Source organism: Lynx canadensis, chromosome D4 (assembly GCF_007474595.2).
Source record: "Lynx canadensis isolate LIC74 chromosome D4, mLynCan4.pri.v2, whole genome shotgun sequence".
Lineage (NCBI taxonomy): Eukaryota > Metazoa > Chordata > Mammalia > Carnivora > Felidae > Lynx > Lynx canadensis.
This window is the reverse complement of record NC_044315.2, coordinates 86,602,930-86,672,938: the sequence shown is the minus strand read 5'-3', so window position 1 is coordinate 86,672,938 and position 70,009 is coordinate 86,602,930. Positions and strand designations below refer to the sequence as shown.

At 46.7% G+C, this 70,009-nt stretch overlaps 4 protein-coding genes across 4 annotated transcripts; all 4 read right to left on the bottom strand.

The window, feature by feature from the left end:
• Positions 1-3,374: 3,374 nt before the first annotated feature.
• On the bottom strand, positions 3,375-6,945 carry LOC115499998 (neutrophil gelatinase-associated lipocalin-like). Its single transcript, XM_030294289.1, has 6 exons — positions 6,808-6,945; positions 6,156-6,292; positions 4,673-4,752; positions 4,410-4,529; positions 4,088-4,189; positions 3,375-3,394 (listed from the first exon to the last, which is right to left on the bottom strand). The coding sequence occupies exons 1-6, from the start codon at positions 6,943-6,945 to the stop codon at positions 3,375-3,377; spliced, it is 597 nt and encodes a 198-aa protein (XP_030150149.1).
• An 11,338-nt stretch (positions 6,946-18,283) lies between these two features.
• Positions 18,284-21,854, bottom strand: LOC115500123 (neutrophil gelatinase-associated lipocalin-like). The gene is made up of 6 exons (XM_030294464.1): positions 21,717-21,854; positions 21,061-21,197; positions 19,585-19,664; positions 19,320-19,439; positions 18,998-19,099; positions 18,284-18,303 (listed from the first exon to the last, which is right to left on the bottom strand). Exons 1-6 carry the CDS (start codon positions 21,852-21,854, stop codon positions 18,284-18,286), a joined length of 597 nt encoding a protein of 198 aa, XP_030150324.1.
• A 19,244-nt stretch (positions 21,855-41,098) lies between these two features.
• Positions 41,099-44,675, bottom strand: LOC115499865 (neutrophil gelatinase-associated lipocalin-like). The gene is made up of 6 exons (XM_030294073.1): positions 44,538-44,675; positions 43,881-44,017; positions 42,395-42,474; positions 42,132-42,251; positions 41,813-41,911; positions 41,099-41,118 (listed from the first exon to the last, which is right to left on the bottom strand). The coding sequence occupies exons 1-6, from the start codon at positions 44,673-44,675 to the stop codon at positions 41,099-41,101; spliced, it is 594 nt and encodes a 197-aa protein (XP_030149933.1).
• An 8,926-nt stretch (positions 44,676-53,601) lies between these two features.
• On the bottom strand, positions 53,602-57,142 carry LOC115499863 (neutrophil gelatinase-associated lipocalin-like). The gene is made up of 6 exons (XM_030294070.1): positions 57,005-57,142; positions 56,344-56,480; positions 54,895-54,974; positions 54,632-54,751; positions 54,316-54,417; positions 53,602-53,621 (listed from the first exon to the last, which is right to left on the bottom strand). The coding sequence occupies exons 1-6, from the start codon at positions 57,140-57,142 to the stop codon at positions 53,602-53,604; spliced, it is 597 nt and encodes a 198-aa protein (XP_030149930.1).
• Positions 57,143-70,009: the final 12,867 nt, after the last annotated feature.

The window sequence follows — 70,009 nt, the reverse complement described above, 5'->3', positions numbered from 1 at the left end:
AGGATGTTTCAAGCCTAATACCTGAAAAATCTCACTGGCAGTACTGAGAGACACTGGATTTATAATCTGCTCTAACCATTAACCAGTATTTTTCTTGTTTTTATAAAAGTGCTGTTTTTAATTACTGCCTGGCTTACTAAAAAAAACAGAGTCGAGATGATGGCCATACACCATGTGTTACACAGGTAAGGCTTTAAATGACTCTCAAAATACCATTATATTACTTAGTACTAAAATAACTCAAATTCATAAAACGCTTCTACAAAACAGAATGGCTTTAGACGTTTTAAGTGCTGCACAAGGTGGAACTTATACTCTTATAAGAACAAAATGCTGTGTATACATTCCACACTACAACAAAAATATTTATGGATTTCTTACTAACATGAATACTCAACTTGGCACATTAAACAATCCCTCTCTTTCCTTAGTTATGGGTTAAAGTCTTGGACTGGAGAATTTTTGTTAGCTTTGTTAGGACTTTTAATGAGAGCTAATCTTTCTAGTTATTCTACTTAGGTTTTGCTGTTTTCTCCCAAGTCTCTCTGCTTGGTACCAAGACTCCATTACTACAATAACTTCAAGCCAACACATGATCCTTTCTACTCAAGGTGGTTCATACACGTTGTCTACCTTGGATTCAGCTGGCTCACCTTAACTGCCATGTATGTTCCCTAAGGGACCAATATTGGCCCATAGGTAGGGACAACTCTATGCCCCTACTCAGCAGAAAGAAGCTATAGAAGATGAGACCTTCTTCCTTCAACAGCCTTAAGATATAAATTGTTCAGGGGGGGATATGATGAGGGAGCGTGGAGCAATCTGAGGGCAAAACAGGCTGGCATACCCCCTTCCCCCAGGTGGAATATGTGTGGTATTCCTCAAACACTCCCGGCTACCCAAGTACAAAGGAAAGGTGTTTAAGTGCTTGCCATGGCGATGTAGGAAACTAAGACAAATGAAAAATTAATCCTCTTTCTGCCTACAGCCTATAGGCAAGTCCTTGAAAACAACAGAGTGACCTAACTCTAGGAGCTCAGCTGCCTCCTTAATGACCCATTGCTAGGGGCAAAGAGAACCTTAGGTTACCATTTTCCCAGCTTCCAGGACCTGTAAGTCTATTTCCTTGATCTAAACTGCCATGAGTTATATGCTGGCAATCATATTCCAAGTTTATGACCCTGATATGCTGAAGGGTCTCATGACTGAGGTTTTATTCAATGGTAATAAGTGGTGTTTCCCTAGCAACAGGGAGCCCCTCAAGGTCCTGGAAATCTTGCTTCCAAAATACCTTAGAGACTTAATCTATCCCTGATGGGTAGGGATATATACTATATAATCAGTTACCCATCACAACCCCAGTGCAGCTCTTCCTGCCCCTGGGTCCTGTCCCTGTGCTTTAATAAAATCACCTTTTTGCACCTTTTTGCAACTTTGGTGCACCTTTTGCACCAAAGACATCTTCAGGAATTCTTTCTTAGCTGTTGGCTCTGGACCACCCTACCAATACCCCAAAGCTTCAATACACATTATAGATTATCACACACATATTTCTGGATTTATAACTGACCTGAATACTCAAATTGGTGCTTTAAGCAATCCCCCTCTTTCCTTTAATGATTGGCGAAACTCCTGGACTTGAGAATTTTCATCAATTACACAGGACTTTTTTTGGACAATTCTTTTTTCTATTCTAATTATGTTTTGCTGTTTCTCCCATGTCTTTGTCTGGTGACAAGACTCCATCACTACAATAACTTCAAGTCAACAGATGATCCTTTCTACTCAAGGAGGTTCATACTCATTGTCCACCTTGGATGCGGCTGCCTCTGCCTTCTGTAACTCTTCTATATATTCCCCAACTGATCAATATTGACTCATAGTTAGGGACATTTCTACACCTCTACTGAATAAGAAGTTACAGAAGATGAAACTTTCCATCTTCAACAACCTTAAAGATGTAAAGGTCAAAATGGTTTAGGGGTGTTATGTTGAGGGAGCAAAAGTCAAGCTGAAGGCCAAGTACAAGCTAGTATTACCCTCCCCCACCCCAGGTGAGATGTGTGTGACATGCCTCAGGCACTCCTGGCTGCCCAAGAACAAAGGAAAGGAAAGAAAACAAATGGTTAACTGATAGAGATCCCAGTCATGCAGGACATGAGTCTCCATCAGTTTACAAGTATCTTAGTGAATTAGAAGAAAAAGGCAATCTTATCAATAGCCTAATCTCTAGAAACCTATAGATTCAGTTTCCTGGAGCCCCCACATCACCCCTCATAGTAATATGGGGAAGAAAGGCAAGAAGGAAATAGCAGGTAACATTAAATTTCCAGATACCTTGCAGCCCATTGACAAATAATTGAGGCTGGCAGAGAAGACTATTTCACGGGGAAATCCCTACTGTCTTAATGTTAATGTTTTACTAGAGGGAAAAATATCTTAGCTTGACAATATCTAGGCCTCCAGTATTCTCTAAATCTTCTTTAGCATATTAACATCTCTTAGAAAACTTCCCTTGACTTTACCTCTTCCATGGCCATGGTGTATAACCAGTCACTCCTCACAGTCCCAATATAGCTCTTTCTGCCCATGGATCCCGTCCCTGTGCTTTAATAAAATCACATTTTTGCACCAAAGATGTCTTCAAGAATTCCTTCTTGGCCCTTGGCTCCAGAAACCCCCCATCACCCCAGCACTTCATCACTGGTGAAGTGGGGGTGCCAGCAACTCAGCCCCCCAACCCTCTCCAGCTGCCTGGCTCTGGCTGGGCCTCTGCCATTGGACCATTCAGCTGGTGGCTGAATATGGGTGTGAGATGTGAGATGAGGCCCCTCAGTGTATTAGGAGGCAGGGGCAAGTGAGGGCTGCTGCTGGTGTGGGGTTGGGCCTGGAGTTGGGAGCTAGAAGCGTTCAGTCAGACTGGACTCTGCTTCTATGGCCTTCATCCCTTTCTAGGGATCACAGTTTCTGGGAGTGATGCTAATAGCCTGCCTTTTGCTCTTTTCCCTCTCAGATGGCCCAGAGGTCAAGGAACACAGAAAGGGGACCGGGGGACATATGTTTATTTAGCAACCAAGGAGGGGTTCTGTCAGCTGGGCAGCTGGGGAGCAGCTGGTGGGCTGTGCAGTGAGAAGGGTCCCCTGGTTCTCTCAGTGGTTTCCAGGCTGGTGGGAACAGCTGGGCGGTACCCTGGGCAGACAGCAGTGGGAGGGGATGGGGTGGAGAGAAAGCCAAAGGGCACCTGAGAGGGAGTCAGGGGAATAGAGAGGGCAGCAGTGCTGGGCAGGTGGGACAAAGGCAGACCTGGGACCCCCCTCCAGCTGCACCATGGCTCCCATCAGCCCCCTCTGCAGCCATACTTACCGCACACTTGCTCATTTATCCACGCAGTCATCTGTGGGGGACAGAGTGGTCAGCATGGGCAGAGATGTGTTTGTGGTATCCCTGACCTCTAGGGCCCCTGCACTGCCTCTGGGCTGCCTTGGCCCTAGGTTGGCCCAGCTACAGAAGCTCTGGGGATCCCCTCACGGATGGTATAGCAGAATGATGGATGATGGTACAGGGGACTGAGGGAGAGGCTTGAGGACAAGAAGACCTGGGTGACACCCATTCTCCAAAGGAGGCAGGTGTGGCCCAGCCACAGTTCTGATTGGGCACCAAGCCTTCTGCCTGTTTGCCTGCTGAGTCCTGACAGACCCTCAGCCTTGGGGAGGCAATTGCGCAGGCCAGGCTGCCTGAAGACAAGGGCGCCTCCCAAGTCAGTAGTGAGCCAGCCCCAGGGCAAAAGGGAGGTGGCCCAGGAGAAACGAGCCTGGGCAAAGGGAGAGGTGACCAGGCAAGGAGACTGAGGAAACTTGGCCCCAGATGTGTAATTCTCATGTGGGCAGGCCTGAGCTATTGTGAAGGAGGAATATTTGGGAACCAGAACCCTGGATGTGGCAGGGTCTTCCTGAACCTGAAGTGGCTCCTGGGGCTCCAGTAACTGTAGCAGGGACCTGGGTCCCTCCTCTACCCCCTTCCCTAGTGAGGCAACATCAGACCTGGCTAGTCCCCAAGTGCCCTTCCTCTCTTCCCAACTGGTGACTACCGATGGGGATAGGGAAGATGATGTGGTCTTCGGTGAGTCCCAGGGATTTGGCAAAACTGATGAAGATTTCCTTCAGCACAGAAGGCAGGTCCTTGTTCCTCCCTGTGGCCAAGATGGCTGGTTAGTGGCTGGCAAAAGTTCCATAAATATTGTTGAACATGTGAATGAAACCTCAGACCCCTTTCTCATGAGAGGTTCTGTGGAAAGACCCCTGTCCCACCACCCAGGGACTCAGAGTAAAGGGGATGTGAGGGCTGGATGTGATGGGCCTCTTTTCCCCCAGCATGAACAAGAGCCAGGTCTCAGAGGGGGTAAGACGCACCATAGAGTGTAACCTTGATGTACTCCTGGTTGTTGAAAACTTTCTTGAAGTACAGTATGGCAAACTGGTTGTAGTTTGTGGTCACCACTCGGGTAGTGTAGTTCTGCGTTCCAGTATAACCTGCATGGTAGATGGTGAGGGATCAGCATGCCCTGGCCAGGCAGAGGGAGCTATTGCTTCCTCCCTGGCCTCCACAGTTTGGTGTCTGCATGGAGGGGCAGGGAGGTCTGGGGCCCTGGAGATGCACCCCACTCAGGACTCACGCTCAATATTGCTCAGGTTGAATTGGCCTAGATGCAAATTTGGGATGAAAATTTTGGTCCAGTGGTCACAGCTCTGGTCCCTGTGCAAAAAAGAGATGGGTGGGTAAGAAGGTGACAGCCCACCATGCCACAGCAGGAGACCCGCACCCCACCCCTGGTATGGGCCTGGCTCTTTCCCACTGAGCCTATCCCTGCCTGTCCCTGCCAACTCTTCCCTGAGTCACCTGACCTGCTCAGACTCTCCCTCCAGCACCTGTTGTCCTACCTTCTTCTGGGCTGTTTCCCCTTGGTCGTCTTCCCTCTATACTGTCTTCCCCCACATGTGGCATTTGTCCCTTATTCTTTTTTTTTTTTAAACTTTTTTCTCGATGTTCATTTTTGAGAAAGAGAGAGACAGAGCAAGAGTGGAGGAGGGGCAGAAAGAGAGGGAGACACAGAATCCAAAGCAGGCTCCAGGCTCTGAGCTGTCAGCACAGAACCCTATGCGGGGCTCAAACCGACAAACCGTGAGATCATGACCAGAGACAAAGTTGGACACTTAACCAACTGAACCACCCAGGTGCACCTGTCCCCTATTCTAATCTTGTAGGCTCCTGCTGTAACCTCTCCTGGGGGAATTACCACTGAGGCTCTAATCTGCTGGACACCAAAGACTCCCTTAGTTGTTGGGCCAACCCTGACCTCTCACCTGTGTCCCATCTGGTCCCATAGCACCCGAGGCCTGATCTCCCCACACCTGTGTTTCTTTCTTCTGCTCTTTCCATGACAGATGCAAGAGCCCCACCCAAGTAGAGGGCCAGAAAGTGAGAGGAGCTGGATAATCCTTGGCTCCTTTCTCTAGGTCCTAATCTGCCCCCACTCTGGTACTCTGGTCATCTCCCACCTATGACTTGATCAGCCTCCTGGGCTGCACATCATCATTCCTCTTCCTGCTGCAGCCACACCCACTCCTCACCAGTACCTGAGGCCCCCCGACACTGTGGTCACCGCCCCTCTCCAGACCAGTCATCAGCTCCTGCTCAGGGCAGCCATGAGATGTCTTGCTGTTTCTTGAAGAAGTGGCTCTCTCTGACTCAGTCCACCAGCCCTGTCATGAAGGTCCCAAACCTCCTTCTGATGCAGGTTGTTTTCTCAAGGCCTGATCCACAGATCACCTCCCTGGAAGCCCTTGACAAAGCCCTAGATAGGATCTCAGGCTGGATCCAGCAACCCTCCCCCCATTCTAGGATACCCCGAGTTCTCTTTGTCTTGTCACTGATGACCACCTTTGTCCATCCCCATTACTGTTCTGTGTCTGTGCTGAAGTGACCAAGAAATGTTGATCTAGTGAATGAAAGAAGAAATAAATACAGGGATCCAGCATAGGATGAATGATCATCTTTCAGCTTTGGTCACCCCTTGGCTATGTCTTCAGTATGCCTCTTGGACTCCCAGGGCAGCCCTCTAGGCCCCACATGTTCCCCTAGTAGGTGGTAGCTCTCACCAGACCACGGTAGAGGTGACATTGTAGCTGTTGTCTTCGTTCAGCACGTAGGTGGCAGTATACATCTTCAACTGGCTGTGTTTTTCTTTATTAAATCCGTTCCCTGCCAATCCTAAGACGTACCATTTCCCCTGGAACTACAATGGGAACTGATGATAGAGCAAGAAGAAGCCCCAAGGGGGCCTCCTGCTCCATCCCTGCAGGCACCTCTAGGCAGCCTACCATGAACAAGATGTCCCTCACCTGGGCTGGAGGAACCCAGACTGGCCACACAGGCTGCTCTGATAAAGCCAGGAGAAGCTAGAGCCCATCAGGACAGGCTGGAGCCCTGAGTGTGTCAGGGACAGGGTGACACTTGGCAAGTGGCCAGTTGGCGACCATGAGTCTCAGTTTTCTCATCATGTAGAAGGCCTGAAAATGTTCCCACCTTGAGTGGACTGCAGGGATTATGGAAGAGAGTGTGACCCAGTGTAGTTCGGTTCAGCTGACCCTCTTGTCAGCAAGGTTGCATACAGATGGGGGCATGAAGTGTTCCTACCATGAGGGAACCCAAGGGCAGACTGAGCTAAAGCCTGAGCCCATACTGCCTTTCCTCTCCTCTATTGACACTCTTTCCAGGGCCTGCCTGCAGCTGCCCCTCCAGGTCACTTACCTTCTCATTCTGGAAGTCAGATTGCAGAGGGACCCTGAGTAGAGGTGGGGCTGGGATAGGGTTTGGGGTGGAGTCCTGAGCTTGGGTCTGCAGGGCCCCCAGCAGGGCAAGGCCCAGCCACAAGAGACCTAGGGCCATGACTTCAAGGCCAAAGAAGCAGGCAACATTCCAGATGTTACCTGAAAAGGGATGAGTGAGGAGCCTTCTGGAGGCATGCTATTTATGGTCTCTGTGTCCAATGGCTCACCCCAGGGTGGAGCGACTTATCCTTTGCCAAATCCTGGAAAAGTGAGGCAATTGCCAGCAACTCGTGCTGAGGATCATGGCAAGCTCTCTGCCCTTCCCCTCAGGTCAGGATTATGCAAGATGAGGGGCAGAAAGATCCAGGAGGTTGGAGGATGCATTCCCCATATCTCCACATCTCTGGCAAGGACACTGACTCCCTCCACACTCTCTTCTCCCTGGTTAGCACTGTGTGAGGACAAGGGTCTCTGACCTGGACCAGCTGTCATCTCTGACCTCCAGGAGCCTCTCTCTGGGGCCCAAGTGCAGGGTGGGGTAAGTGTGGTGGGACCCCCATCCTGCACCTGATGAAAGCAGAGAATGCCTCAAACCAACAGAGCCCAAGCTGCTTTGTGCTTCTCCAAAGGGACAGGGAAAGGGAGGCAACCCAAAGGGACATTCCTGGTAGGGAAGGACAGAGTGTACCCTGTGCTGCTCATGGAGCCCAGATCCTGGCCCTCCCAGGGACCCACCCTAGGCCATGGCACAGGGTGAAAAACCCTTCCCCTCCCCCTACCACCGAAGGCCTACTGGGGAATGTTCCTGATGAGGGAACATAAGGCAAGCTGAGGGGAAAACACATGCTAGCATGCTCCCCTCCCCCCAGGTGGGATCTCTGTGACATTCCTCAGGCACTCCTGGACACCCAAGACCAAAGGAAAGGAAAGAAATCAAATGGTTACGTGATAGAGAACACAGTCCTCCATCAGTTTACCTATGTCCTAGTAAATTAGGAGAAAGGGGGAATCTTACCAAGAGCCTAATCTCCAGAAAACTACACTCCATTTCCTGGAGTCCAAATATCGCCCTCCCTCCATAGTCATATGGGGAGCAATGGCAAGAAGAAAATGGGAGATGGAATTAAATTTCATTATGACCTGCAGCCCATTTTGACAAACACTTGAGGCACACACAGAGTATAACATTTCTCCAGGAATTCCTTACTGTCTGAATGTTAATGCTTTGCTAGAAAGCAAAACAACCTTAGCTTGACAACATCCAGGCCTCCAGTAATGTGGGAGTCTACTTGAGCATATGAAAATCCCTTTAGAAACTTCCTCTTGACTTTATGTCCCCCAACCCCATGGTATATAACCAGTCACTCTTCACAACCCCAGTGTAGCTCTTTCTGCCCAAGAGTCCTGTATCCGTGCTTTAATAAAATCACCTTTTCTGAACCAAAGATTCCTCAAGAATTCTTTCATGGCTGTGAGCTTTGAATCCCCACCATTCCAGAGCCCCATCATTCCCACCATGAATCAGCCCCTTCCCTCCTCCACGTCCCATTGGCAGGGTGAACCCAGACCTCAGCTGGCCCTAAGGGACTTGGCCTCTCTTGTGGGCCCAATGAACTGAAACCCCAAGCTAGGCATGCAGCCACAAATTGGACAGCTTGCCATAGCAGAGCTCTGAGGCTAGAGTCTCTGTTCCTTCCTGGTGGGGGGACAATGGGAACATGCATCTGCACGGTGTGAAATGGGGTGGGGGGCTCAGGAACCAAGGAGGGCTCTCTACCCTGCTGCTCTGGACACTGGGGACTTTGGGTCACAGTGAGTGCAAGGACTCAGCCTCATCCTTGAGAGATCACTGATACCTTCTGCCATCTCTGGCCATAGTCTTGACTGTGGAGCCCAGAGCTAGGACTGGACCCCTAGAAGTAAGCTCCTGTCATGGCTGATCCTAGCACTGTCCTGGAGGGGGAGGGGCAGTTTCCTCATGGGGGCTTGGTTGTCCATGGGAGGCAGTGAAGGGACCCAGCCCCCAGGGCAGTATCTCCTAGATGTCACCTCGAGGGCCAGAGGTGATGGAATGCCTGACGTGATGCTGACCATAGGGCTGACAGGCTTCAAATGACACTCCCAGAAACCTCATTGGCTCTGTCACCTGCTGGAGGGGAACCAGCTCCCCTCACATGGGTTTTGTGCATGGACCTGGAGATAAGTTGACTCTGGGTGAATAGGGAGCATTATGTACAAGCTAGAACCCCCCAGCCCCCACTCTCAGGTGGGATATGTGTGACATTCCTCTGGCTGCCCAAGAACAAAGGAAAGGAAAGAAAACACATGGTTAACTGATAGAGATCCCAGTCATGCAGGACATGAGTCTCCATCAGTTTACAAACATCTTAGTAAGTTAGAAGCAAAAGACAATCTTAGCAATAGTCTAGTCTGGAGAAGCCTATAGACTCAGGTTCCTGGAGCCCCTATTAACACCCTCCCCACCATGGAGTTGCAGGAAAAAAGCAAGAAAGAAATGGCAGGTAAGATTAAATTTCCTGATACCCTGCAGCCCAGTGACAAATAATTGAGGCACATACAGGGTACAACATTTCCCCAGGACCCCCTACCATTCCTAATATAAATGCCTTACTAGAGGTAAAACAACCTAAGCTTGACAATAGCAAGTCCTAGGGTAGATTAAGAGTCCTCTTTAGCACGTCAGACTCCTTCTGGAGGCCTTCTTCCTTTTTGACTTTACTTCCCTCAACTTCCTAGTATATAACCAGTCACTCTTCCCAACTTCAATGCAGCTTTTTTCTGCCCATGGGTCCTGTCCCCATGTTTTAATAAAATCTTTTTTCATTTTTCACCAAGACATCTTCAAGAATTCTTTCTTGGCTGTCAGCTCTGGAACCCTCCCCACCCCACTCAATAACCTCACCATTTGGCCTCCAATGTGGGGTGTGGGTCTTTTCATCTGGACTCAGAGCTTCAGTGCAAACTTGGTGAGCATTTTCTCTTTGCTTCCTTTACTCTTATTTCAGGGGCTTCTCAAGGAGTCTGGTCTTATTAGAACACTTTCCTGTCTCCATTGCTCAGGCTGTACTCCTGTAGCCCGTGGCTACTCTATGGGGAGGTGAGAGCCTGTCTTTTGGCTGCAAGTGAATCCCCAGGCCAGAATGGTAAAAAGGCCAAGAAACTTGTGCCCTCTCTTTATTCCTGTCCTTATACATGGTCATCTGTGTTGGGCATGGGACAGCCACCTAAGTGACTAGCACAGATGCAAATCTTAAGACCCCTGTGTGAGGTGTCCTCCTCATTGGTCTAAAGTATCCCATCCACATCCCTGGCCTAGCTGCTTCTGGCTGTGGGCCCTCCTCTGCAAGCCCGCAAAACCAGTACCTGATTGAATATAAACTCAACTGGGAACCATTTCCTAGGACATTGGCTGTAAAGACCATTTCCTAGGATGTTGGCTGTAAAGTGTTGGAATGTCACTGAGATCATGATGGGTTTCTGTCTTCACTGTTTTCAATGTCCTCTACTAACTACTAATAAAGTAACAAAATTGGGCAATTCCCCCTTGTAAAACCTTTCCAGTTATTTCCATGGATTAAAAATGGTGGTTTCTTCAGCCTTCTCAGCAAAGCAAATTAGGTCCTTCTGCTGGCACCTATTTGTAGACTAGGATACAATGGGAAAGTGGGGGGGACACCACCATCCCTCCTACAGAAGCCCTTAATGGTTGGTGATCATAGCAATTTGGTTCAAGGTATGCCTCAGCTCAGTTTGACACCTCAGGAACCTCTGATATATCCTGCATGGGTGATGCCACCTGGGAGTGGAGATGGGGGGGGGGGTTGGATTTTCGTGGTAATGGACCTTCTCTACTTTTCTGTCTCTAGGAGTAGGACAGGAGCTTCTCCTCAGTACCCAAGGACTCTCCCTTGGGATGACTTTTTAACCCACTGGAAACAAATTGGATTGCAAAATTTAGGAAAGGGCTGATGTCATGTAACTGTGTATGGCCTTAGTATGATCTAGAAGTTAGAGGTCTTCTACAGGAAACAGAATCAATGCACAGAGGTACCCTAGGTCCAGGCCTTCACAGATCTAAGTCAGGACCTGGACCAAAAGGCCTCTTGCAGAATGCACTTGCCCAAATGTGTTTGGCTAGTAAACTCCCTCCGGGCATAGTGGATGTCCTAACAGGTCTCCTCCTGATGGAACTCAGGTGCTAGTGGAAGCAAAGGCCCTCCCTGACAAAGGGAATGCTGACTCTTTCTCTCTGTTCCTCTTCCTAATAGATGTGGGAGTCTCTCCCTCATTCATTTCCTGAGTTATCAGCTATAATTGGAGCCAACTGTGGGTAGTCTACCTTGAGACGTGGACTTTAAAGACTATTCCCAAGCAGCTGCCCAAACTCCCTTTGTTTCAGGGAAATCCCTTGTCTTCTCTAGCCTGACATAGACTCCCTATTTCCACTTTGATGGAAAACAAACAAACAAACAAACAAACATGGCATCTCCTCTTTCCCAGCTGACAAAGTTTAGAACCAGAAATCCTCTCTCTCTGCCTCTGGCATTTCGCCTCTTCTGCCTTCCCTTCTCCCTCCTCCTGTTTCTGCATCACCCTCTGTGTGACCTACATAACTGGCTTCTATACCATCCTCCCACCTGCGATGTCAAGGAGCGATGAGCACCCCTTTGGATCACCCACTTCAGATTCCCCCACTGCTGTCCCAGGTAAAATGTGACAATGGGGAACAAATTGATGGTCTTTTAAGTGAACCCAGGTGGAACGTATTCGACGTTTAAGCTTATTTAAGTTTGTTGGTTTAACTAAGATAGATATGTATTTAGAGTTATCAGCATCAAATATAAAACTTTATTCTACCAAGGTTTCCTAAAGATCAAATAAGCTCATGTCTCTGTTGCAATTTGTTAGCAACAAGATGACTTAAAATAATGGTTAATTTTGCATATCTCAAAGTTTTCATGGATAATTGTTAAGAGAGCTTGCAAAGTCTTTGGTAATCTGACACTTGAGTAAATGGGATTGAATTCATTGGATATCTAGGTCTTTTCCAAATAGAATGGAGTGCTAAAGCATTGATTACTGAACATAGATTTGTGCTTTTGACTTCTTAATGCAGAGAAAGTAGTAATATTTGGGTCTTGGAAAACGTGCTTTGTGCTTAATTGATTCATGAATTTGCCATCTAAAGGATTCTGGTGTAACAGTTTAGAATTGGGTCCTACTTAGTCTCAGCTGGAGAGTAAGGTTTCTAAGAGTCAAAATTCTGCTAAACATAATTAAGACTGATAGAAATAAGGAAAGTCACTCTATATGTAAAAAAGTAGGAATGTGTTAAAAAGATAGAAGGGGGGCGCCTGGGTGGCGCAGTCGGTTAAGCGTCCGACTTCAGCCAGGTCACGATCTCGCGGTCCGTGAGTTCGAGCCCAGCGTCGGGCTCTGGGCTGATGGCTCAGAGCCTGGAGCCTGTTTCCGATTCTGTGTCTCCCTCTCTCTCTGCCCCTCCCCCGTTCATGCTCTGTCTCTCTCTGTCCCAAAAAAAAAAAAAAAAAAAAAGATAGAAGGAATGGAAATGTATTTTTTGTTTTAGTAAGAGAAAGTAATTCTGTCCTAAATGAGACTGGTTTGGAGAAAAAGGGCTTGGGAGAAAATTTGCATGCAAAGGAAAGTTGTAGAAGGTTCGTGAAGGAAATCTTTGGAAAGGAATTTTACGTGTAGTTAAGACAGACTAAGTTGCAATGAGTGGATTTTTAAAAGTACACTGGTATAAGGTTGAAATTCTGCATTTCTCTCTGTTCAAAAGACAAAGTTTTTTGATGGTTCGGATCTTGATAAATAATAATAATAATAATAATAATATACAAAGATTGTTTTCTGTTTTGTCTGCCGGGAAACCACAGCTTTAGGTTTCGTCTTTATCAGGTCATTGATCGCTTAGTTAAAACTTCTGTTAAAGGAGCTAAGTTTTTCTAACATCTGTATAACCCTACATATTTGCCTTTGGAATCTCTTATTGCCATCTTTGTTAAATAAATATTTTAAAGCGTTAAGATTTGTAATGATCTGAATCCCATTTCAGATGTGCTCTATAACTTTCTAAGGTTTAACAAAGTTCCCAGGAATTAAATTGTAAAGAAAGTCTTTGTGACCAACGAGGGCTTTTTATTAGGTATGTTAAGTGGAAACCCTGTTAAAGAATGGTAAACCTTACTTTATATTGCTTGGGTAAATGTTGTAACTGTTCAAAGATATGTGCAATCCCTAAAGTTTAATATGTTTTTGTAATAAAGTTGTCACTTCACATTCTGATTATCAAAGTGTTGTGTATCACAGAAATAACTGAATTTCCCTATCAATTGTATCATAACGAACTCTCATCAGATTGTTAACCATGTCCATTTGTGAGTTTTGTCACTTATAATTATTGCATTTATTCTCTTTCAAAACGTGTTTCCTCTTCAAGAGGATTTATAAAAAGGGCATTTAGGACAAATTCAGGCATTTGACAGCTTTAAAATCCTAAAACTAAAACAGGTAAGAATTTCCAGAACTAAAAAGCTGCATTTGAACTGAACAACAGTTAGTAACATGGGACTAAATGAACTGAGAAAGGTTATAGTTTTGGTGACTCTTGTGGGAAACATTGCTGGCTCTCTAATGTTTGCTCTTCCATATTAAGGAAACTTTCTCTTAAGATATTTATAGTGTACAGAAATGTGATAAAATATCCCTCTGTAAATAAATTGAAACATCTAACTTTTCTCTCTACCTGAATGAACCCTCTGAAATTCAAAAAGTCTCAGTGAGTATACTTCCACAGTCATCATACTTACCTGTGTAAGTTCAGTGAGAATCTATTCTCCTTGTAAAATTGAAAATACTATTTATTTTACTACGGCTTTGACTGGAATGTCCTATTTGAGAGAAATGCATAGACCCCAATATGACCATATGGCTTTAGGGAACTAAGGTTGACTTTATGAAACATGGAGCCAATAAAGCCCCTTGGAAATGTTGACCTGATGCCTTGCTTACAGTGTTCCCAGCAGCCTTACCAGGTGAGTAAAGAATGTCACTTCTGGGCAGGTGCAGGGACCTCAGGATATCTTGGGGACTTTGTCGAGGGGAATTCGCCCAAATCTGCAGGTATTGCAGGCATGTTTGATGCCAAGTATTTGGCTTGGCTTCTGGCCTGGAGGGGCTACTGAAAATTCAATGTAGATTCTTTATAAAAAGTTACAGGAAAGCAAATTAAAGAAGATCTATATGATCAATCACTATTTTAGCTGAGCTTATGTAAACAATTAGGGCAAGTTTATGAAAACTGGACTTGTTTTACAAGCAAATTAGTCTTGATCTGGCTATCTCTGGAAATGAGGGTGTTTAGAGAGAAAGAAACTGTTTCAGTAACTCATTGTTACAAATGTTAAATTCTGATTGTCTTTAAATGTTGTTTGCCTAACTGGACAATGTGAGGTAAACTTCAGAAAAATTATCATAATAGCACAGGTATGGACAACTTTTTGCTTCTTATTCTGTGGGAATAGTAACAGGACCCATTGGGCATACAAGCATTTGAGCAACTGGAAAGTGGGGTGGACTCCCCCAATTGTATATGAAAAGTCTTTTCTCACTGTAGACCTATCAACAGATAAAATATATTGCTTTATTCAATCATTCATTTGAGGCTCAGTTAATTCATGAATTTCTAAGTAAATATGCAAAATATATCCTTCCTACACCTGATCTGACAGTTACTAGAAACCCACCCCATATAAACCCAAAACACCTGGTTTATTAAAGGGTTGAAAGTCTAATACAGCAGGGAATTTAACTACAAAATGGAAGGGCTCCTACTGGGTCATATTATGTACTCACACTGCAATAAAGTTAGAGGGGAACACTTCATGAGCTCCTGTATCTAAAATAAAACCTGTACCCCCTTCCCAGGAATTCAATGAGCAAACTAATGTGCCTTCTTATTCCTGTGAACTTGTGGAAGACCCCCAACTTCTCTTAGGATGGTTGTACCTTTTTTTTTTTTTCATCTTCTTTTCCCAATTTCTACTAACAGTTCCTTATAACAATGAGCCATTCAAAATGATCACACAGACATTTGAGTTACAAACCAGAAAGACCAGTTTGATTCCTGCTCCCTGTTCTCACCAGCCTAACGTCTAAAAAAATCTCATGGCAGTACTAGGAGACACTGGGTTTGTTATCTGCTCTCACCATTAACCTGTATTTTTCTTTTTTCTATGAAAGTACCTCTTTTTAATTACCTGCTGGCTTACTAAACAAAACTAATACACCACCTGTTACACAGTTAAGGCCTTAAATGACTCTCAAAGTAACATTATATTTCTAAATACCAAAATAACCCAAATGCATAAAACACTTATACAAAACAGAATGGCCTCAGATGTTTTAAGTGCTGCACAAGGGGAACTTAAACTCTCATAAGAATGAAATGGTATATATACATTCCAGACTATAACAAAAAATTTTCAGGATTTTAACTGACATGAATACTCAAATTGACACATGAAACAATTCCTCTCTTTCCTTTAGTGATGGGCTAAACTCTTGGACTGGAGGATTTTTGTTAGCTACCAAAGGACTTTTCATTTGAGCTAATCTTTCTTGTTATTCTACTTATGTTTTGTTATTTTTCCCCAAGTCTCTCTGCCTGGTGCCAAGACTCTATCACTGCAATTACTTCAAGTCAACACATGATCCTTTCTACTCAAGGTGGTTCATACACATTGTCCATCTTGGATTCAGCTGCCTCACCTTACTGCCCTGTATGTTCCCTAAGGGACCAATATTGACCCATAGGTAGGGACTACTCTATGCCTCTACTCAGCAGGAAGAAACTAAGGAAGATGAGACCTTCTTCCTTCAACAACCTTTAAGATATAAAGGTCAAAATTGTTTTGGGGGAGATATGATGACAGATCATGTAGCAAACTGAGGGCAAAACAGGTTGGCATATCCCCCCTCCCCTAGGTGGAATATGTGTGGTATTCCTCGAACGAACACTCCTGGCTACCCAAGAACAAAGGAAAGGCATTTAAGTGCTTGCCATGGTGATGTAGGAAATTTAGGCAAATGAAAAATTAAATCCTCTTACTGCCTACAGCCTGTTGTCAAGTCCTTGAAACCAGCAGTGACCTCCCTTAGGAGCTCAGCTGTCTCATTAACACTTTGCTAGGGGCAAAGAGAACCTTAGCCCAACATTATCCCAACCTCCAGGATCCTGTAAGTCTATTTCCTTTATCTCAACTGCCCCAAGGTATATGCTAGAAATCATACTCCAAGTTTATGTCCCTGATATGCATCTGAAGGGTCTCATGACTGAGGTTTTATTCAATGGTAATAAGTGGTGTTTCTCTAGCAACAGGAAGCCCTTTAAGGTCTTGGAAACCTTGCTTCCAAAATACCTTAGAGACTTATTCTATCCATGACACCCTCCATCCTGAGGGTATATAATCAGTTACCCATCACAGCCCCAGTGCAGCTCTTCCTGCCCCTGGGTCCTGTCCCTGTGCTTTAATAAAATCACCTTTTTGCACCAAAGACATCTTCAGGAATTCTTTCTTGGAGGTCAGCTCTGGACAACCCACCACCACCCCAAAACTTCATCAATATACATTCTAGTATATGTGCTGCCGAAGCGAGCACTCAATATACATTCTAGATTATCACAACATATTTCTGGATTTCTAACTGACCAGAATACTCAAATTGGTGCCTAAAACAATCCCTCCCTTTCTTTTAATGATTGGTTAAACTCCTGGACTTGAGGATTTTCATCAATTACAAAGGACTTTTATTTGGGCAATTCTTTCTTGTTATTCTAATTACGTTTTGCTGTTTCTCCCTTGTCTCTCTGCGTCATGACAAGACTCCATCACTACAATAACTTCAATCCAACGGATGATCCTTTCTACTAAAGGAGGTTAATACTCATTGTCCACCTTGGATGCAGCTGCCTCTTCCTCTGTAGCTCTTCCATATGTTCCCCAACTGATCAATATTGACTCATGGATAGGGACATCCTATGCCCCTACTGAGCAAGAAATAGCTACAGAAGATGGGACTTCCACCTTCAACAACCTTAAAGATGTAAGGGTCAAAATTGTTTAGGGGTGATATGATGAGGGAGAATAAGGCAAGCTGAGGGCCAAGTACAAGCTAGTATTACCCCTCCCCCCACCCCAGGTGAGTTGTGTGTGACATTCCTCAGACACTCCTGGCTGCCCAAGAACAAAGGAAAGAAAACAAATGGTTAACTGATAGAGATCCCAGTCATGCAGGACATGAGTCTCCATCAGTTCACAAATATCTTAGTAAATTAGAAGAAAAAGGCAATCTTATCAATAGCCTAATCTCCAGAAACCTATAGACTCAGTTTCCTGGAGCCCCCACATCACCCCTCATAGTAATATGGGGAAGAAAGACAAGAAGGAAATGGCAGGGAACATTAAATTATCAGATACCCTGCAGCTAATTGAGGCTGGCAGAGAAGAACATTTCACCAGGAACTCCCCACTGTGTTAATGTTAATGCTTTGCTAGAGGGAAAAATACTTTAGCTTGACTATAGCTAGACCTCCAGTACTCTGTAAATCTTCTTTAGCATATGAAAATCTCTTTAAAAACTTCCCTTGAATTTGCCTCCTCCAAAGCCATAGTGTATAAACAGTCACTCTTCACAACCCAAGTTCAGCTCTTTCTGTCCATGGGTCCTATCCTTGTGCTTTAATAAAATTACATTTTTGCATCAAAGACGTCTTCAAGAATTCTTTCTTGGCCTTCTGGCTGGGACACTGCCATTGGACCTGCTGCAGGTGGCTGACATGGTGTAAGATGTGAAATGTGGCCCCTCAGTGTGCTAGGAGGCAAGGGCAAGTGAGGGCAGCTGCTGGTGTGGGGCTGGGCCTGGAGTTGGGAATGTTCAGCCAGGAGTGTTCAGTCAGACTGGACTCTGCTTTTGGGGCCTTCATCCCTTCCAGGGGACCAGAGTTCCTGGGAGTGATGCTAATAGGAGCCTGCCTTTTGCTCTTTTCTCTTAGAAGGCACAGAAGTCAAGGACCACAGAATGGGAACTGGGGGACATGTGTTTATTTAGCAACCAAGAAAGGGTTCTGTCAGCTGGGAAGCCTGGGGAGCAGCTGGTGGGCTGTGCAGTTAGAGGGTCCCCTGGCTCTCTCAATGGTGTCCAGGCTGGTGGGGACAGCTGGGCGGTGCCCTGGATACAGGCCGGTGGGAGGGCATGGGGTGGAGAGAAAGCCAAAGGGCACCTGAGAGGGAGTCAGGGGAATAAAGAGGACAGCAGTGCTGGGCAGGTTGGACAAAGGAAGACCTGGGACCCCGCTCCAGTTGCACCATGGTTCCAATCAGCCTCCTCTGCAGCCATACTTACCGCACACTTGCTTACTTATCCATGCACTCATCTGTGGGGGACAGAGTGGTCAGCATGGGCAAGGATGTGTTTGTGGGGTCCCTGACCTCCAGGGCCCCTGCACTGCCTCTGGGCTGCGCTGGGCCTCAGTCTGGTCTAGCCACAGAAGCTCTGGGGCTCCTTTCATAGATGGTACAGCAGAGGGCTGGATGATGGGGCAGGGATTGGAGGAGAGGCCTGAGAACAAGCAGACCTGGGTGACACCCATTCTCCAAAGGAGGCAGGTGAGGCCCAGCCATACTCCAGTTTGGGCACCAAGCCTTCTGCCTATTTACCTGCTGAGTCCTGACACACCCTCAGCCTTGGGGAAGCACCTGACCAGACCAGGCTGCCTGAAGACAAGGGCGCCTCCCAAGTCAGTAGTGAGCCAGCCCCAGGGCAAAGGGGGAGGTGACCCAGGAAAAACTGGCCTGCGTGGAGGGGGATGTGGCCAGGTCAGGAGAATGAGTTAACTTGGCCCCAGGCCTGCAATTCTCATGTGGGCAGGCCTGAGCTCTTGTGAAGGAGGAATACTTGGGAACCAGAACCCTGGGTGTGGCAGCATCTTCCGGAACCTGAAGTGGCTCCTGGGGCTCCAGTGACTACAGCAGGGGCCTTCATCCCTCCTCTCCCCCCTTCCCTAGTGAGGCAACATCAGGCCTGGACAGTCCCCATGTGCCTTTCTCCTCTGCCCAGCTGGTGATTACCATTGGGGATAGGGAAGATGATGTGGTCGTCGGTGAGGCCCAGGGATTTGATGAAGCTGATGAAGATTGCCTTCGGTACAGAAGGCACCTCCTTGGTCCTCCCTGTGGCCAAGACGGCTGGTTAGTGGCTGGTGAAAGCTCCATAATGATTGTCGAATGCATGAACAAAGACTCAGACCCCTTCTTCATGAGGGGTTCTGTGGAAAGACCTCTCTCCCGCCTCCCTGGGGCTCAGAGTGAAGGGGACCTGGGGGCTGGATGCGATGGGCCTCTTCTCCCTCAGCATGAACAAGAACCGGGTCGCACCAGGTGTAAGACCCACCAAAGAGGATGACCTTGATGTACTCCTGGTTGTCGTGAACTTTCTTGAAGTACAGTATGGCAAACTGGTTGTAGTCTGTGGTCACCACTTTTGAAGTGTAGTTCTGGATTCCAGTGTAACCTGCATGGTGGATGGTGAGGGATCAGCATGCCCTGGCCAGGCAGAGGGAGCTATTGATTCCTCCTCGGACTCCACTGTTTGGCATCTATGTGGAGGGGCAGGGAGGTCCGGGGCCCCTGAGATGCACACCCCACTCAGGACTCACGCTCAATGTTGCCCAGGTTGAATTGGCCTAGACGCAAATTTGGGAGGAAAATTTTGGTCGAGGGATGACAGGTCTGGTTCCTGTGGAAGCAAGAGATGGGTGGGAAAGAGGGTGACAGCCCACCCTGCCACAGCAGGAGACATGCACCCCACCCCTGGAATTGGCCTGGGTCTTCCCCACTGAGCCCATCCCTGCCTTTCCCTGCCAACTCTGCCCTGAGTCACCTGACCTGCTCAGACTCTCTCCCCAGCACTTGCTGTCCTTCCTTCTTCTGGGCTGTTTCCCCTTGGTAGCCTTCCCTCTCTACTGTCTTCCCCCACCTGAGGAATTGTCCCCCCTTTTTTAAAACTTTTTTTAGATATACATTAGTTTTTGAGAAAGAGAGAGACAGAGCAAGAGATGAGGAGGGACAGAGAGAGAGGAAGACACAGAATCCAAAGCAGCGTCCAGGCTCTGAGCTGTCAGCACAGAACCCGACCCAGGGCTCAAACCCACAAACCCTGAGATCATGACCAGAGACAAAGTTGGACGCTTAAACAACTGAGCTACCAGGTGCCCCTGTTCCCTATACTTATCTTGCAGGCACCTGCTGTAACCTCTCCTGGGGGGAATCACCACTGAGGCTCCAGTCTGCTGGATGCCAAAGACTCCCTTAGCTGTTGGGCTAAACCTGACCTTTCACCTGCATCCCACCTGGTCCCCTGGCACCCCAGAGCCAATCTCCCCACACTTGTCTTTCTTCTGTTCCTTCCATGACCAATGCTCTAGCCCCATCCCCAAGTGCCAGAGCCAGAAACCCAGGGGAGCTGGGTAATCCTTGGCTCCCCTCTCTAGGTCCTAATCTGCCCATGCTCTGGTCATTTCCCTCCTATGACTGATAAGCCTCCTGGGCTGCACACCATCATTCCTCTCTCTGCTACAGCCACACCTGCTCTTCACCAGTACCTGAGGCTCCTGCCAGGGTGGCCACCCACTGGCCCCCCACCAGACTGCTCATCAACTCCTGTTCAGGGCAGCCATGAGATGGCTTGCTATTTCTTGAAGAAGTGGCTCTCTCTGACTCAGTCCAGCAGCCCTGCCATAAAGGTCCCAGGTCTCCTGATGCAATTTGGTTTCTCAAGGTCCAGCCCACAGACCACCTCCCTGGAAGCCCTGGACAAAGCTCAAGGTGGGATTCCAGGCTGGATCCACCGACCCTCCTCCCATTCTAGGACACCCTGAGCTCTCTTTGTCTTGTCACTGATGATCGCTTTTGTCCAACCGCAGTACTGTTTTGTGTCTGTGCTGAAATGACCAAGAAATGTTGATTTAGTAAATGAAAGAAGGAATAAATACAGGGAACCAGTACCCAGTGGTAGGATGAATTATCATCTTTCAGCTTTGGTCACCCCTTGGCTATGTCTTCAGTATGCCTCTTGGACTCCCAGGGCAGCCCTCTAGGCCCTACATGCTCCCCTACTAGCTGGTGGCTCTCACCAGGCCACAGTAGAGGTGACATTGTAGCTGTTGTCTTCGTTCAGCTCGTAGTTGGCAATGTACATCTTCATCCTCCTGTGCTTTTCTTTATTGAATCCGTTCCCTGCCAATCCTAAGAAGTACCATTTCCCCTGGAACTACAATGGAGGCTGATAATAGGCAGAGCCAGGAGCAGCCCCAGGGGGCCCCCCTGCTCCATTCCTGCAGGCACCTCTAGGCAGCCTGGGCCTCAACCAGAAGCCCCTCTAACTGGGCTGCTGGGACCCAGCTGGCCACACAGGCTGGGCTGATGAGCCTGGCAGGAGCTGGAGCCCATTAGGCCAGGCAGGAGCCCTCAGTGTGTCAAGGACAGGGTAACACTTGACAAGTGGCCAGCTGGCATTCTTGAGCCTCAGTTTCCTCATCATGTAGAGGGCCTAAAGATGTTCCCACCTTGCATGGACTGCAGGGATTATGGAAGAGAGTGTGAACTAGGGGAGTCTGCTCAGCTGACCCTCTTGTCAGCAAGGTTGGGTGTGGATGGAGGCACGGGGTGTGCCTTCCATCAGGGCACCAGACGGCAGACTGAGCTAAAGCCTGAGCCCATCCTGTCTCTCCTCCCCTCTGTTGACACTCATCCTGGGACCTCCCTGCAGCTGCACCTCCAGGTCACTTACCTTCTCATTCTGGAAGTCAGGCTCCACAGGGACTGAGAGCAGAGGTGGGGCTGGGATCAGGTTTGGGGTAGAATCCTGGGCATGGGTCTGCAGAGCACCCAGGAGGGCAAGGCCCAGCCACAGGATACCTAAGGCCATGACTTCAGAGCCAAGGAGGCAGGCACCACTTTCAGTTTCCCTGAAAGAGGGGATGAGTGAGGAGCCTTCTGGGGGGATGCTATTTATGGTCTCTGTGTCCAATGGCTCACCCCAGGGTGGAGCGACTTATCCTTTCCCAAATCCTGGAAGGGTGAGGCAATTGCCAGCAACTCGTGCTGAGGATCATGGCAAGCTCTCTGCCCTTCCCCTCAGGTCAGGATTATGCAAGATGAGGGGCAGAAAGATCCAGGAGGTTGGAGGATGCATTCCCCATATCTCCACATCTCTGGCAAGGACACTGACTCCCTCCACACTCTCTTCTCCCTGGTTAGCACTGTGTGAGGACAAGGGTCTCTGACCTGGACCAGCTGTCATCTCTGACCTCCAGGAGCCTCTCTCTGGGGCCCAAGTGCAGGGTGGGGTAAGTGTGGTGGGACCCCCATCCTGCACCTGATGAAAGCAGAGAATGCCTCAAACCAACAGAGCCCAAGCTGCTTTGTGCTTCTCCAAAGGGACAGGGAAAGGGAGGCAACCCAAAGGGACATTCCTGGTAGGGAAGGACAGAGTGTACCCTGTGCTGCTCATGGAGCCCAGATCCTGGCCCTCCCAGGGACCCACCCTAGGCCATGGCACAGGGTGAAAAACCCTTCCCCTCCCCCTACCACCGAAGGCCTACTGGGGAATGTTCCTGATGAGGGAACATAAGGCAAGCTGAGGGGAAAACACATGCTAGCATGCTCCCCTCCCCCCAGGTGGGATCTCTGTGACATTCCTCAGGCACTCCTGGACACCCAAGACCAAAGGAAAGGAAAGAAATCAAATGGTTACGTGATAGAGAACACAGTCCTCCATCAGTTTACCTATGTCCTAGTAAATTAGGAGAAAGGGGGAATCTTACCAAGAGCCTAATCTCCAGAAAACTACACTCCATTTCCTGGAGTCCAAATATCGCCCTCCCTCCATAGTCATATGGGGAGCAATGGCAAGAAGAAAATGGGAGATGGAATTAAATTTCATTATGACCTGCAGCCCATTTTGACAAACACTTGAGGCACACACAGAGTATAACATTTCTCCAGGAATTCCTTACTGTCTGAATGTTAATGCTTTGCTAGAAAGCAAAACAACCTTAGCTTGACAACATCCAGGCCTCCAGTAATGTGGGAGTCTACTTGAGCATATGAAAATCCCTTTAGAAACTTCCTCTTGACTTTATGTCCCCCAACCCCATGGTATATAACCAGTCACTCTTCACAACCCCAGTGTAGCTCTTTCTGCCCAAGAGTCCTGTATCCGTGCTTTAATAAAATCACCTTTTCTGAACCAAAGATTCCTCAAGAATTCTTTCATGGCTGTGAGCTTTGAATCCCCACCATTCCAGAGCCCCATCATTCCCACCATGAATCAGCCCCTTCCCTCCTCCACGTCCCATTGGCAGGGTGAACCCAGACCTCAGCTGGCCCTAAGGGACTTGGCCTCTCTTGTGGGCCCAATGAACTGAAACCCCAAGCTAGGCATGCAGCCACAAATTGGACAGCTTGCCATAGCAGAGCTCTGAGGCTAGAGTCTCTGTTCCTTCCTGGTGGGGGGACAATGGGAACATGCATCTGCACGGTGTGAAATGGGGTGGGGGGCTCAGGAACCAAGGAGGGCTCTCTACCCTGCTGCTCTGGACACTGGGGACTTTGGGTCACAGTGAGTGCAAGGACTCAGCCTCATCCTTGAGAGATCACTGATACCTTCTGCCATCTCTGGCCATAGTCTTGACTGTGGAGCCCAGAGCTAGGACTGGACCCCTAGAAGTAAGCTCCTGTCATGGCTGATCCTAGCACTGTCCTGGAGGGGGAGGGGCAGTTTCCTCATGGGGGCTTGGTTGTCCATGGGAGGCAGTGAAGGGACCCAGCCCCCAGGGCAGTATCTCCTAGATGTCACCTCGAGGGCCAGAGGTGATGGAATGCCTGACGTGATGCTGACCATAGGGCTGACAGGCTTCAAATGACACTCCCAGAAACCTCATTGGCTCTGTCACCTGCTGGAGGGGAACCAGCTCCCCTCACATGGGTTTTGTGCGTGGACCTGGAGATAAGTTGACTCTGGGTGAATAGGGAGCATTATGTACAAGCTAGAACCCCCCAGCCCCCACTCTCAGGTGGGATATGTGTGACATTCCTCTGGCTGCCCAAGAACAAAGGAAAGGAAAGAAAACACATGGTTAACTGATAGAGATCCCAGTCATGCAGGACATGAGTCTCCATCAGTTTACAAACATCTTAGTAAGTTAGTAAGTTAGAAGCAAAAAACTATAGACTCAGGTTCCTGGAGCCCCTATTAACACCCTCCCCACCATGGAGATGCAGGAAGAAAGGCAAGAAGGAAATGGCAGGTAAGATTAAATTTCCTGATACCCTGCAGCCCAGTGACAAATAATTGAGGCACATACAGGGTACATTTTCCCAGGACCCCCTACCATTCCTAAATATAAATGCCTTACTAGAGGTAAAACAACCTAAGCTTGACAATAGCAAGTCCTAGGGTAGATTAGGGGTCCTCTTAGCACATCAGACTTCTTCTGGAGGCCTTCTTCCCTTTTGACTTTACTTCCCCCAACTTCCTAGTATATAAGCAGTCACTCTTCCCAACTTCAATGCAGCTTTTTTCTGCCCATGGGTCCTGTCCCCATGTTTTAATAAAATCTTTTTTCATTTTTCACCAAGACATCTTCAAGAATTCTTTCTTGGCTGTCAGCTCTGGAACCCTCCCCACCCCACTCAATAACCTCACCATTTGGCCTCCAATGTGGGGTGTGGGTCTTTTCATCTGGACTCAGAGCTTCAGTGCAAACTTGGTGAGTGCTTTCTCTTTGCTTCCTTTACTCTTATTTCAGGGGCTTCTCAAGGAGTCTGGTCTTATTAGAATACTTTCCTGTCTCCATTGCTCAGGCTGTACTCCTGTAGCCCGTGGCTACTCTATGGGGAGGTGAGAGCCTGTCTTTTGGCTGCAAGTGAATCCCCAGGCCAGAATGGTAAAAAGGCCAAGAAACTTGTGCCCTCTCTTTATTCCTGTCCTTATACACGGTCATCTGTGTTGGGCATGGGACAGCCACCTAAGTGACTAGCACAGATGCAAATCTTAAGACCCCTGTGTGAGGTGTCCTCCTCATTGGTCTAAAGTATCCCATCCACATCTGTGGTCTAGCTACTTTTGGCTGTGGGCCCTCCTCTGCAAGCCCGCAAAACCAGTACCTGATTGAATATAAACTCAACTGGGAACCATTTCCTAGGACGTTGGCTGTAAAGACTGTATGCGTTGGAATGTCACTGAGATCATGATGGTTTTCTGTCTTCACTGTTTTCAATGTCCTCTACTAACTACTAATAAAGTAACAAAATTGGGCAATTCCCCCTTGTAAAAGTTTTCCAGTGTTTTTCATGGGTTAAACCAGTGGTTTGTTCAGCCTTCTCAGCAAAGCAAATTAGGTCCTTCTGCTGGCACCTATTTGCAGCCTAAGATGCAATGGGAAAGTGGGGAGGTCAGCTTCCATTGGCCCTTAACTGCTTGTCGGTGATCATTGTGATTTGCCTCGAGGTACGCCTTGGGTCACTTTAACACCTCAGGAACCTGTGATACACCCTGCATGGGTGATGCCACCTGGAAGTGGGGGTGGGGAGGGTGGATTTTCGTGGTAATGGACCTTTCTACTTTTCTGTCTCTAAGAGTACGACGGGAGCTTCTCCACAGTCCCCAACAACTCTCCCTTGAGATGCCTTTTTAACCCACTTGAAACAATTTGCATTGCAAAATTTAGGAAAGGACATATCCCATACCACTGTGTGGCCTTAAGAGGATCTAGCAGTTAGATCTCTTCTGTAGGAAACAGGGCCAATGGATGGAGGTACCTTAGTTCCAGGCCATCACAGCTCTAAGTCAGGACCTGGACCAAAAGAATGTGTTTGGCTAGTAAACTCCTTCTTGATATAGTGGATGTCCTAACAGGCCTCCTCCTGATGGAATTCAGGTGTTAGAGGAAACACAGGCCATCCCTGACAAAGGGGATGCTGACTCTTTCTCTGTGTTCCTCCTCCTAATAGATGTGGGGGCCTCTCCCTCATTCAGTTGCCAAGTTAACAGCTATAATTGGAGCCAACTGTGGGTAGTCTACTTTGGGATGTGGACTTAAAAGAATATTCCTAAGCAGCTGCCCAAACTCCCTTTGTTTCAGGGAAATCCCTTGTCTTCTCTAGCCTGACATAGACTCCCTATTTCCACCTGGGTGAAATCAAACAAACAAACAAGCAAACGAACAAACAACATGGCATCCCCTCTTTCCCAGCTGACAAGGTTTGGAATCAGGAATCCTCTTTCTCTGCACTTTGCCTCTTGTGCCTTCCCCTGTCTCTCCTCTTGTTTCTGCATCACTTTCTCTGTGACGTACATAACTGGCTTCTATACCATCCTCCCACCCGCGATGTCAAGGAGCGATGAGCACCTCCTTGGATCGCCCACTTCAGATTCCCCCATTGCTATCCTAGGTAAAAAAGTGACAGTGGGGAACAAACTGATTGTCCTTTAAGTGAATGCAGGTGGAACGTATTCAGTGTTTAATTTTATTTGTGTGTTAGTTTAACTAAGACAGACATGTATTTAGAGTTATCAGCATCAAATACAGAACTTTTATTCTGCCAAGGTTTCCTAAAGGTCAAATAAGATCATGTTGTTTCTGTTGCAATTTGTTAGCAAATGATGACTTAAAGGGTAATTTTGTGTATCTCAAAGTTTTCATAGATAATTGTTAAGAGAGCTTTCAATGTCTTTGGTAATCTGACACTTGAATAAATGGGATTGAATTCGCTGGATATCTAGGTCTTTTCCAAATAGAATGGAGTGCTAAAGCATTGATTACTGAACATAGATTTGTGCCTTTGACTTCTTATTGCAGAGAAACTAGGAATATTTGGGTCTTTTGGAAAACATGCTTTGTGCTTAATTGATTCATGAATTTGCCATCTAAAGGATTCTGGTGTAACAGTTTACAAATGGTTACTACTTAGTCTCAGCTGGAGACTAAGGTTTCTAAAAGTCAAAATTCTGCTAAACATAAAAAGACTGATGGAAATAAGGAAAGCAACTCTATATGTAAAAAAGTAGGAATGTGTAAAAAAGAGAAAAGGAATGGAAATATATTTTTTGTTGCAAGTAAAAGAAAGTAATTTTGTCCTAAATGAGACTGGTTTGGAGAAAAATGGCCTGGGACAAAATTTGAGTGCAAAGGTAAGCTGTAGAAGGATTATGAAGGGAAATCTGTGGAAATGAATTTTATGTGTAGTTATGGCAGACTAAGTTGCAATGAATGGATTTTCAAAGGTACACTGTTATAATGTTGAAATTCTGCTTTTCCCTCTGTTCAAAAGACAAAGTTTTTTTGGATTGTTCGGCTCTTGATAAATAATAATAATAATAATAATAATAATAATAATAATATACAAAGGATTGTATTCTCTTTTGTCTGCCCGGAAAACCACAGTTTCAGGTTTTGTCTTTATCAGGTCATTGATCACTTAGTTAAAGCTTCTAACTGTTAAAGGAGCAAAGTTTTGTAACAACTATATAACCCTTCATATTTGCCTTTGGAATCTCTTATTACCATCTTAGTTAAATAAATAATTTAAAGCTTTAAGATTTGTAATGATCTGAATCCCATTTCAGATGTGCTCTATAACTTTCTAAGGTTTAACAAAATTCCCAGCATTTAAATTGTACAGAAAGTCCCTTTGACCAAGGAGGACTTTTTATTTGGTATATTAAGTGAAAAGCCCTGTTAAATAGTGGTACACCTTAGGTGACATTGCTTGGGTGAATGTTGTAACTGTTCAAAGATATGTGCAATTCCTAAAGTTTTTTTTTTTTTAATTACTTTTTAAAAATTTACATTCAAGTTAGTTATCATATAGTGCAACAATGATTTCAGGAGTAGATTCCTAATGCCCTTTACCCATTTTGCCCATCCCCCCTCCCACAACCCCTCCAGTAACCTTCTGTTTGTTCTCCATATTTAAGAGTCTCTTATGTTTTGTCCCCCTTGCTGTTTTTATATTATTTTTGCTTCCCTTCCCTTATGTTCATCTGTTTTGTATCTTAAAATCCTCATATTAATGAAACCATATGATATTTGTCTTTCTCTGACTAATTTCTCTTAGCATAATCCCTCTAGTTCCAGCCACCTACTTGTAAATGGCAAGATTTCATTCTTTTTCATTGCCAAGTAATACTCCATTGTATCTATATACCACATCTTCTTTATCCATTCATCCATTGATGGACATTTGGGCTCTTTCCATACTTTGGCTATAGTTGATAGTGCTGCTGTAAACATTGGGGTACATGTGCTCCTTCGAAACAGCATACCTGTGTCCCTTGGATAAATACCTAGTAGTGCAATTGCTGGGTTGTAGGATAGTTCTATTTTTAATTTTTTTGAGGAACCTCCATACTGTTTTCCAGAGTGGCTGTGCCAGTTTGCATTCCCACCAGCAGTGCAGAAGAGATCCTCTTTCTCTGCATCCTCGCCAACATCTGTTGTTGCCTGAGTTGTTAATGTTAGCCATTCTGACAGGTGTGAGGTGGTATTTCATTGTGGTTTTGATTTGTATTTCCCTGATGATGAGTGATGTTGAGCATTTTTTCATGTGTCAGTTGGCCACCTGGATGTCTTCTTTGGAGAAGTGTCTATTCATGTCTTTTGCCCATTTCTTCACTGAATTTTTGTTTTTTGGGTGTTGAGTTTGATAAGTTCTTTATAGATTTTGGATACTAACCCTTTATCTGATATGTTATTTGCAAATATCTTCTCGCATTCCATCCTTGCCTTTTAGTTTTGCTGATTGTTTCCTTTGCTGTGCAGAAGCTTTTATTTTGATGAGGTCCCAATAGTTAATTTTGCTTTTGTTTCCTCTGCCTCGGAGACGTGTTGAGTAAGAAGTTGCTGTGGCCAAGGTCAAAGAGGTTTTTGCCTGCTTTCTCCTCAAAGATTTTGATGGTTGCCTGTCTTACATTTAGGTCTTTCATCCATTTTGATTTTATTTTGGGGTATGGTGTAAGGAAGTGGTCCAGGTTCATTTTCTGCATGTCACTGTCCAGTTTTCCCAGCACCACTTGCTGAAGAGACTGTCTTTATTCCTTTGGATATTCTTTCCTGCTTTGTCAAAGATTAGTTGGCCATACGTTTGTGGGTCCATTTCTGAGTTTTCTATTCTGTCCCATTGATCTGAGTGTCTGTTTTTGTGCCAGTACCATACTGTCTTGATGATTACAGCTTGTATTACAGCTTGAAGTTCGAATTCCCAAAGTTTTAATACGTTTTTGTAATAAGGTTGTCACGTGACATTCTGATTATTAAAGTGTTATGTATCACAGAAATAACCAAATATCCTTGTCAATTGCATCATAACGAACTCTCATCAGATTGTTAACCATTTTTGAGTTTTGTCACTTATAATTATTGTACTTATTCTCTTACAAAACATGTTTCCTCTTCCAGGAGATTTATTAAAAGGGCTTTTAGGACAAATTCAGGTATTTGACAGCTTTAAAATCCTAAAACTACAATAGGTAAGAATGTCCAGAACTAAAAAGCTACACTTGAACTGAACAACAATTAGTAATATGGGACTAAATGAACTGAGAAAGGTTATAGTTTTTGTGACCCTTGTCGAAAACATTGCTGGATCTCTAATGTTTGCTCTTCCAGATTAAGGAAGCCTTCTCTTAAGATATGTATAATGTACAGAAATGTGATAAAATATTCCTCTATAAATAAATTGAAACATTTAACTTTTCTCTCTACCTGAACCCTCTGAAATTCAAATGTCTCATTAAGTATACTTCCACAGCCATCATACTTACCTGCGTAAGTTCAGTGAGAATCTGTCCTCCTTGTAAAAGACACCATTGAGAATTGAGAATACTGTTCATTTTACCAAGGTTTTGACTGGAACGTCCTATTTGAGAGAAATGCATAGACCCTGATATGACTATATGGCTTTATGGAACTAAGGTTGACTTTATGAAACATGGAGCAAATAAAGCCCCTTGGGAATGTTGGCCTGATGCCTTGCTTACAGAGTTCCGATCAGACTTACCAGATGAGTAAAGAATGTCACTTCTGGGCAGGTGCAGGGACCTCAGGATATCTTGGGGACCTTGTGGAGAGGAATTGCCCAATCTACAAGTATTGCAGGCCTGTCTGATGGAAGTACTTGACTTGGCTTCTGGCCTGGAGAGGCCAATCAGTTCAGTCTCCAGTTCAATCTGGAGATTCCTTATAAAAGGTTTCAGCAAAGCAAACTTTAAAAGATCCTTAGGATCAATCACTATTCTTGCTGAGGTTATGTAAATCATTAGGCAAAGTTTCTTAAAACTGGACTTGTTTTGTAAAAGAATTAGTCTTGATTTGGCTCTTTCTGGAAATGAAGGTTTTAGAGAGGAAAAACTATATTTCCATAATGCAGCTTTCTGGATGTTGAATTCTAGTTCTGATTGTCTTTAAATGTTTGCTGTTTGCCTAAACTACACAACTTGAGGTAAACTTCAGAAAAATTGTCACAATATTTCATGTATAGAAAATCTTCTGTGCTTGTTATTCAGTGGAGACAATAATAAGTCCCCATGGGCATATGATTATTTAAATAACTGGAAAATGGGATGGATTCCCCCAATAACTGTATAAAGACTATAGTGCTTTACTATTCACTGGAGGCCAGGTTAATTCCTAAATCTCTAAATATGCCAACCATATCCTCCCTACACCTGATCTGACAGTTACTAGAAACCCACCCCATATAAATCCAAAAGACCTAGTTTATTTAAAAGATTGAAAGTCTAATACAACAGTGGGTTTAACTTCAAACTTGAAGAGCCCCTACTGGGTCATATTATATACTCCCACTGCAATAAAGTTGGAAGGGAACACTTCATGGGCTCCTATATTTAAAATAAAACCTGTACCCCCTTCACAGGAATTAACAAGCAAATGAATGTGCCTTCTTATTTCTGTCAACCTGTGGAAGACCTCATATTTCTCTGAGGATGGTTGTACCTTTCTTTTTCATCTTCCTTTCCCAGTTTCTACTAACAATTTCTTCTTACAATGGCCATTCAAAAGGATCACCACAGACATTCGAGTTACAAACCAGAAAGACCAATCTGATTCCTGCTGCCTGTTCCCACAAGCATCCAAGGATGATTCAAGTCTAACATCTAAAAAATCTCACTGTCAGCACTGAAACACACTGGGTTTGTAATCTGCTGTAAGCATCAGCCTGTATTTTTCTTTTTTCTATAAAAGTACCTCTTTTTAATTACCTGATTGCTTACTAAACAAAACAGAATCTATATGATGGCTATATACCACTTGTTACACAGTTAAGGCCTTAAATAACTCTTAATATTATATAACTAAATACTAAAATTGATAAGGAAAAATCTGTTATAAGATGGCCTACATGACTCATAGGGGAATTCCAATCCCCGATGGAAGACTCCCCTTCAGAGTTTTTCTTCCCACCCAGCTTGCTGCATTCACCAAATTACTACTAATGCAGAATGTGGAAGGAACAGACCATAAATTGTCCCCTCTGCTTATGCTCTGGACTCAGACCTCTGGAGAGTTATCTCCTCTGAGCCCACTGGTGTGAAATAAAGCTCCTGCCTTCCAAGATCTCTGAGGGCCACTTGGTTCTTCTGCTGGGTGATCCAGGCCACTTTCCATAACATTTGGTTCCCTGACCAGGAAACCCAACTGCACTGGCCCATTGTTGCCACTGGTTTGGGAAAATAACGAGGTGGTGACAGAATGAGGAATCGCAACGGAGAAGGCATGCCCTGCCTGATCTTCTGCAGTCTCCCACTCAGTCCCCTCAAGCTGGCCCCGCTCCGCCATTTGCCAGATGCGAGGAGACTTGGCAGATGAGGACCTGGACCTGACATCAGATACCGGTAAGGCCTGGGACCCAATTCAGTCTGGCCCACCTATAGTGGTAGAAGGGGGACCTGATCATGCCCCAGAGACCTCAGTGGTCTCACAGGTAGGAATTGTGGTATGGTGCCCCAATTCAGTCCATCCCACCCATAGGGGTGGAAGAGGGACCTGGTCATTCCCTGGAGACCTCAGAGGTCTTACAGGTAAGGAGCCCCAATTCAGTCTTCCGCCCCATAAAGGTGGAAGGGGGACCTGATCACTCCCCGGAGACTTCAGTGGTCTCACAGGTAGGAATTCAGTCCGACCCACCCACAGGGGTGGAAGAGAGACCTGATCAATCCCCAGAGACCTCAGAGGTCTCACAGGTAGAAATTCTGTGGGAGGAAATGTAATAACCTCTGGTGTCTATGTGAGTGTGAATGTGTGACTTGGTCTGGCTTGCCTGCTGAGTTCAATACTGTGGCTCCACAGGTGGGCACCCTTAAGATCCCCAAAAGCCCACGGAGTCTGAATGGGCCCATCTGCGATTCCGTGGTGAACGGCACACAGATTATGGTGGCATCGGAATAGTTTCCGATTGAAAGTCACAAAGCTGAGACTGCTACGGCTAAGCATTACCTAAGTTCCTTTGGGACATAGCCAGATGGGCATCTGACTGGTCTCCTCATTAGAGGGGGCACTCCTACCCTTCTGTCTGTCTTTGTGACTCTGTCTCACAGGAACATTATGGGGTCAGAACAGAGCAAAGAAGGGGTTTTCGGGAGACTATGGAATTAAGATACCCCCCGGCAAGTTAAGGAATCTATGTGAGTTAGAATGGCCCACTTTTGGTGTAGGATGGTCCTCAGAGGGAACCTTAGATGTCCCAACGGTCCTCTGCATCTGGCATGTTGTCACCAGAGACCCAGGTTATCCTGATCAGTTCCTGTATATCGATTCCTGGTTAAAGATTACCCAAACCCTACCCCCTTGGGTGAAATTTACCTGCAACAAACAGGGACAGGCTAGGGTCTTAGTCACTTTGACAAAGTGGCTCAAGGAAGGTCAACAGAAGTCCTGACCTCCACAAATTCTTGCCAGTGATCCAGAGGAAGAACCAATCTTGCCCTCACGATATCAATCCCCCAGTTCCTGATACTCTGTCACCTTCAGTCTCCCCACCACCTCTGGACTTGGAAGATCCTCTCTCCCCCAGACCATCGGCCAGATTGTGCCCTCAGCCAGGTGCAGGCAGTCTCCAGATGCCAGTCCACAGCCACCAGTACCAGAGGCTCTCCTCCGGGGGATCCGAGCAGGGACAAAGAAGCCCACTAATATGCTCAGCAGCAAGGAGAATCCCCCAGGGATTACTATGAGATGCTATGCAAGGCTTACACCCAGTGTGACCCTGAGGCACAAGAGAGCCACCACAAAAGGATGGGGAGGAAGGTCCAGCCACCAAAAGGGAGGAGGCCCAAAACCTCCTTAGCAAGGGATAAGTGCGCCTACTGCAAGGAGAAAGGACATTAAAAGAATAAATGTCCCAACCGGGGAAAGTCCCAGAAACCCAGCCGACATGCACAAGAACCCTGCAAAAAAGACCTCATAGGCCTAGCAGGAATAGATTCAGATTGAGGGGGACCAGGGTTCTTCTTGGCCCCTATGAGCCCATGGTCAAAATAAAAGTAGGGGATCAAACTATGATGTTTATGTGAACTCAGGGGCCACACGGTACAACATGAGTTCCTCTACCTACCTGAGTGCCCTATCCCTCTCCTCAGCCAGGATATACTCTCAAAGCTGGGGGCACAAGTAACCTTTGAGCCAACAGGATGCACCAACCTCTGATTGGATCCAAGTGGAGGCTATTCTGCACCCAGGCCCAACCAAGTGGCCCACCCAAATTCAGGACTGCCTTCCCCACTGTATGGGCTGAGGACAACCCCCCTCCCCGGACTCGCCCACAAGGGGCCTCTGTCATTGTAGAGTTAATCCCAGGGGCTCACCCACAGAGACAGCGGCAATACCGCCTCTCACATGAGACAAGGGCAGGCATCCAAGAACACCTGACCAGACTCAAAGAAGCAGCCATTCTGGTTGAATGTCAACCACCCTGGAACACTCTGCTCTTGCCAGTCAAGAAGCCGGTAGGAGGGTACCGACCAATTCAAGCTCCTTGCACCCCGTGGTCCCGAACCCTCAGCCATATCCCAGGCTCTACCAGATGGTTTACTTGTCTAGACTTAAAGGATGCTTCTGCCTCTGCTTGGCCCCCCAGAGCCAACATTTGTTTGTCTTCAAATGGACTGAACCAGACCCAGGGCATCAGATGCAACTGACTTGGACACACCTCCCACAAGGGTTTAAAAACTTGCCTACCCTCTTTTGGGAGGCACTGGCCAGAGATTTTGCCGGCTTTCCAAGGGAGGTCACATGCTGCACCTTCTCCAGTATGTAGATGACTTCCTCATTGTCAGCTATACCCAAGAAAATTGTACAGCGGGAACAAGGGCCCTCCTCCAACTCCTGTCAGACTCAGGGTATCAGGTCTCATGAAAACAAGGCACAGATCTGCCAACAGCAAGTCCAACCCAAGGAAAAGAGCACCAGGGCCAGAGAGAAAGAAGGTCATCACCTCCCTACCTCAGCCCCAAACTAAGAGGGGGTTACGAGAATTCCTTGGGGCTGCAAAATTCTGCCAAATCTGGATTCCCAGATTCTCAGCAATAGCAAGACCCCTCTATAATCTCTTGGTAGGACTGAATTGAGAACCACCTGTCTGGACAAAGGAGGCTAAAGCTGCATTCCTAGAGATAAAGGCCACCTTGGGGCAGGCACCAGCCCTTGGCCTGCCGAATATAAAAAAGCCTTTTAATCTCTTTGTGCATGAGAAGGAAAAGGTCGCCCTTGGGGTTCTCACACAGACCATTGGACCTTGGCAATGGCCAGAAGAGGCTGGACCCAGTGGCGGCAGAATGGCCACTATGTCTTAGGGCACTAGGGGCCACAGTTCTGCTCATTAAAGAGGCAGATAAACTCACCCTGGGACAAGAACTAAATGTCAAGTTTCCTCATGCTGTCATGTCTCTCATGCCTCTCCGACTTTTGGCTAGAACAATACCAGGGGCCCCTCTGTGAGAATCCATGGGTCCCTCTTAAAATAGTGCACTGAACCCTGCAACTTTCCTACTTTCTGAGGAAGGGAAACCAGATCATGACTGTTCTGAGGTGACGGATAAAGTATTCGCAAGCTGCCCAGATCTGCATGACCAGGCAGATCTGTATGACCAAAACCCAGACCTCACCTTGTTCAGTGATGGTAGCAGTTTCATTACAGAGGGCATTCAAAAGGCGGGGTATGCCAATGTTTATAGCAGCACTCTCAATAGCCAAATTATGGAAAGAGCCTAAATGTCCATCAACTGGTGAATGGATAAAGAAATTGTGGTTTATATACACAATGGAATACTACGTGGCAATGAGAAAAAATGAAATATGGCCTTTTGTAGCAACGTGGATGGAACTGGAGAGTGTGATGCTAAGTGAAATAAGCCATACAGAGAAAGACAGATACCATATGGTTTCACTCTTATGTGGGTCCTGAGAAACTTAACAGGAACCCATGGGGGAGGGGAAGGAAAAAAAAAAAAAGAGGTTAGAGTGGGAGAGAGCCAAAGCATAAGAGACTCTTAAAAACAGAACAAACTGAGGGTTGACGGGGGGTGGGAGGGAGGGGAGGGTGGGTGATGGGTATTGAGGAGGGCACCTTTTGGGATGAGCACTGGGTGTTGTATGGAAACCAATTTGACAATAAATTTCATATATTGAAAACAAAAACAAAAACAAAAACAAACAAACAAAAAAAACCCAAAAGGCGGGTTATGCAGTGATATGCCTTAATCCAAGCCCTCACCATTAGTAAGGACAAGCGAGTCAACTGACTCCCAGTACACCTTTGCTACTGTACACATACATGGGGCAATCTACAAAGAGAGGGACCTCCTCACAATGGTGGAGAAGACCATCAAAAATGAGGAGGAAATATTAAAGCTCCTCAAGGCCTTCTGGCTTCCAAAAATGTTGCAATTCTACACTGCAAAGGACACCAGAAGGGAGATGACCCTACAGCACAAGGAAATCGTCTAGCAGACAAAGCAGCCAATATAGCAGCTAATAAGGAGGTAGACATAGCTCCCTCCCTTATCCATGCTGTGACCCCCACCAGGAGTTCAAAGAAGAAGTTGTCCCCCAGTTAGGCTTACCAGCCACAACCTATAGCAATAATGGGCATGCATTTGTGGTGGACTGCTTACTGGCCTCAAAGCTCAGGAAAAGTAGAGCAGATGAATTGCACCCTTAAGGGAACCTTAGCCAAGTTCTGTCAAGAAACAGAACCTCCCATGGCCAGACCTGTTGCCCCTGGCCCTCCTGCATGCCCATTACACACCAGGAACCCAAGGTTTCTCCCCTTTTGAGCTAATATATGGGAGGCCCCCTCCATGTCTAGGGAGCCTCCCAGGAAGGGAATAAGAGAACAACTTCAAGCTTTAGGGGCCACCCTAAATGAATTACAATGGTATACCATAGAGAGGGCCCCAATCTCTTTAGGATCTCCTGTACACCCCTTCTCACCAGGGGACTTGGTCTAGGTCAAAGACTGGAAAAAAGACCCTCTCAAACCACAGTGGACTGGGCCTCATACCATTATCCCGACCACCCCTACTGCCCTCAAGGTCACAGGTATCACTCCAGAGTCAAGAGGGCCAATCCTGAAGAGCCCAGACTTGGAAGACTGACCCAAGTCTGATCTTCAGCCCTGCTCCAGCCACATCCCGGAAGCTGGCTGCTCTATGCATGGCAGAAGCTTGAGGAATCACTGGTCCAATAAAATAAATACACTGTCTTTACTCTTTGCCATCGGATTGGCAGAGGTTGCCCCAGAAAGCTGGGGAAACAGTGAGAGGTTCCTGTTTGCACTCACCTTCCTCTTATGGATAGGATGTTTTGTTGGTATTGATTGCCTCTAATCTGGGCCCCATTTGTAAGAGCAGGGCACCTTCAGTGGAAGAATCTGGGGGGCTTAAAAGCTTAAATATGGTGTAACCTCTTTCAGTCTACTGGTTTGCCTGCCAGTAGGGAGGTTCCTAATGCCATTTTGGGAAGTGTTTGCTCTGATGTATGTGCCTCAAGCGTCAGGAAAAAGAGATTAAATAATTCTGAGGATAAAAGTTGGTGCTTAGATTAACCTTCAGCTCTAAGGCCCAGGCTAAACGAGTGATGTTACTACCCGTCCTCCTAGGGGCAGGGATAGCCATGGGGATAGGGAGTCGCATAGGAGACATAGGCTCATCTGTGGGACTAACGAGTGGCCAACTCCCTAGTGTCCATAGAGAGCCAAATAAGTTCCCTGGCAGGGGTTGCCCTCCAGAACAGACAGGCACTAGACCTCACTGCTGAGAAAGGGGGCACCTGTATCTTCCTCAGAGACCAGTCAGACATAGTCACAACCAAAGTCAGGGAACTAAGGAAAAGGACAAGCCATTAATAAATGAAGATGATGCCCTTTAATACAGCCTACATCTGTTTAAAGGGGCATCAAAGGGGGGGGGAATGATAGGGAAAAATCTGTTATAAGATGGCCAACAGGGCTGATAGGTGAATTCCAGTCCCCAACTGAAGACTCCCCTTCTGGGTTTTTCTTCCCACTCAGTTTGCTGTGCACACCAAATTACAACTAATGCAGAATGCAGAAGTAACAGACTATAAATTGTCCCCTCTGCTTATGCTCTGGACTCAGACCTCTGAAGAGTTATCTCCTCTGGGTACACCGGTGTGAAATAAACCTCCTGCCTTCCAAGATCTCCAAGTGCTGCTTGGTTCTTCTGCTGGGTGATCCAGACCACATTCCATAACAAAATAACTCAAATGCATAAAACACTTATACAAAACAGAATGGCATTAGATGTTTTAAGTGCTGCACAAAGTGGAACTTATACTCTCATAAGAACAAAACGCTGTGTATACATTCCAGATTACAGCCAAAAATCATTCTGGATTTCTTACTGACATGAATACTCAAATTGGCACATTAAACAATCCCTCTCTTTCCTTAGTGAGTGGTTAAACTCTTAGGCTGGAGGATTTTTGTTAGCTACCAAAGGACTTTTCATTTGAGCTAATCTTTCTAGTTATTCTACTTATGTTTTGCTATTTTCTCTCATGTCTCTCTGCCTGGTGCCAAGACTCCTTCACTACAATAACTTCAAGCCAAGAGATGATCGTTTCTACTCGAGGTGGTTCATACACATTGTCCACCTTGGATTCAGCTGCATCACCTTAACTGCCCTATGTTCCCTGATGAACCAGTATTGACCCATAGGTAGGCAATTCTGTGCCCTTACTCAGCAGGAAGAAGCTAAAGAAGATGAGACCTTCTTCCTTCAACAACCTTAAAGATATAAGGGTCAAAATTGTTCAGAGGAGATATGATTGAGGAGCGTGGAGCAAAATGAGGGCAAAACAGGCTGGCATATCCCCCCTCCCCCAGGTGGAATATGTGACATATTTCTCACACACTCCTGGCTACCCAAGAACAAAGGAAAGGCATTTAAATGCTTGCCATGGTGATGTAGGAAACCAAGGCAAATGAAAAATTAAATCCTCTTACTGCCTACAGCCTATTGGCAAGTCCTTGAAACCAGTAGAGTAACTTCCCTCTGGGATCTCAGCTGCCTCATTAATGACAGTTTGCCAGGGGCAAAGAGAACCTTAGCTTAACATTATCCCAACCTCCAGGATCCTGTAAGTCTACTTCCTTTATCTCAACTGCCCCAAAGTATATGCTAGCAATCATACTCCAAGTTTATGCCCCCCCCCCATGATATGCATCTGAAGGGTCTCATGATTGAGGTTTTATTCAACAGTAATAATGGTGTTGCTCTAGAAACAGCTGGTCCCTCAAGGTCATGGAAACCTTGCTTTCAAAATACCTTAGAGGCTTACTTTATCCCTGATCCCCTCCCCACCTGAGGGTATATAATCAGTTACCCATCACAACCCCAGTGCAGCTCTTCCTGCCCCTGGGTCCTGACCCTGTGCTTTAATAAAATCACCTTTTTGCACCAAAGATGTTTTCAAGAATTCTTTCCTGGCTGTCAGCTCCTTACCACCCCACCAACACCCCAAAGGACTTTATTTGGGCAATTCTTTCTTGTTATTCTAATTACATTTTGCTGTTTTCTACCATGTCTCTCCACATGGTGACAAGACTCCATCACTACAATAACTTCAAGCCAAAAGATGATCCTTTCTACTTAAGGAGGTTCATACTTCTTATCCACTTTGGATCCAGCAGCCTCTGCCTTCTGTAACTCTTCTGTATGTTTAGCAACTGATCAATATTGACTCATAGGTAGGGACATCTCTACACCCCTACTGAGCAAGAAATAGCTACAGAAGATGAAACTTTCCACCTGCAACAACCTTAAAGATGTAAGGGTCAGAATTGTTTAGGGTGTAAGGGTTAAATTGTAGTGTAGGGCTAACCTGTAGACTTAAGAAATAACAGCTTTGTTTTAACACTATAGGTTAAGAGATAACAGCCTTATCCTATCAATCAAGGGAACAAAAGTTCAAGGAAAATCAACTGGATTAGTGTTTGATTGGATTGGGGCAAGGGCGTGTCTGAACTATTTCCACCCCCATCTGGGAACTATTCCTTTGTTCTGTTCCCAGGTGATGATAAGATGATGTGGTTGGCTATAAAAACTCTGTACCCTGGCTGTTCAAGACCCACTCTTGTCAAGAGTGTCAGTCCTGATCGGTTGGCTTGCCTCTCATTGCAATAAACTTTGTTGTGATTGTCACTGTGCCCATAGCATTCTGATTCAGGAGTCGTGTGGATGCAACAAGGGGTGATATGATGAGGGAGAATAAGGCAAGCTGTGGGCAAAGTACAAACTAGCATTACCCCTCCCCCCACCTCAGGTGAGATGTGTAACATTCCTCAGACACTCCTGGCTGCCCAGAAACAAAGGAAAGGAAAGAAAACAAATGGTTAACTGATAGAGATCCCAGTCATAGAGGATATAAGTCTCCATCAGTTTACAAATATCTTAGTAAATTAGAAGAAAAAGGCAATCTTATCAATAGCCTAATCTCCAGAAACCTATAGACTCGGTTTCCTGGAGCCCCCACATCACCCCTCATAGTAATATGGGGAAGAAAGGCAGGAAGAAATGGCAGGTAATGTTAATTTCCTGATACCCTGCAGCCCGTTGACAGATACTAGAGGCTGGCAGAGAAGAACATTTCTCAAGGAACTCCCTACTGTCTTAATGTTGATGTTTGCTAGAGGGAAAAATACCTTAGCTTGACAATAGCTAGGCCTCCAGTATTCTGTAAATCTTCTTTAGCATATGAAAATCTCTTAGGAAACTACCTTGACTTTACTGCCTCCAACTTGAGTATATAAGCAGTCACTCTTCACATCCCCAGGGCAGCTCTTTCTGCCCATGGATCCTGTCCCGTACTTTAATTAAATCACATTTTTGCACCAAAGATGTCTTCAAGAATTCTTTCTTGACCCTTGGCTCCAGACCCCCAATCACCCCAAAACTTCAATTCTGGTGAAGTGGGGGTGCCACCAACTCAGCCCCCCCAACCCTCTCCAGCTGCCTGGCCTTGGCTGGGCCTCTTCCATTGGACCATTCAGCTGGTGGCTGAACATGGGTGTGAGTTGTGCCCCAGCAGTGTGCTAGGAGGCAAGGGGAACTGAGGGCTGCTGATGGTCTGGAGCTGGTCTTGGAGTTGGGAGCTGGAAGTATTCAGTCTTCTGGCTTCTGGCCTTCTGTGGCCTCAATCCCTTTCTGAGGATCACAGCTCCTGGCAGTGATGCTAATAGAAGCCTACCCTTTGCTCTTTTTTCTCTCAGAAGGCCCAGAGGTCAAGGAGAACAGAATGGGGACCGGGGGACATGTGTTTATTTAGCAACCAAGGAGGGGTTCTGTCAGCTGGGCAGCCTGGGGAGCAGCTGGTGGGCTGTGCTGTGAGAAGGGTCTCCTGGCTCTCTCAGGGCTGTCCAGGCTGGTAGGAACACTTGGGCAGTACCCTGGGCAGAGGTCGGCATGAGAGGATGGGGTGGAGAGAGCCAGAGAGCACCTGAGAGGGAGTCAAGGGAATAGAAAGGGCAGCAGTGCTGGGCAGGTGGGACAAAGGCAGATCTGGGGCACCCTCCCAGCTGCACCCTGGCTTCCATCAGCCCCCTCTCCAGCCATACTTACCGCACCTTTGCTCACTCATCGATGCACTGATCTGTGGGGGACAAAGTGGTCAGCATGGATAGGGGTGTGTGTGTGGGATCACTGACTTCCAGGGCCCCTGCACTGCCCCTGGGCTACCCTGGGCCTCAGCCTAGTCTAGCCACAGAAGCTCTAGGGGTTCCCTTCATAGACGATACAGCAGAGGACTGGATGATGGGTCAGGAGACTGGAGGAGAGGCCTGAGGACAAGCAGACCTGGGTGACACCCATTTTCCAAAGGAGGCAGGTGAGGCCCAGCCACACTGCTGCTTGGGCACCAAGCCTTCTGCCTGTTTACCTGCTGAGTCCTGACACACCCTCAGCCTTGGGGAAGCACCTGACCAGACCAGGATGCCTGAGGACAAGGGTGCCTGCCAAGTCAGTGGTGAACCAGCCTCAAGGCAAAGGGAGAGTTGGCCCAGGACAAACAGGACTGGGTGGAGGGGGAGGTGGCCAGGCAAGGAGACTGAGGAAACTTGTCCCACATGTGCAATACTCATGTGGGCAGGTCTGAGCTAGTGTGAGAGAGAACACATGGGAACCAGGACCCTGGGTGTGGCAGCATCTTCCGGAACCTGAAGTGGCTCCTGGGGCTCCAGTGACTACAGCAGGGGCCTTCATCCCTCCTCTCCCCCCTTCCCTAGCGAGGCAACATCAGGCCTGGACAGTCCCCATGTGCCTTTCTCCTCTGCCCAGCTGGTGATTACCATTGGGAATAGGGAAGATGATGTGCTCATCGGTGAGGCCCAGGAATTTGGCAAAGATGATGAAGATTGCTTTCACAGGGGGCAGCTCCTTGGTCCTCCCTGTGGCCAAGATGGCTGGTTAGTGGCTGGTGAAAGCTCCATAATGATTGTCGAACATGTGAACAAAGACACAGACCCCTTCCTCATGAGGGGTTCTGTGGAAAGACCTCTCTCCCGCCTCCCTGGGGCTCAGAGTGAAGGGGACCTGAGGGCTGGATGCGATGGGCCTCTTCTCCCCCAGCATGAACAAGAGCTGGGTCCCACCAGGTGTAAGACCCACCATAGAGGATGACCTTGATGTTCTCCTGGTTGTCATAAGCTTTCTTGAAGTACAGTATGGCAAACTGGTTGTAGTCTGTGGTCACCACTTGTGCAGTGTAGCTCTGGATTCCAGTGTAACCTGCATGGTGGATGGTGAAGGATCAGCGTGCCCTGGCCAGACAGAGGGAGCTATTGATTCCTACCCGGACTCCACAGAATGGCATCTGTGTGGAGCGGCAGGGAGGTCTTTGCTCCCGGAGACCCACCCCACTGAGGACTCACGCTCAATGTTGCCCAGGGTGTATTGGTCCAGATGCAAATTTGGGGTGAAAATTTTGGTCCAGTGGTCACAGCGCTGGTCCCTGTGGAAGCAAGAGAAGGGTGGATAAGAGGGTGACAGCCCACCATGCCACAGCAGGAGACCCGCATCCCACCCCTCAGATGGGTCTGGCTCTTTCCCGCTAAGCCCATCCCTGCCTGTCCCTGCCAACTCTGCCCTGAGACACCTGACCTACTCAGACTCTCTCTCTGCACCTACTGTCCTTCCTTCTTCTGGGCTGATTCCCTTTGGTGGCTTTCCCTCTATATTCTCTCTCCCACCTGAAGCATTTTGTCACTTATTCTTTTTTTTAAAAAAAACTTTTTTTAGATGTTCATTAATCTTTGAGAAATAGAGAGACAGAGCATGAACTGGGGTGTGGGTGGTAGCAGAGAGAGAGGAGGACACAGAATCCAAAGCAGTCTCCAGGCTCTGAGCTGTCAGCACAGAGCCTGACACAGGGCTTGAACCCACAAAGTATGAAATGATGACCTGAGTCAATCTCAGATGCTTAACCAACTGACCACCCAGGCACCACCCTGTCACCTATCTTATGTTGTGGCTTCCTGCTGTAACCTCTCCTGGGGAAATCACCACCAAGGCTCCAGTCTGCTGGATGCCAAAGACTCCCTTAGCTGTTGGACCAAACCTGACCTCTCACCTGCATCCCATCTGGTCTCCTGTCACCCCAGAGCCAATCTCCCAGCATCTGTCTTTCTTCTGATCCTTCTATGTTGGATGCTCTAGCCCCATCCCCAGGTGCCAGAGCCAGAAACCCAGAGAAGCTGGGTAAGCCTTGCTTCCCCTCTTTAGGTCCTAATCCGCCCCTGCTCTGGTCATCTCCCACCTATGACTGATCAGCCTCCTGGGCTGCACACCATCATTCTTCTCCCTGCTACAGCCACACCTGCTCTTCACCAGTACCTGAGGCTCCTGCCAAGGTGGCCACCCCCCCACCCTCCAGACTACTCATCAGCTCCTGCTCAGGGCAGCCATGCAATGGCTTGCTGTTTCTTGAAGAAGTGGCTCTCTCTGACTCAGTCCAGCAGCCCTGCCACGAAGGTCCCAGGCCTCCTTTTGATGCAGGTTGGTTCCTAAGGCCCATCCCACAGACCATCTCCCTGGAAGCTCTTGACAAAGCCCTAGGTGGGATTCTAGGCTGGATCCAGTGACCCTCCTCCCATTCTAGGACACCTATTCTCTGTCTTGTTTCCTGATGACAGTCTGTGTCCATCTGCAGAACTGTCATGTGTCTGTGCTGAAGTGACTGAGAAATGTTGACCAGTGAATGAAAGAAGGAATAAATACAGGGATCCAGTACCCAGTGGTAGGATGAATGATCATCTTTCAGCTTTGGTCACCCCTTGGCTATGACATCAGTCTGCCTATTGTACCTCCACAGCAGTCCTCTCAGCACCCCATGCTCCTCTAGGCAGTGGTTGCTCTCACCAGGCCAGGGCAGAGGTGACATTATAGCTGTTGTCTTCATTCAGCTCGAAGGTGTCGGTATACATCTTCAACTGGCTGTCTTTTTCTTTATTAAATTCGTTCCCTGCCAATCCTAAGACGTACCATTTCCCCTGGAACTACAGTGGGGGCTGATGATAGGCAGAGCCAGAGGCAGCCACAGGGGGCCCTCCTGCTCCATCCCTGCAGGCACCTCTAGGCGGTCTGGGTCTGTAACATAAGTACCTCTAATGGGACTGCAGGGACCCAGACTGGCCACACAGGCTGGGCTGATGAGCCTGGCAGGAGCTGGAGCCTATCAGACCAGGCAGGAGCCCTGAGTGTGTCAGGGACAAGGTGACACTTGGCAAGTGGCCACTGGCATCCCTGAGCCTGTTTCTTCATCATGTAGAGGGCCTGAAGATCTTCCCACCTGGCATTGACTGTGGAGATTTTGGAAGAGAGTGTGGACCAGGGGAGTCTGCTCAGCTGACCCTCTTGTCAGCAAGGTTGGGTGTGGTTGGGGGCATGGGGTGTGCCTTCCATCAGGGCACCTGAGAGAGCAGACTGAGCTAAAGCCTGAGCCCATCCTACCTCTCCTCCCCTCTGTTGACACTCTTCTCGGGGGTCTCCCTGCAGCTGCCCCTTCAGGTCACTTACCAGCTCATCCTGGAAGACAGGCTCCACAGGGACCCAGAGCAGAGGAGGGGCTGGGATCAGGTTTGGGGTGGAGTCCTGGGCCTTGGTCTGCAGGGCTCCCAGCAGAACAAGGCCCAACCACAGGAGACCTAAGGCCATGACTTCAGGGCCAAGAAGGCAGGCACCACTTTCAGTTTCCCTGAAAGAAGGGATGAGTGAGGAGGCTTCTGGGGGGATGCTATTTATGGTCTCTGTGGCCAATAGGTCACCCCAGGGTGGAGCAACTTATCCTTTGCCAAATCCTGGAAGGATGAGGCAATTGCCAGCAACTCGTGCTGAGGATCATGGCAAGCTCTCTGCCCTTTCCCTCAGGTCAGAATTATGCAAGATGAGGGGCAGAAAGGTCCAGGAGGTGGGAGGGTGCATTCCCCATATCGCCACATCTCTGGAGGGGACAGTGACTCCTTCCACACTCTCTTCCCTCTGGTTAGCACTGTGAGTGGTCAAGGGTCTTCGATCTGGACCAGCTGTCTGACTGCCAGGAGCCTCTCAACTGGAGCTCAAGAGCAGGGTGGGGTAAGGGTGGTGGGACCCCCTACCTGCACCTGGTGAAAACAGAGAATTCTTCACACCAAAGGAGCCAATGTTGCTTTCTGGTTCTCCAAGGGGAACAGAAGTGGAGGCAGCTGAAAAGGACATTCCTGGCACGAAGGACAGAGTGTACCCTGTGCTGCTCATGGAGCCCAGATCCTGGCCCTCCCAGGGACCCACCCCAGGCCCTGGCACAGTGTGAAACACGCTTCTGCTCCCTGCACCTCTCAACAGCTCACCTGGGAATGTTCCTGATGAGGGAACATAAGGTAAGCTGAGGGGAAAATACATGCTAGCATCCCCCTCCCCCTAGTTGGGATCTGTGTGACAATCCTCAGGCGCTCCTGGCTGCCCAAGAACAAAGGAAAAGAAAGAAAACAAATGGTTAGCTGAGAGAGATTACAGTCCTGAAGGTCATGACTCTCCATCAGTCTACCTATGTCCTAGTAAGTTAGGAGAAAAAGGGAATCTTATCAATAGCCTAATCGCCAGAAACCTATACTCAGTTTCCTGGAGCCCCAACATCACCCTCCCTCCCATAGTGATATGGGGAACAAAGGCAAGAAGGAAATGGCAGATGGAATTGAATTTCATTAAAACCTACAGTCCATTGACAAACTTGAGGCACACACAGAGTATAACATTTCTCCAGGAATTCCTTACTGTCTGAATGTTAATGCTTTGCTAGAGGGTTAAACAACCTTAGCTTGACAACATCTAGGCCTCCAGTAATGTGGGAGTCTACTTGAGCATATGAAAATCCCTTTAGAAACTTCCTCTTGACTTTATGTCCCCCAACCCCATGGATTATAACCAGTCACTCTTCAAAGCCCCAGTGTAGCTCTTTATGCTCAAGACTATTGTCCCTGTGCTTTAATAGAATCACCTTTTTTGAACAAAAGATGTTCCAAGAATCCTTTCATGGCTGTCATCTCTGAACCCCCACCATTCAAAAGCACCCTCATTGCCGTCAAGAATCAGCCCCTCCCCTCCTCCATGCCCCATTGGCAGGGTGAACCCAGACCTCAGTTGGCCCCTAAGGGACTTGGCCCTTAGTTCCTTCCTGGTGGGGGACAATGGGGACATGCATCTGCACTGTGTGAAGTGGGGGGGGGGGGCTGGCGCCCCAAGGGGGGCTCTCTACCCTGCTACTCTGGACACCAGGAACCTTGGGTCACAGCGAGTGCAAGGACTCAGCCTCATCCTTGAGAGATCACTGATTTAATCTGCCATCTCTGGCCATAGTCTTGAACTGTGGAGCCCAGGGATAGGACTGGACCGCCAGAAATGTTCCTGCCATGGCTGATCCCAGCTTTGTCTGGGAGGGAAGCAGTTTCCTCATGGGAGCTTGGATGTCCATAGGAGGCAGTGATGGGCCCCAGCCCCCAGGCAGTGTCTCCTAGATGTCACCACCAGGGCCAGAGCTGATGGAATGCCTGACCTGAGGCTGACCTGAGGGCTGACTGGCCTCAAATGAGACTCCCAGAGACCTCATTAGCATGTCTACCTGCTACAGGGGAACCAGCTCCCCTAGCCTGGGCTTTGGGTGGTTGGTCCAGAGAGAAGGAACTCTGGGTGAATAGGGAGCATTATGTACAAGCTAGAGCCCCCCACCCCCCACTCTCAGGTGGGATATGTGTGACATTCCTCTGGCTGCCCAAGAACAAAGGAAAGGAAAGAAAACACATGGTTAACTGATAGAGATCCCAGTCATGCAGGACATGTCTCCATCAGTTTACAAATATCTTAGTAAATTAGAAGAAAAAGACAATCTTATCAATAGTCTAGTCTCCAGAAGCCTATAGACTCAGGTTCCTGGAGCCCCTATCAACACCCTCCCCACCATGGTGATGTGGGGAAGAAAGGCAAGAAGGAAATGGCAGGTAAGATTAAATTTCCTGATAACCTGCAGCCCAGTGACAAATAATTGAGGCACATACAGGGTACAACATTTCCCCAGGACCCCCTACCATTCCTAATATAAATGCCTTACTAGAGGTAAAACAACCTAAGCTTGACAATAGCAGGTCCTAGGGTAGATTAGGAGTCTTCTTTAGCACGTCAGACTCCTTTTAGAGGCCTCCTTCCCTTTTGACTTTACTTCCCCTAACTTCCTAGTATATAAACAGTCACTCTTCCCAACTTCAATGCAGCTTTTTCTGCCCTGGGTCCTGTCCCCATGTTTTAATAAAATTTTTTTTTTTTTTTTTTTTTTCACCAAGACATCTTCAAGAATTCTTTCTTGGCTGTCAGCTCTGGAACCCTCCCCACCCCACTCAATAACCTCACCATTTGGCCTCCAATGTGGGGTGTGGGTCTTTTCATCTGGACTCAGAGCTTCAGTGCAAACTTGGTGAGCACTTTCTCTTTGCTTCCTTTACTCTTATTTCAGGGGCTTTTCAAGGAGTCTGGTCTTATCAGAACACTTTCCTGTCTATTGCTCAGGCTGTACTCCTGTAGCCCGTGGCTACTCTATGGGGAGGAGAGAGCCTGTCTTTTGGCTGGAAGTGAATCCCCAGGCCAGAATGGTAAACAGATCCAGAAACTTGTGCCCTCTCTTTATTTCTGTCCTTATACATAATTGTCTGTCCTGGGCACAGGACAGCCACCTAAGTGACCAACATGGCTGCCAATCTTAAGACTCCTGTGTGAGGTTTCCTCTTCATTGGTCTAGCGTGATCCCATCCACATCCCTGGTCTCACCAGTTCTGGCTGTGGGACCTCCCTAGAAGCCTGCAAAACCAGTACCCTGATGAACTGGGGACCATTTCCCAGGAAGCTGGCTGTAAAGACTGTATGTGTTGGCATGTAGAGTAGATCATAATGGGTTTCAGTCTTCACAGTTTTTTGTCAATGTCCTCTATTAACTAGGACTTAAATTACAAAATTGGGCAATTCCATCTTGTAAAACTTTTCCAGTATTTTCCATGATTTAAAAATGATGTTGTCTTCAGCTTCTCAGCAAGGCAAACTAGGTCCATCTGCTGGCACCGACTTGTAGGCTAGGATGAAATGGGAAAGTGGGGGGAACACCACCATCCCTCCTACAGAAGCCCTTAAAGGCTGGTTGGTGATCAAGATTTGCTTCGAGGTACGCCTCCGGTCACTTTGACCCCTCAGAAACCTCTGATGTATCCTGCACGGGTGCTGCCACCTGGTGATTGGGCGGGATTTTCATGGTAATGGCCCTTCTCTACTTTTCTCTCTCTAGGAAGAGGATGGGAGCTTCTCAGTCCCCAAGGACTCCTCCTTGGGATGCCTTTTTAACCCACTGGAAACAAATTGGATTGCAAAATTTAGGAAAGGGCTGATGTCATGTAACTGTGTATGGCCTTAGTAGGATCTAGCAGCTAGAGCTCTTCTGCAGGAAACAGAATCAATGCACAGGGGTACCCTAGGTCGAGGCCTTCACAGATCTAAGGACCTGGACCAAAAGCCTTTTGCAGAATGCACTTGCCCAAATGTGTTTGGTTAGTAAACTCCCTCCGGGCATAGTGGATGTCCTAACAGGCCTCCTCCTGATGGAACTCAGGTGCTAGTGGAAGCACAGGCCCTCCCTGACAAAGGGGATGCTGACTCTTTCTCTTTGTTCCTCCTCCTAATAGATGTGGGAGTCTCTCCCTCATCCATTTCCTGAGTTATTGGCTATAATTGGAGCCAACTGTGGGTAGTCTACCTTGAGACATGGACTTTAAAGAATATTCCCAAGCAACTGCCCAAAAGCCCTTTGTTTCAGGGAAATCCCTTTTCTCTAGCCTGACATAGACTCCCTATTTCCACTTTGATGGAAAACAAACAAACAAACAAACATGGCATCTCCTCTTTCCCAGCTGACAAAGTTTAGAACCAGAAATCCTCTCTCTCTGCCTCTGGCATTTCGCCTCTTCTGCCTTCCCTTCTCCCTCCTCCTGTTTCTGCATCACCCTCTGTGTGACCTACATAGCTGCCTTCTATACCATCCTCTCACCTCGATGTCAAGGAGGGATGAGCACCCCCTTGGATCACCCACTTCAGATTCCCCCACTGCTGTCCTAGGTAAAAAAAAGTGACAATGGGGAACAAACTGTCCTTAAAGTGAACACAGGTGTGGGGCGCCTGGGTGGCGCAGTCGGTTAAGCGTCCGACTTCAGCCAGGTCACAATCTCGCGGTCCGTGAGTTCGAGCCCCGCGTCGGGCTCTGGGCTGATGGCTCGGAGCCTGTTTCCGACTCTGTGTCTCCCTCTCTCTCTGCCCCTCCCCGTTCATGCTCTGTCTCTCTCTGTCCCAAAAATAAATAAAAAACATTGAAAAAAATTAAAAAAAAATAAAGTGAACGCAGGTGGAACTTAGTAAGTGTTAAAGGTTATTTAAGTTTGTTGGTTAACTAAGATAGACATGTATTTAGAGTTAGCATTAAATATGAACATTTTTTTCTACCAAGGTTTCCTAAAGGTCAAACTCATGTGTCTCTGTTGCAATTTGTTAGCAAAAAGATGACTTAAAGGGTAATTTTATGTATCTCAAAGTTTTCATGGATAATTGTTAAGATAGCTTTCATAGTCTTTGGTAATCTGACACTTGGATAAATGGGATTGAATTCACTGGATATCTAGGTCTTTTCCAAATAGAATGAATGGAGTGTTAAAGCATTGATTGCTGAATATAGGTTTCTGCTTTTGAATTCTTATTGCAGAGAAACTAAGAACATTTGGGTCTATTGGAAAACATGGTTTAAGCTTAATTGATTCATGAATTTGCCATCTAAAGGATTCTGGTGTAACGGTTTACAAATGGTTACTACTTAGTCTCAGCTGGACACTAAGGTTGCTAAGAGTCAAAATTCTGCTAAGCATAATTAAGACTGATGGAAATAAGGAAAGCAACTCTATATGTAAGAAAGTATGAATGTGTAAAAAAGAGAGAAGGAATAGAAATATATATTTTTGTTACAGGTAAAAGAAAGTAACTTTGTCCTAAATGAGACTGGTTTGGAGAAAAATGTCTTGGGACAAAATTTGAATGCAAAGGAAAGTCATAGAAGGTTCATGAAGGGAAATCTTTGGAAAAGAAATTTAAAAAAAATTTTTAATGTTTATTTATTTTTGACAGAGAAAGAGACAGAGCATGAGCTGGGGAGGGGCAGAGAGAGAGGGAGACACAGAATCCGAAGCAGGCTCCAGGCTCCAAGCTGTCAGTACAGAGCCTGAGGCGGGGCTTGAACTCACAGACCATGAGATCATGACCTGAGCCGAAGTGGGACACTCAACCGACTGAGACACCCAGGCGACCCTGGAAAGGAATTTTGTGTGTGATTATGACAGACTATGTTGCAGAATGGATTTTTAAAAGTACACCAGTATAAGGTTGAAATTCTGCTTTTCTCTCTGTTCAAAACACAAAGTTTTCTTTGGATTGTACGGCTCTTGATTAAAAAAATAAATAAAAATAGTATACAAAGGTTTGTTTTCTCTTTTGTCTCCTGGGAAAACCACAGCTTTAGGTTTGTCTTTATCAGGTCATTGATCATTAAGTAAAAACTTCTCACTGTTAAAGGAGATAAGTTTTGCTAACAAGTATATAACCCTATATATTGCCTTTGGAATCTCATATTGCCATCTTGGTTAAATACATAATTTAAAGCTTTAAGATTTGTAATGAACTGAATTCTATTTCAGATGTTCACTATAACTTTCTAAGGTTTGACAAACTTCCCCAGATTTAAATTGTAAAAAAAGTCTTTTTGACCAAGGAGGTCTTTTTATTTGGTATGTTAAATGAAAGTCCTGTTAAATAATGATACACCTTAGGTGGTATTGCTTGGGTAAATGCTGGAACTGTTCAAATGTGTTTGCAATTCCTAAATCTCTAAATGAACTTGCAAAACATATCCTACCTAAACCTGATCTGACAGATATTAGAAACCCACACCATATAAACCCAAAACACCTGGTTTATTTAAAGGATGGAAAGCCTACTATAACAGGGGATTTAACTCCAAAATGGAAGGGTTTCTACTGGATCATATTATGTACTCCCGCTGCAGTAAATTAGAGGGGCACACTTCATGGGCTCCTATATCTAAATAAAACCTGTATCCCCTTCCCAGGAATTCAATGGGTAAACTAATCTGCCTTCTTATTCCTGTGAACCTGTAGAAGACCTCAGACTTCTCCTAGGGTAGTTGTACCTTTCCTTTTCATCCTCCTTTCCCAATTTCTACTAACAGTTCCTTCCTACAACAGGCCATTCAAAAGGATCACCACAGATATTTGAGTTAAAAACCAGAAAGACCAATCTGATTCCTGCTGCCTGTTCCCAAAAGCATCTGAGGATGCTTCAAGCCTAAAATCTAAAAAAAAAAAAGCTCACTGGCGGTACTGGGAGAGACTGGGTTTGTAATCTGCTGTAATCACTAACCAGTATTTGTCTTGTTTCTATAAAAGTACCTCTTATTAATTACCTGATGGGTTACTAAACAAAACAGAGTCCATATGATGGTTATACACCACGTGTTACACGGTTAAGGCCTTAAATGACTCTCAAAATACCATTATTTTACTAAATATGAAAATAACTAAAATGCATAAAACACTTCTACAAAACAGACTGGCAATAGATGTTTTAAGTGCTACACAGGGTGGACGTTATATTCTCATAAGTACAAAGTGCTATGTATACATTCCACACTATTACAGAAATATTTCTGGATTTCTAACGACAAGAATACTCAAATTGGCACATTAAACAATTCCTCTCTTTCCTTTAGTTATTGGGTAAACTCTTGAACTGGAGGATTTTTGTTATCTACCAAAGACTTTTCATTTGAGCTGATCTTTCTAGTTATTCTACTTACATTTGGCTGTTTTCTCCCCTGTCTCTCTGCCTGGTGCCAAGACTCCATCACTACAATAACTTCAAGCCAAGAGATGATCCTTTCTACTCAAGCAAGTTCATACAACGTTTTCCACCTTGGATTCAGCTGCCTCACCTTGACTGACCTATGTTCCCCTATGGACCAATAGTGACCCATAGGTAGGGACAACTCTATGCCCCTACTCAGCAGGAAGAAGCTATGGAAGATGAGACCTTCTTCCTTCAACAAACTTAAAGATTTAAGGGTCAAAGTTGATCAGGGGGGATATGATGAGGAAGTCTGAGGCAACTGTGAACAAAACAGGCTGACAACCCCCCCCCCCCCCCCCCGTGGAATATGTGACATATTTCTCACACGTTCCTGGCTACCCAAGAACAAAGGAAAGGCATTTAATTGCTTGCCATGGTGATGTAGGAAACTAGGGCAAATGAAAAATTAAATCCCCTTACTGCCTGCAGCCCATTGACAAGTCCTTAAACCAGCAGTGACCTCCCTCTAGGATCTCAGCTGCTTTGAAGATGACACTTTGCTAGGGGCAAAGAGAACCTAAAGTCAACATTATCCCAACCTCCAAGATCCTTACAGGAAGGAAGTCTACTTCCTTCTCTCAACTACCCCAAGGTGTATGCTGGCAATCATACTCCAAACTTATGGCCCTGATATGCATCTGAAGAGTTTCATGATTGAGGTTTTATTCAACTGTAATAAGTGGTGTTTCCCTAGCAACAGCTAGCCCCTCAAGGTCCTGAAAACCTTGCTTCCAAAATACCTTAGAGACCTACTCTATCCCTGACCTCCTCCAATTTGAGGCTAAATATAATCAGTTACCCATCACAACCCCAGTGCAGCTTTTCCCACCCATGGGTCCTGTCCTCATGCTTTAATAAAATCACATTTTTGCACCAAAGATATCTTCAATAAATATTTATTGGCCCTTAGCTTGGGAGCCCCCCATCACTCCAAAACTTTATCACTGGTGACAGAGGGGTGACAGCACCTCAACCCACCCCCCAACCCTCTCCATCTGCCTGGTTCTGGCTGGACCTCTGACATTGGACCTGCTGCAGGTGGTTGAACATGGGTGTGAGATGTGCCCCTTCAGTGTGCTAGGAGGCAGGGGCAAGTCACGACTCCTGCTGGTCTGGGTCTGGGCCTGGATTTGGGAGCTAGAAGTGTTCAGTCAAAGCTGGAATCAGCTTCTGTGGTCTCCATCCCTTGCTGGGGAACACAATACCTGGGAGTGATGCTAATAGGAGCCTGCCCTTGATTCTTTTCCCTCTCAGAGGGCCCAGAGGTCAAGGAGCACAGGTTGGAGTTTGGGGGACATGTGTTTATTTAGACAGTAATGAGGGGTTCCATTAACAGGGCAGTCTGGGAAGCAGTGAGCTGGTGGGCTGTGTAGTGAGAATGGTCCCCTGGATCTCTCACTAGTGTCCAGAGTGGTGGGGACAGCTGGACAATGCCCTGAGCAGAGGTCGACGTGAGGGGGATGGGGTGGAGAGAGTCAGAGGGCACCTGAGAGGGAGTCAGGGGAATAAAGAGGTGCTGGGCAGGTGGGACAAAGGCAGACTTGGGACCCCCTCCCAGATGCACCCTGGCTACCATCAGCCCCCTCTCCAGCCATACTTACCACACCTTTGCTCACTCATCGATGCACTGATCTGTGGAGGACAAAGTGGTCAGCATGGATAGGGGTGTGTGTGTGGGATCCTTGACCTCCAGGGCCCCTGCACTGCCCCTGGGCTGTCCTGGATCCAGTCACAGAAGCTCTGGGGCTTCCCTTCAGGGATGGTACAGCAGAGGACTAGATGATAGGGAAGGGGACTGAAGGAGAGGCCTGAGGACAAGCAGACCTGGGTGATACCCATTCTCCAAAGGAGGCAGGTGAGGCTCAGCCAAGTTCCTGCTTGGGCACCAAGCCTTCTGCCTGCTTACCTGCTGAGTCCTGACACACCCTCAGCCTTGGGGAGGCACCTGCCCAGGCCAGGCTGCCTGAGGACAAGGGCACCTGCCAAGTCAGTGGTGAGCCAGCCCCAGGGCAAAGGGGGAGGTGGTCCAGGACAAACAGGCCAGGCAGGGAAGAGGAAGAGGGAGAAATGACCAGGCAAGGAGACTGGGGAAGCTTGGCCCTAAATGTGCAATTCTCATGTGGGCAGGACTGAGCTATTGTGAAGGAGGAAACTTGGGAACCAGAACCCTGGGTGTGACAGGGTCTTCTTGAACCCAAAGTGGCTCCTGGAGCTCCAGTGACTATAGCAGGGCCCTGCCTCCCTTCTCTCTCCCCTTCTCTAGTGAGGCAACATCAGGCCTGGGCAGTACCCATATACCCTTCTCCTGTCACCAGCTGGTGATTACCAATGTGGATAGGGAAGATGATGTGGTCATCGGTGAGGCCCAGGGCTTTGGCGAAGCTAATGAAGTTTTCCTTCAGCTCATGGGTCAACTCCTTGGTCCTCCCTGTGACCAAGATGGCTGGTGAGTGGCTGGCAAAAGCCCCATAAATATTGTGGAACCCATGAATGATGCCTCAGACCCCTCCCCACCTCTCTTTTCACAGATCCCTCTCCCACCTCCCAGGGCTCGGAGTGTAGGTAACCTTGGGGGCTGGGTGTTGTGGGCCTCTTCTTCCCCAACACAAACAAGAGCCAGGTCCCAGGGGGGTAAGACCCACCATAGAGGGTGATCTTGAAGAACTCCCGGTTTTTGTAAACTGTCTTGAAGAACACCATGGCAACCTGGTTGTAGTCTGTGGCCACCACTCGTACAGTGTAGCTCTGAGTTCCAATGTAACCTGCATGGCAGACACTAAGGAATTAGCCTGCCCTGGCCAGGTAGAAGGAGCCATTGCTTCCACCCCGACCTCCACAGTTTGGCATCTGTGTGGAGGGACAGGAAGGTCAGTGACCTTGGAGACCCAATCCACTTGGGACTCACGCTCAATGTTGCCCAGGGTGAATTCGCCTGGCTGTGAACTTGGGATGAAAATTCTGAGCCAGTGGTCACAGGTCTCGTTCCTGTGGAAGCAAGAGATGGGTGGGTAAGAGGGTGACAGCCCACCGTGCCACAGCAGGAGCCTCACTCCCCACCCCTCAGATGGGCCTGGCTCTTCCCCACTGAGCCCATCCCTGCCTCTCCCTGCCAACTCTGCCCTGAGCCCACTCTGACCTGCCCATACTCTCCCTCCCAGCACCTACTGTCCTTCCTTCTTCTGGGCTGTTTCCCCTTGGCAGCCTTTGCTCCATACTTTTCCTCACACCAAGGCATTTGTCCCATATATATATATTTTTTTAATTTTAACATTTTCATTAATTTTTGAGAGAGAGAGAGAGAGACAGAGCAAGAGGTGGGGAGGAGCAGAGAAAGAAGGAGACACAGAATCGAAAGCAGGCCCCAGGCTCTGAGTTGTCAGCACAGAACCCGACGCGGGGCTCACACCGACAAACCGTGAGATCATGACCTGAGACAAAGTTGGACGCTTAACCAACTGAGGTACCCAAGTGCCCATGTCCTCTATTCTTATCTTTCGGGACCCCGCTATAACCATTCTTGGGGGAATCACCACCAAGGCTCCAGTCTGCTGGATGCCAAAGACTCCTTTAGCTGTTGGGCCAACATCTAGTCCCCTGGCACTCCAGAGTCGATATCCCAACACCTGCCCCTCTTTGGACCCTTCAATGACAGATGCTCTATCCCCATACCCAAGTGCCAAATCCAGAAACCCAGAGGAGCTGGGTAAGCCTTGCCTCCCCTCTCTAGGTCCTAATCTGCCCCAAACTCTGGTCATCTCCACCTATGATTGATCAGCCTCCTGGGCTGCACACCATCATTCCTCTCCCTGCTGCAGCCATACCCACTCCTCACCAGTACCTGAGGCCCCTGCCACTGTGGCCACCCACCCCCCCACACTGCTCATCAGCTCCTGCTCAGGGCAGCCATGCAATGGCTTGCTGTTTCTTGAAGAAGTGGCTCTCTCTGACTCAGCCCAGCAGCCCTGCCATGAAGGTCCCAGGCCTTCTACTGATGCAGGTTGGTTCCTCAAGGCCCATTCCATAGACCACCTCCCTAGAAGCCCTTAAGAATGTCCTAGCTGGGATTCCACGCTAGATCCAGTGACCCTCCTCCCATTCTAGGACACCCTGCTCTCTTTGGTAGAGAGTCTCTGTCCATCCTCAGTACTCTACTGTGTCTGTGCTGAAGTGACCAAGAAATGTTGATCTAGTGAATGAAAGAAGGAATAAGCACAAGGATCCAGTGCCCAGTGGTAGGATGAATGATCATCTTTCAGCTTTGGTCACCCCTTGGCTAAGACATTAGTCTGCTTCTTGGACCCCCAAGGCAGTCCTGTAGGTCCCCCATGCTCCCTTAGGAGGTGGTGGCACTCACCAGGCCAGGATAGAGGTGACATTGTAGCTGTTCTCTTCGTTCAGCTCGTAGGTGGTGGCATACATCTTCAAGTGGCTGTGTTCTTCTTTATTAAATGCATTCCCTGCCAATCCTACGATGTACCATTTCCCCTGGAACTACAATGGGGGCTGGTGATAGGCAGGGCAAGGAGCAGCCCTAAGGGACCCTCCTGCTCCATCCCTGCAGGCACCTCTAGGCAGCCTGGGCCTCAACCAGAAGCCCCTCTAACTGGGCTGCTGGGACCCAGACTGGCCACACAGGCTGGGCTGATGATCCTGGTGGAGCTGTAGCCCATCAGGCCAGGTGGGAGCACTGAGTGTGTCAGGGACCAGGTGACCCTTGGCAAGTGGCCAGCTAGCTTCCCTGAGCCTCAGTTTCCTCATTATGTAGAGGGCCTGAAGGTGTTCCCACCTTGCAGGGACTACAGGGATTATGGAAGAAAGTGTAGACTAGGGGAGTCTGTCTACTCAGCTAACCCTCTTGTCAGCAAGGTTGCATGTTGTTGGAGGTTTCAGGTGTGTCTTCCATCAGGGCACCAGAGGGCAGACTGAGCTAAAGCCTGAGCCCATCCTGCCTCTCCTCCCCTCTGTTTACACTCTTCCCAGGGCCTCCCTGCACCTAGCCCTCCCAGGCCCCTTACCAGCTCATTTTGGAAGTCAGGTTGCAGAGGGACCCTGTGCAGAGGCGGGGTTGGGATCAGGTTTGGGGTGGAATCCTGGGCCTGGGTCTGCAGGGCCCCCAGCAGGACAAGGCTCAGCCACAGGAGACCTAAGGCCATGACTTCAGGGCTGAGAAAGCAGGCACCACTCCAGATATTCCCTGATAGAGGGGATGAGTGAGGAGGCTTCTGGGGGGATGCTATTTATGGTCTCTGTGGCCAATGGCTCACCCCAGGGTGGAGCGACATAGCCTTTGCCAAATCCTGGAAGGGTGAGGCAATTGCTAGTATCTCATGCTGAAGATCATGGCAAGCTTTCTGCCCTTCCCCTAGGTCAGGATTATGCAAGATGAGGGGCAGAAAGGTCCATGAGGCTAGAGGATGCATTCCCCATATCTCCACATCTCTGGCAGGGACAGTGACTGTCTCCACAGTCTCTTCCCCCTGGTTAGCACTGTGTGTGGTCAGGGGTCTGTGATCTGGACCAGCTGTCATCTCTGACCTCCAGGAGCTTCTCTGCTCTGGCCCAAGTACACGGTGGGGTAAGTGTGGTGGGGCCCCCTTATTGCACCTAATGAAAACAGAGAATGCCTCCCACCAACAGAGCCCACGCTGCTTTGTGGGTCTCCAAAAGGAAGGGAAGGGGACTCAGCTGAAAGAGGACATTCCTGGTAGGGAAGGACAGAGTGTACCCTGTGCTGCTCATGGAGCTCAGATCCTGGCCTTCCCAGGTACCCACCCTAGGCCTTGGCACAAGGTGAGACACCCTTTCCCTGACCCCACAACCAAAGACCTACCGGGGAGTGTTCCTTATGAAGGAGCATAAGGCAAGCTGAGGGCAAAGCACATGTTAGCATGCCTCTTCCCCTAGGTGGGATATGTATGACATTCTTCAGGCACTCCTTGATGCCCAAGAACAAAGGAAAGGAGTGAAAACAAATTGTTAGCTGATAGAGATCACAGGTTTGCAGGACTTGAGTCTCCATTAATTTACCCTTGTTCTAGTAAATTAGGAGAAAAATGGAATCTTATCAATTCCCTAATCTCCAGAAACCTATACTCAGTTTCCTGGAGCCCCAGTATCAACCTCCCCCTCATAGTGATATGGGGAAGAAAGGCAAGAAGGAAATGGCACATGGCATTAAATTTCATTATGACCTGCAGCCCATTGACAAATACATGAGGCAAAATGGAGTGTAACATTTCTCCAGGAATTCCTTACTGTCTTAATGTTAATGCTTTGCTAGAGGGCAAAACAACCTTAGCTTGACAACATCTAGGCCTCCAGTAATGTGCAAGTCTTCTTGAGAATATGAAAATCCCTTTAGAAACTTCCTCTTAACTTTATCTTCCCCAACCCATGGTATATAACCAGTCACTCTTCACAACCCCAGTGCAGCAGCTCTTTCTGTCCAAGAGTCCTGTCCCCATGCTTTAACAAAATCACCTTTGGACTGCAAGCTGTATTACAAAGCTCTAATCATCAAGACAGTATGATACTGGCACAAAACAGACACTCAGATCAATGGAACAGAATAGAGAACCCTGAAGTGTACCCACAAACGTATGGCCAAGTAATCTTTGACAAAGCAGGAAAGAATAATATTCAATGGAATAAAGATAGTCTCTTCAGCAAGTGGTGCTGGGAAAACTGGACAGCAACATACAGAAAAATGAACCTGGATCACTTCCTTACACCATACCCCAAAATAAACTCAAAATGGATGAAAGACCTAAATGTAAGACAGGAAACCATCAAAATCCTTGAGGAGAAATCAGGCAAAACCCTCTTTGACCTTGGCCACAGCAACTTCTTACTCAACATGTCTCCAGAGGCAAGGGAAATAAAAGCAAAAATGACCTACTGGGACCTCATCAAAATAAAAGCTTCTGCACAGCAAAGGAAACAATCAGCAAAACTAAAAGGCAAGGATGGAATGCGAGAAGATATTTGCAAATTACTTATCAGATAAAGGACTAGTATCCAAAATCTATAAAGAACTTATCAAACTCAACACCCAAAAAACAAATAATCCAGTGAAGAAATGGGCAAAAGACATGAATAGACACTTCTTCAAACAAGACATCCAGGTGGCCAACTGACACATGAAAAAATGCTCAACATCACTCATCATCAGGGAAATACAAATCAAAACCACAATGAGATACCACCTCACACCTGTCAGAATGGCAAACATCAACAACTCAGGCAACAAAAGATGTTGGCGAGGATGCAGAGAAAGAGGATCTCTTCTGCACTGCTGGTGGGAATGCAAACTGGTGCAGCCACTCTGGAAAACAATATGGAGGTTCCTCAAAAAAATTAAAAATAGAACTATCCTACAACCCAGCAATTGCACTACTAACTATTTATCCAAGGGATACAGGGATGCTGTTTCAAAGGAGCACATGCACCCCAATGTTTATAGCAGCACTATCAACAATAGCTAAAGTATGGAAACAGCCCAAATGTCCATCAATGGATGAATGGATAAAGAAGATGTGGTATATTTGTATGCATATACATATACATATGTGTGTGTGTGTGTGTGTGTGTATACACACAATGGAGTATTACTTGGCAATTCAAAAAGAATGAAATCTTGCCATTTGCAACTACATGGATGGAACTAGAGGGTATTATGCTAAGCAAAAATTAGTCAGAGAAAGACAAATATCATATGACTTCACTTATATAAAGACTTTAAGATACAAAACAGATAAACATAAGGGAAGGGAAGAAAGAATTATATAAAAACAGGGAGGGGGACAAAAACTTGAGAGACTCTTAAATATGGAGAACAAACAGAAGGTTACTGGAGGGGTTGTGGGGGGGGGATGGGCTAAATGTGTAAGGGGCATTAACGAATCTACTCCTGAAATCATTGTTACACTATATGCTAACTAACTTGGATCTAAATTTAAAAAATAAATTAAATTAAAAAAAATTTTAAATCACTTTTTGTGCACCAAAGATATCTCAAAAATTCTTTCTTGGCTGTCAGCTCTGAATCCCCACCATTCCAAAGCCACATCATTCATACCTTGAGTCATTGCTCCATTTCATCCATGCCCCATTGGCAAGGTGAACCCAGACTTCAGCTGGCCCCTAAGGGACTTGGCCCCTCCTGTGGGCCCAGTGGACAGAAACCCCAAGCTAGGCATGCCAGCCACAAATAAGACAGCTTGACAGAATAGAACTCTGAGGCTAAAGTCCCGGTTCCATCCTGCTGGGGGACAATGCGAGCCATGCATTTGCACTTTGTAAAAAGGGGTGGTGGGCTGGGGCCCCAAGGGGGGCTCCCTACCCTGCCTCTCTGGACACCAGGTACTTTGGGTCACAGTGAGTGCTAGGACTCAGCCTCATCCTTGAGAGATCAATGATACCACCTGCCATCTCTGGCCATTATCTTGGACTGTGGAGCCCAGGCTAGGACTGGACCCCCAGAAGTGCTCCCGCCATGGCTGATCCCAGCTTTGTCCAGGAGGGAGGCACTTTCCTCATGGGGGCTTGGCTGTCCATGGGAGGCAGTGATGGGTCCCAGCCCCTGGGCCGTGTCTCCTAGGTGTCACCAAGTTGGCCAGAGCTGGTGGAATGCCTAACCTGAAGCTGTCCTGAGGGCTCACTGGCCACAGATGAGACTCCCAGAACCTCAATGGCTCTTCTATCTGTTGCAGGGGAACAAGCTAGCCTAACATGGCCTTTGGGTGGTGGGCCCTGAGAGAAGGGACTCTGGGTAAAGAGGGAACATAAGGAAAACTGAGGGCAATGTACAAGCTAGAACTCCACCCCCCCAGGTGGGATATGTGTGACATTCCTCTGGCTGCCCAAGAACAAAGAAAAGGTAAACACACACACACACACACACACACACACACACACACAAACAAATGGTTGACTGATAGAGATCCCAGTCATGCAGGACATGAGTCGCCCATCAGTTTACAAATATCTTAGTAGATTATAAGAAAAGGCAATGTTATCAATAGCCTGATCTCCAGAAGTCTATAGACTCAATTTCCTGGAGCCCTATTATCACCCCCACCCCCATGGTGATGCAGGGAAGAAAGGCAAGAAGTAAATATAAGGTAAATTAAATTTCCTGATATGCTGCAACCCATTAACAAATAATTGAGGCAAGGACTAGAACAACATTTCTCTAGGAACCCCTACCATTCCTAATACAAATGCCTTACTAGAGGTAAAACAACCTTAGCTTGACAATAGCAAGGCCTGAGGTGATTAGGAGTCCTCTTTAGCATATCAAAGTCCTTCTGGAGGCCTCCCTTCCTTTTGACTATACCCCCCTCTAACTTCATAGTACATAATCAGTCAGTCTTCACAACCAGAGTGCAGCTCTTTCTGCCCATGGGGCCTGTCCCCTTGCTTTAATAAAATCACTTTTTTTTGCACCAAACACATCTTCAGGAATTCTTTCTTGGCTATTAGCTCTGGAACAACCCCCCCCCCCCCCCCCCCCACACACACACACTCTAAAACTTTATCATTTGTCTCCCAATATGGAAGTGTCAGTCTTTTCATCTGGACTCTGAGCTTCGGTGCAAACTTGGTTCCTTTACTCTTATTTCTGGGGCTTTTCAAGGAGTATGGTGTTATTGGAACACTTTCCTGTTTATTGTTCAGGTTATACTCCTCTAGCCCATGGCTACTCTACGGGGAGGAGAAAGCCTGGCTTTTGTCTGGAAGTGAGTGTCCAGTCAGGAAAGGCAAAATGACCCAGAAACTTGATGCCCTCTCTTTATTCCTATCCTTATACGTAATTGTCTGTTTTAGGCACGGCACAGCCACCTAAGTGACTAGCATGGCTACCAATCTTAAGACTCCCGTGTGAGGTTTCCTCCTCATCGGTCTAATGTGATCCCCTCCACATCCCTGGTCTAGCTAGTTCTGGCTGTGGGACCTACCCTGGGTGCCGGCAAAACAAGTCCTGATTGAATTAAAACCCAAATGGGAATGTTTCCTACGAAGTCGGCTCTAACGATGTTATGTGTTGGAATGTAGGTTAGATCATCATGGGTTTCTGTCTTCACTGTTTTCAGTCAATGACCTTTGCTAACTACTACTTAAATTACAAAATTGGGCAATTCCCCCTTGTAAAATTTTCCAGTGTTTTCCATGGGTTAAAAACGGTGGTTTCCTCAGCCTTCTCAGCAAAGCAAACTAGGTCCATCTGCCCACACCTATTTGTACCCTAGGATGCAATGGGAAAACAGGGGGACACTAGCATCCCTCCTACAGAAGTCCTTAGCAGCTGATCATAGCGAATCAAGGTATGCCTCAGATCACTTTGACACCTCAGGAACCTCTGATATATCTTGTGCCTGGGATGCCACCTGGGAGTTGGAGGGGAGGGGCGTGGATTTTTGTGGTAATGGACTTTCTATACTTTTCTCTCTCTAGGAGGAGGATAGGACCTTCTCCTTGGTTGCCAATGACTCATCCTTGGGATGCCTTTTCAACCCACTGGAAACAATTTGGATTGCAAAATTTAGGAAAGGACTAATTTCCTGTAACACTGCATGGCCTTAGTAGGATGAAGAAGTTAGATCTCTTCTGCAGAAAACAGGGTAAATGGACGGAGGCACCCTAGTTCCAGGCCCTCACAGTTCTAAGTGAGGACCCAGACCAAAAGGTCTGTTGCAGAATGTATTTACCTTGAGGCGCCTGGGTGGCTCAGGCAACTGACTTCAGCTCAGGTTATGATCTCACAGTTTGTGAGTTCAAGCCCCCTGTCAGGCTCTGTGCTGACAGCTCAGAATCTGGAGCCTGCTTGGGATTCTGTGTCTCCCCCTCTCTCTTCCCCTCCCCTGCTCATGCTGTGTGTGTGTGTCTCTCAATAATAAATAAATGTTAAAAAAATTTTTTACAGAATGTATTTGCCCAAATGTGTGTGGCTAGTAAGCTCCCTCCCAACATAGTGGATGTCCTAACAGGCCTCCTCCTGATGGAACTCAGTTGCTAGAGGAAATACAGGCCATCCCTGACAAAGGGGATGCTGACTCTTTCTCTCTGTTCCTCCTCCTAATAGATGTGGGGGCCTCTCCCTCATTCATTTCCCTAGTTAATGGCTATAATTGGAGCCAACCGCGGTTAGTCTATCTAGGAGCAGGGACTTGAAGAATATTCTCCAGCAGCTGCTGAAACTCCCTTTGTTTCAGGGAAATTCCCCATCTTCTCTAGCCTGGCATAGACTCCCTATTTCCACTTTGGTGGAAATCAAAACAAACAAACATGGCGTCTCCTCTTTCCCAGATGACAAGGGTTAGAACCAGGAATCCTCTTTCTCTGCTTTTTGGCATTTTGCCTCTTCTGCCTTCCCCTCCCCCTGCTCCTTTTCTGCCTCACCTTCCTTGTGACCTAAGTAACTGGCTTCTATACCATCCTTCCACCCGCATGTCAAGGAGCAATGAGCACCCCCTTGGATCGCCCACTTCAGATTCCCCCACTGCTGTCCCAGGTAAAATATGACAATGGGGAACAAATCGATTGTCTTTTAAGTGAACGCAGGTGGAACGTATTCGACGTTTAAGCTTATTTAAGTTTGTTGGTTTAGCTAAGATAGATATGTATTTAAAGTTACCAGCATCAAATTAAAACTTTATTCTATCAAGGTTTCCTAAAGATCAAATAAGCTCATGTCTCTGTTGCAATTTGTTAGCAACAAGATGACTTAAAGTAATAGTTAATTTTGTGTATCTCAAAGTTTTCACGGATAATTGTTAAGATAGCTTTCCTAGTCTTTGGTAATCTGACACTTGGATAAATGGGATTGAATTCACTGGATATCTAGGTCTTTTCCAAATAGAATGGAGTGCTAAAGCATTGATTACTGAACATAGATTTGTGCTTTTGACTTCTTATTGCAGAGAAAGTAGGAATATTTGGGTCTATTGGAAAACATGGTTTATCCTTAATTCATTCATGAATTTGCCATCTAAAGGATTCTGGTGTAACAGTTTACAAATGGTTACTACTTAGTCTCAGCTGGACACTAAGGTTGCTAAGAGTCAAAATTCTGCTAAACATAATTAAGACTGATGGAAATAAGGAAAGCCACTCTATTGTGGGAGAAGTGAATAAAGTACACCAAAGATGGCTGATGGGGCTAAAACAAACTCTGGTCTCTAGCTTAGAGACCCCTCCTCTGGGTTCTTCTTCCTTTGCTGCATACACGACCCCCCCCCCAATATGGAGGCTGATAAATATAAATTACCCTTCCCACTCGCATTTGGGGCTCAGATCTTTGGGGAAACCATCTCCTCTGAGCCCGTGGATGTTAAATAAATCTCTGATCCACCAAGATCTCTGAGTGCTGGTTGGTTTTTCCGCCAGTGTTCCAGCCTGGTTCCAGAACAAATTTGGTTCCCTGACCAGTAAACCCAACCACGCTGGCCCATTGTTGCCACCAATTTGGGAGAACGGTGAGGGGGTGACGGAATGAGGGATTGCAAGGAAGAGTGAGCGCCCTGCCTGAAGTTTGGCAGTCTCCTGCTCGGTTGCCTCAGGCCAGCCCCGCTCTGCTGTTCCCGCCAGACTCCAGGAAAGTTGGCAGGTGAGGACCTGGACCCCACGTCGGAACCGGTAAGGCTGGGGCCCAATCTAGTCAGGCCCACTCACAAGGGTGGAAGGGGGACCTGATCACTCCCTGAGACTTCAGAAGTCTCACAAGTAGGGATTCTATGGGAGGGAATGTAATAACATCTGGTGTGTATGTGAATGTGAGACTCGGTCTAACTTGCCTGCTGAATTCAATTCTGTAGCTCCACGGGCGGGTGCCCTTGGGGTCCTAGGGGCCCATGGAGTCTGAGTGGGCCCATCTGCAATTCCGTGATGGATGGCACTTGGTCTGTGGCAATATCAGAGTGGTTTCTGATCGTGGGTTGCAGGGCTGTGACCTGTGGGGCTGAGCGTCACCTGGGTTCCTTCAGGACATGGCCAGGCAGGCATCTGGCTGGTCTCCTCATTGGAGGGGGTGCCCCTGTCCCTCTGTCTTTGTGACTCCACCTCAAGGGAGCATCATGGGGTTGGGACGGAGCAAGGAGAGCCAGGCAAAGGTTTAGCTGCTTTACCCGGAGACTCACCCAGGGAGGCAAAGAAGCAACCCACCACTCCCCTAGTGTTCTGCCTCCTCATGACTCATTAGGCTCCCTCTCCCTTTCCCTGAGCTTGAAACTCCTCCCTTGTCTGTGTTGCTGCCACCAGGCTCAGGCCCTCTCCAGATGCTGGTCCACATCCACTGCTATCAAGAAGCTCTCCAAGGGATCAGAGCAGGAAGCCGAGAAAGCCATAAATATAGACCTACTTCAAGGGGAAATGACATTAAAAAGAATAAGTGTCCCAACCAGGGAAAGTCCCAAAACCCCAGCCGAAATCAGGAGGAACCTCGAGAAGGGGACCTTATAGTCTAGCCGAGATAGAACCAGACTAAAAGGGGACACTGACTCTCTCTCCCTGTTCCTCTGCTTAATAGAGGTGAGGGATTCTCCCTCATTTCCCAGGTTAATGGCTATAATTGGAGCCAACTGTGGTTAGTCTACCTCGGGACAGGGACTTTAAGGAATCATTCCCAAGCAGTTGCTGCTTCTGCCTTCCCCTCCCCCTCATGTTTCTGCACCAACTTGGGTGTGGTCCTATACCATCCTCAATGTCTCAGGCACCATTGGCTCCTTGTCCCACCCTCCAAGTCAAGGAGCAAAGTCCACCCCGCCACCCCCACCTTGGACCACCCATTTCAGATATCTCCACTAGTGCCCCAGATGAAAATTGACAATGGGGAAAAATTGATTGACTTTTAGGTGGACGCAGGTGAAACATATTCGATGTTTAAACTAATTTAAGTTTATTGGACCTGTCTTTAAAGTTATCAGCAAAGATCAAATAAGTTCATGTTATCTCTGTTGCAATTTGTTAATGACAGTTCATTTTTTCTGTCTCTAAGTTTTCATGGGCAATTGTTAAGATAACTTTCAAGGTCCTTGGTAACCTGAAACTTTCCAAATGGAATGGGATGCTAAAGCTTTGATGATTGAACACAGATTTGTGTTTTTAACTTCTTATTGCTGAGAAATTTAAGGCTTTTCAGATCTATTGGAAAACATGCTTTGTACTTAATTGGTTCATGAATTTACCATATAAAAAAAATTCTGGGAGCACCTGGGTGGCTCAGTCGGTTGGGCATCCAACTTCAACTCAGGTCATGATCTCATGGTTTGTGAGTTTGAGCCCAACGTCAGGCTCTGTGCTGGCAGCGCAGAGCCTGGACCCTGTTTCAGATTCTGTCTCCCTCTCTCTCTGCCCCTCCCCCAGTTGTGCTCTGTCTCTCTCTGTGTCTCAAAAATAAATAAATGTATGGCACAAAAACAGACACATAGACCAATGGAATAGAATAGAAACCCCAGAACTAGACCCACAAACGTATGGCCAACTCATCTTTGACAAAGCAGGAAAGAACATCCAATGGAAAAAAGACAGCCTAGGGGCGCCTGGGTGGCGCAGTCGGTTAAGCGTCCGACTTCAGCCAGGTCACGATCTCGCGGTCCGTGAGTTCGAGCCCCGCGTCGGGCTCTGGGCTGATGGCTCAGAGCCTGGAGCCTGTTTCCGATTCTGTGTCTCCCTCTCTCTCTGCCCCTCCCCCGTTCATGCTCTGTCTCTCTCTGTCCCAAAAATAAATAAACGTTGAAAAAAAAAAAAGAAAAAAGACAGCCTCTTTAACAAATGGTGCTGGGAGAACTGGACAGCAACATGCAGAAGGTTGAAACTAGACCACTTTCTCACACCATTCACAAAAATAAACTCAAAATGGATAAAGGACCTAAATGTGAGACAGGAAACCATCAAAACCTTAGAGGAGAAAGCAGGAAAAGACCTCTCTGACCTCAGCCGTAGCAATCTCTTACTCGACACATCCCCAAAGGCAAGGGAATTAAAAGCAAAAGTGAATTACTGGGACCTTATGAAGATAAAAAGCTTCTGCACAGCAAAGGAAACAACCAACAAAACTAAAAGGCAACCAACGGAATGGGAAAAGATATTTGCAAATGACATATCGGACAAAGGGCTAGTATCCAAAATCTATAAAGAGCTCACCAAACTCCACACCCGAAAAACAAATAACCCAGTGAAGAAATGGGCAGAAAACATGAATAGACACTTCTCTAAAGAAGACATCCGGATGGCCAACAGGCACATGAAAAGATGTTCAGCGTCGCTCCTTATCAGGGAAATACAAATCAAAACCACACTCAGGTATCACCTCACGCCAGTCAGAGTGGCCAAAATGAACCAATCAGGAGACTATAGATGCTGGAGAGGATGTGGAGAAACGGGAACCCTCTTTCACTGTTGGTGGGAATGCAAATTGGTGCAGCCGCTCTGGAAAGCAGTGTGGAGGTTCCTCAGAAAATTAAAAATAGACCTACCCTATGACCCAGCAGTAGCACTGCTAGGAATTTACCCAAGGGATACAGGAGTACTGATGCATAGGGGCACTTGTACCCCAATGTTTATAGCAGCACTCTCAACAATAGCCAAATTATGGAAAGAGCCTAAATGTCCATCAACTGATGAATGGATAAAGAAATTGTGGTTTATATACACAATGGAATACTACGTGGCAATGAGAAAAAATGAAATATGGCCTTTTGTAGCAACGTGGATGGAACTGGAGAGTGTGATGCTAAGTGAAATAAGCCATACAGAGAAAGACAGATACCATATGGTTTCACTCTTATGTGGGTCCTGAGAAACTTAACAGGAACCCATGGGGGAGGGGAAGGAAAAAAAAAAAAAAAACGAGGTTAGAGTGGGAGAGAGCCAAAGCATAAGAGACTGTTAAAAACTGAGAACAAACTGAGGGTTGATGGGGGGTGGGAGGGAGGAGAGGGTGGGTGATGGGTATTGAGGAGGGCACCTTTTGGGATGAGCACTGGGTGTTGTATGGAAACCAATTTGTCAATAAATTTCATATATAAAAAAACAAAAAAAAACCAAAAGATATGAGTACAATAAAAAATAAAAATAAATAAATGTAAAAAATTTTTAAAAATTCTGATGTAAACACCTCTCAATTGGTTACTAAGTCTTCAATTGGAGACTAAGGTTTCGTAAGAGTTAAAATTCTGGTAAATGTACTTAAGACTGATGAAAACAAAGAAAACAACCCTGTATATAGGAAAATAGGAGGTATATAAGAAAGATATAAAGAATGAAAATACACTTTTCTTGAGGGTAGAAGAAAGTAATTTTGTCCTAAGTGAGACTGGTTATTTGGGGAAAAAATGGCTTTGGGACAAAATTTGAAAGCAAAAGAAAGTTGTAGCAGGTTAAGATGAATGAAATTTTAAAAGTACACTGGTATAAGGTTGAAATTCTGCTTTTCTCTCAGCTCAAATGACAAGTTTTCTTGAACTGTTGATCTGCTCTTGGTAAGACAATGCAAACAAAGGCTTATCCTCCAGGAAAATAAAAGTTTTAGGTCTCATCTCTATCAGGTCTTTGATTACTTAGTTAAAACTTCTCAATGTTGAAGGAGCTAGGTTTCAAGAACATGTGTATAATGCTATACATTCACCTTTGGGATATTTTATTGCCACTTTGGTTGAATAAATAAAATTGTAAGATTTGTAACGATCTGTAATCCTATTTAGGATGCACTTATGACTTCTGGGGTTTTAACAAACTTCTCAGGATTTAAATGGTAAATAAAGTCTTCTTGACCAACTAGGTCCTTTTATTTGGGATGCTAAGTTACTTGGAAAAGCACTGTCATACAATGGTAAACCTTAGGTTGTATTGCACAGGTAAATGCTGTAACTGCCCGAATATATGCAATTCCTAAAGTTTTAGTGTTTTGATATAAGGTCATCACTTAATATTCTGATTACTTGAGATGTTATGTGTCACAGAAATAACTGAATTTCTTTGTCAATTGCATCATAATGAACTCTCATCAGATCTTGAATGATGTCTATTTCTAAGATTTTGTCATTTATAATTGTTCTTATTCTCTCACAAAACGTGTTTCTTCTTCAAGGAGATTTATAAAAAGGACTTTGGGGATAAATACAGGTATTCAGCATCTTTAAGATTAATACTAAAATGGGTAAGAATTTCCAGAACTCAAAAGCTGCATTCAAATTGAACAAAAATTAGGAACATGGGATTAAATAAACTGAGGAAGATTATAGTTTTGTGATTCTTGTTAAAAATATTTCTGGTTCTCTAATGTTTCGTCTTCCAGATTAAGGAAACTTTCTCTTAAGATATCTATGATATACAAAAATGTCATAAAATATGCATTTATAAACTGAAACATTTATCTTTTCTCTCTACATAACTCCCCTGAAATTCAAAACTCTCAATGAGTATTCTTTCTTTCATGGCAATTACAATTGCTTGCATAAGTTCAATAAGAATCTGTTCATCTTGTAACAGGTCACCATTGGAAATACTGGTTATTTTACCAAGGCTTTGACTGGAATGTCATATTTGAGGATGACATTCATAGACTCAGATATGACCAGACAGCTTTAAGGAATTAGGGTTGGCTTTATAAAACATGGAGCCATAAAGCCCCTTGGAAATGTTGGCCTGGTGACTGACTTACAGAGTTCCCAGCAGCCTCACCAAGTGAGTAAAGAAGGTCACTTCCTGGCAGGTGCAGGAACCTCAGGATATCTTGGGGACCTTGTGAAGAGGAATTCGCCCAATTCTACAGGTATTGCAGGCCTGTCTGATGGCAAGTATTTGGCTTGGCTTCTGGCCTGGAGAGGCTACTAAAAGTTCAACCCAGAGATTCCTTATAAAAGGTTCCAACAAAGCAAACTTTAAAAGATCCTCATGACTAATCGCTATTCTTGCTGAGCTTATGTAAATAATTAGGCCAGATTTGTTAAGACTGGATTTGTTCTACAAACGAATTGGTCCCAATTGGGCTATCTCTAGAAAGGGGGGATTTTTAGAGAAAA

What these genes read in the sequence shown, in the direction of transcription:
- LOC115499998 (XM_030294289.1), bottom strand. Translation starts at nt 6,945, where the DNA reads ATGGCCCTAGGTCTCTTGTGGCTGGGCCTTGCCCTGCTGGGGGCCCTG. An exon ending in GTCACCTCTACCGTGGTCTG is followed by an intron (nt 4,753 to 6,155) that starts GTGAGAGCTACC and finishes TTTTTTGCACAG; the next exon opens with GGACCAGAGCTGTGACCACT. An exon ending in CATCAAGGTTACACTCTATG is followed by an intron (nt 4,190 to 4,409) that starts GTGCGTCTTACC and finishes TCTTGGCCACAG; the next exon opens with GGAGGAACAAGGACCTGCCT.
- LOC115500123 (XM_030294464.1), bottom strand. Translation starts at nt 21,854, where the DNA reads ATGGCCTTAGGTATCCTGTGGCTGGGCCTTGCCCTCCTGGGTGCTCTG. An exon ending in CAACCTGGGCAACATTGAGC is followed by an intron (nt 19,440 to 19,584) that starts GTGAGTCCTGAG and finishes TCCACCATGCAG; the next exon opens with GTTACACTGGAATCCAGAAC. An exon ending in CATCTTCCCTATCCCCAATG is followed by an intron (nt 18,304 to 18,997) that starts GTAATCACCAGC and finishes TGTCCCCCACAG; the next exon opens with ATGAGTGCATGGATAAGTAA.
- LOC115499865 (XM_030294073.1), bottom strand. Translation starts at nt 44,675, where the DNA reads ATGGCCTTAGGTCTCCTGTGGTTGGGCCTTGTTCTGCTGGGAGCCCTG. An exon ending in CTGTCTTCCAGGATGAGCTG is followed by an intron (nt 44,018 to 44,537) that starts GTAAGTGACCTG and finishes CCCCCACTGTAG; the next exon opens with TTCCAGGGGAAATGGTACGT. An exon ending in CACCCTGGGCAACATTGAGC is followed by an intron (nt 42,252 to 42,394) that starts GTGAGTCCTCAG and finishes TCCACCATGCAG; the next exon opens with GTTACACTGGAATCCAGAGC.
- LOC115499863 (XM_030294070.1), bottom strand. Translation starts at nt 57,142, where the DNA reads ATGGCCTTAGGTCTCCTGTGGCTGAGCCTTGTCCTGCTGGGGGCCCTG. An exon ending in CTTCAAGATCACCCTCTATG is followed by an intron (nt 54,418 to 54,631) that starts GTGGGTCTTACC and finishes TCTTGGTCACAG; the next exon opens with GGAGGACCAAGGAGTTGACC. An exon ending in CATCTTCCCTATCCACATTG is followed by an intron (nt 53,622 to 54,315) that starts GTAATCACCAGC and finishes TGTCCTCCACAG; the next exon opens with ATCAGTGCATCGATGAGTGA.